Source organism: Oncorhynchus mykiss, chromosome 25 (genome assembly GCF_057628025.1).
Source record: "Oncorhynchus mykiss isolate SJ-2025 chromosome 25, ASM5762802v1, whole genome shotgun sequence".
NCBI classification, from domain to species: domain Eukaryota; kingdom Metazoa; phylum Chordata; class Actinopteri; order Salmoniformes; family Salmonidae; genus Oncorhynchus; species Oncorhynchus mykiss.
The window spans coordinates 93,438,913-93,511,001 of NC_143046.1; the positions used below are offsets into that span (position 1 = coordinate 93,438,913).

General features: G+C 43.0%; 3 protein-coding genes across 6 annotated transcripts in view; 1 reads left to right on the forward strand and 2 right to left on the reverse strand.

The window, feature by feature from the left end:
* Nucleotides 1-8,151: 8,151 nt before the first annotated feature.
* On the reverse strand, nt 8,152-18,186 carry LOC149972173 (uncharacterized). The gene is made up of 3 exons (XM_090219341.1): nt 18,153-18,186; nt 14,611-17,516; nt 8,152-14,531 (listed from the first exon to the last, which is right to left on the reverse strand). Exons 1-3 carry the CDS (start codon nt 18,184-18,186, stop codon nt 14,235-14,237), a joined length of 3,237 nt encoding a protein of 1,078 aa, XP_090075467.1. The 3' UTR covers nt 8,152-14,234.
* Nucleotides 18,187-18,429: 243 nt separating this feature from the next.
* Nucleotides 18,430-57,662, reverse strand: letm1 (leucine zipper-EF-hand containing transmembrane protein 1). Of its 4 annotated transcripts, none has more exons than XM_090221492.1 (13): nt 56,796-57,662; nt 51,793-51,850; nt 48,038-48,566; nt 34,130-34,273; nt 32,866-33,003; nt 32,243-32,446; nt 31,310-31,429; nt 30,348-30,479; nt 29,766-29,999; nt 24,251-24,385; nt 23,823-24,016; nt 18,935-19,073; nt 18,430-18,815 (listed from the first exon to the last, which is right to left on the reverse strand). In XM_090221492.1, the coding sequence occupies exons 1-13, from the start codon at nt 56,872-56,874 to the stop codon at nt 18,675-18,677; spliced, it is 2,247 nt and encodes a 748-aa protein (XP_090077618.1). In that variant the 5' UTR covers nt 56,875-57,662; the 3' UTR covers nt 18,430-18,674. The 4 variants fall into 4 exon arrangements, with proteins under 4 accessions (XP_090077618.1, XP_036818505.1, XP_036818506.1 ...); XM_036962610.2 differs by having other exon boundaries at nt 18,935-19,091; XM_036962611.2 differs by having other exon boundaries at nt 48,038-48,569; nt 56,796-57,638.
* Nucleotides 57,663-67,757: 10,095 nt separating this feature from the next.
* Nucleotides 67,758-72,089, forward strand: part of nsd2 (nuclear receptor binding SET domain protein 2) — a 62,551-nt gene continuing 58,219 nt past the window's right edge. Inside the window, exon 1 of the mRNA XM_090221493.1 lies at nt 67,758-67,939. The gene's annotated coding sequence lies outside the window, so the exon portion shown is untranslated. The remainder of the gene's footprint in view (nt 67,940-72,089) is intronic.

A 72,089-nucleotide genomic window follows, 5' to 3' on the forward strand; every position in this document is an offset into this window, starting at 1 on the left:
CGTTCCAGTCATTGGCAGCAGAGAACTGGAAGGAAAGACGACCAAAGGAGGAATAGGCTTTAGGGGTGACCAGTGAGACATACCTGCTGGAGCGCGTGCTACGGGTGGGTGCTGCTATGGTGACCAGTGAGATGAGATAAGGGGCTTTACCTAGCAGAGACTTGTAGATGACCTGGAGCCAGTGGGCTTGGCGACGAGTATGAAGCGAGGGCCAGCCAACGTACAGGTTGCAGTGGTGGGTAGTGTATGGGGCTTTGGTGACAAAACAGATGGCACTGTGATAGACTGCATCCAATTTGTTGAGTAGAATGTTGGAGGCTATGTTATAAATGACATCGCCGAAGTCGAGGATCGGTAGGATGGTCAGTTTTACGAAGGTATGTTTGGCAGCATGAGTGAAGGATTGAGGATTCCAGTTCCATGTTTTACAGTAGCCAGACAGTGGGATGCCATGTGAACCATGTAATACCAGCATCCTTCTGACTGAAGGTAAACTCAAGTATTCGAACCCCAGACCTCAGTTACTATAAACATAATCTAAACAGAGGGACGTTACAAAGCAGAGGTTCCAAACTACGTTTTAGACAAGACTGACTTTGTGATCCTATTTCCACTTTGAAATCCATTTAGACAGCAGAATAAATGTTTCTGATTTATATAAATGCCACAGTCCGTTTTCAGTTGCTCTTTAAAAAGGTAATGTTCCTGCATTTGCGGAAACTGCATTCATGGTAAATTCTGCATATTTCAGCTCAATCGGAAATGGTTTACATTTCAATCGTGCAATTAACGCGGATCTTCAGCGTTACGGATTGAATCAAGCCCCAGAAAGGGAGTTTTATGGGGAAGAATTAAACACACAGGATAAGGTTGTGTTAGTTGTTTTATTGCATCGTAAAGCCAACAGTGAGCATCTAGACATTCAGTCTCTTGTTTGAAGGTGGAGCTGTAAGCATCACTGTACAGAGCATATGAATACAGAGGTCAAAGGTCTCAGAGCAGGTCCCTCCTGTCCATAACAGATTATTAAGTGTGATCTGAAAGGCAATATAGATCCTAAAACGGTACTCCTACTCCGACAACTTTGATACATATGGACCAAAACAGGGAGGAAAAGGAGAGACAGACAGAAACCTGTATGGTTTTACAGGTAATGATGCCAACTATGAAATGGACCTCAGTGGAGATATTATAGATATAGAGCAGACCAGTTATGATCTAATAATAATAAGTCATTTATAGCAGAGGCTTTTATCCAAAGTGACTTACAGTAATGCGTGCATACATTTTATGTATGGGTGGTCCTGGGAATAGAACCATGGCTGTGCAAGCACCATGCTATACCAACTGAACCATATAGGACCAGGTTACAGTTCTATTATCCATTCACATGTCATGAGATGGAACAATGATAACAACTATTTTAGCAGTTAAGATGACTAAGAACACATTCTCATTTACTGAACTGACCTGGGGAATAGTTAAAGGGGAGAAAGGGGAATTAAACAATTGGAACAATGCATTATCAGGAATCCAGCAAACAATATCAGAGTATAGAATATACAGCATGGTTAACATTATGTAGAGTAATATACAGCATGGTTAACATTATGTAGAGTAATATACAGCATGGTTAACATTATGTAGAGTAATATACAGCATGGTTAACATTATGTAGAGTAATATACAGCATGGTTAACATTATGTAGAGTAATATACAGCATGGTTAACATTATGTAGAGTAATATACAGCATGGTTAACATTATGTAGAGTAATATACAGCATGGTTAACATTATGTAGAGTAATATACAGCATGGTTAACATTATGTAGATTAATATACAGCATGGTTAACATTATGTAGATTAATATACAGCATGGTTAACATTATGTAGATTAATATAAAGCATGGTTAACATTATGTAGATTAATATACAGCATGGTTAACATTATGTAGAGTAATATACAGCATGGTTAACATTATGTAGATTAATATACAGCATGGTTAACATTATGTAGATTAATATACAGCATGGTTAACATTATGTAGAGTAATATACAGCATGGTTAACATTATGTAGAGTAATATACAGCATGGTTAACATTATGTAGATTAATATACAGCATGGTTAACATTATGTAGAGTAATATACAGCATGGTTAACATTATGTAGAGTAATATACAGCATGGTTAACATTATGTAGAGTAATATACAGCATGGTTAACATTATGTAGAGTAATATACAGCATGGTTAACATTATGTAGATTAATATACAGCTTGGTTAACATTATGTAGAGTAATATACAGCATGGTTAACATTATGTAGAGTAATATACAGCATGGTTAACATTATGTAGAGTAATATACAGCATGGTTAACATTATGTAGAGTATTATACAGCATGGTTAACATTATGTAGATTAATATACAGCATGGTTAACATTATGTAGAGTAATATACAGCATGGTTAACATTATGTAGAGTAATATACAGCATGGTTAACATTATGTAGAGTAATATACAGCATGGTTAACATTATGTAGAGTAATATACAGCATGGTTAACATTATGTAGAGTATTATACAGCATGGTTAACATTATGTAGATTAATATACAGCATGGTTAACATTATGTAGATTAATATACAGCATGGTTAACATTATGTAGAGTAATATACAGCATGGTTAACATTATGTAGAGTAATATACAGCATGGTTAACATTATGTAGATTAATATACAGCATGGTTAACATTATGTAGAGTAATATACAGCATGGTTAACATTATGTAGATTAATATACAGCATGGTTAACATTATGTAGATTAATATACAGCATGGTTAACATTATGTAGAGTAATATACAGCATGGTTAACATTATGTAGAGTAATATACAGCATGGTTAACATTATGTAGATTAATATACAGCATGGTTAACATTATGTAGAGTAATATACAGCATGGTTAACATTATGTAGAGTAATATACAGCATGGTTAACATTATGTAGATTAATATACAGCATGGTTAACATTATGTAGATTATACAGCATGGTTAACATTATGTAGATTAATATACAGCATGGTTAACATTATGTAGAGTAATATACAGCATGGTTAACATTATGTAGAGTAATATACAGCATGGTTAACATTATGTAGAGTAATATACAGCATGGTTAACATTATGTAGAGTAATATACAGCATGGTTAACATTATGTAGAGTAATATACAGCATGGTTAACATTATGTAGATTAATATACAGCATGGTTAACATTATGTAGAGTAATATACAGCATGGTTAACATTATGTAGATTAATATACAGCATGGTTAACATTATGTAGATTAATATACAGCATGGTTAACATTATGTAGAGTAATATACAGCATGGTTAACATTATGTAGAGTAATATACAGCATGGTTAACATTATGTAGAGTAATATACAGCATGGTTAACATTATGTAGATTAATATACAGCATGGTTAACATTATGTAGAGTAATATACAGCATGGTTAACATTATGTAGAGTAATATACAGCATGGTTAACATTATGTAGAGTAATATACAGCAAGGTTAACATTATGTAGAGTAATATACAGCATGGTTAACATTATGTAGATTAATATACAGCATGGTTAACATTATGTAGAGTAATATACAGCATGGTTAACATTATGTAGAGTAATATACAGCATGGTTAACATTATGTAGATTAATATACAGCATGGTTAACATTATGTAGAGTAATATACAGCATGGTTAACATTATGTAGAGTAATATACAGCATGGTTAACATTATGTAGAGTAATATACAGCATGGTTAACATTATGTAGATTAATATAAAGCATGGTTAACATTATGTAGAGTAATATACAGCATGGTTAACATTATGTAGAGTAATATACAGCATGGTTAACATTATGTAGAGTAATATACAGCATGGTTAACATTATGTAGATTAATATACAGCATGGTTAACATTATGTAGATTAATATACAGCATGGTTAACATTATGTAGAGTAATATACAGCATGGTTAACATTATGTAGAGTAATATACAGCATGGTTAACATTATGTAGATTAATATACAGCATGGTTAACATTATGTAGAGTAATATACAGCATGGTTAACATTATGTAGATTAATATACAGCATGGTTAACATTATGTAGATTAATATACAGCATGGTTAACATTATGTAGATTAATATACAGCATGGTTAACATTATGTAGATTAATATACAGCATGGTTAACATTATGTAGAGTAATATACAGCATGGTTAACATTATGTAGATTAATATACAGCATGGTTAACATTATGTAGATTAATATACAGCATGGTTAACATTATGTAGATTAATATACAGCATGGTTAACATTATGTAGATTAATATACAGCATGGTTAACATTATGTAGATTAATATACAGCATGGTTAACATTATGTAGAGTAATATACAGCATGGTTAACATTATGTAGAGTAATATACAGCATGGTTAACATTATGTAGAGTAATATACAGCATGGTTAACATTATGTAGATTAATATACAGCATGGTTAACATTATGTAGATTAATATACAGCATGGTTAACATTATGTAGATTAATATACAGCATGGTTAACATTATGTAGAGTAATATACAGCATGGTTAACATTATGTAGAGTAATATACAGCATGGTTAACATTATGTAGAGTAATATACAGCATGGTTAACATTATGTAGAGTAATATACAGCATGGTTAACATTATGTAGATTAATATACAGCATGGTTAACATTATGTAGAGTAATATACAGCATGGTTAACATTATGTAGAGTAATATACAGCATGGTTAACATTATGTAGAGTAATATACAGCATGGTTAACATTATGTAGATTAATATACAGCATGGTTAACATTATGTAGAGTAATATACAGCATGGTTAACATTATGTAGAGTAATATACAGCATGGTTAACATTATGTAGAGTAATATACAGCATGGTTAACATTATGTAGATTAATATACAGCATGGTTAACATTATGTAGATTAATATACAGCATGGTTAACATTATGTAGAGTAATATACAGCATGGTTAACATTATGTAGAGTAATATACAGCATGGTTAACATTATGTAGAGTAATATACAGCATGGTTAACATTATGTAGAGTAATATACAGCATGGTTAACATTATGTAGAGTAATATACAGCATGGTTAACATTATGTAGAGTAATATACAGCATGGTTAACATTATGTAGAGTAATATACAGCATGGTTAACATTATGTAGATTAATATAAAGCATGGTTAACATTATGTAGATTAATATACAGCATGGTTAACATTATGTAGATTAATATAAAGCATGGTTAACATTATGTAGATTAATATACAGCATGGTTAACATTATGTAGAGTAATATACAGCATGGTTAACATTATGTAGAGTAATATACAGCATGGTTAACATTATGTAGATTAATATACAGCATGGTTAACATTATGTAGATTAATATACAGCATGGTTAACATTATGTAGATTAATATACAGCATGGTTAACATTATGTAGATTAATATACAGCATGGTTAACATTATGTAGATTAATATACAGCATGGTTAACATTATGTAGATTAATATACAGCATGGTTAACATTATGTAGATTAATATACAGCATGGTTAACATTATGTAGATTAATATACAGCATGGTTAACATTATGTAGAGTAATATACAGCATGGTTAACATTATGTAGAGTAATATACAGCATGGTTAACATTATGTAGATTAATATACAGCATGGTTAACATTATGTAGAGTAATATACAGCATGGTTAACATTATGGAGAGTAATATACAGCATGGTTAACATTATGTAGAGTAATATACAGCATGGTTAACATTATGGAGAGTAATATACAGCATGGTTAACATTATGTAGAGTAATATACAGCATGGTTAACATTATGTAGAGTAATATACAGCATGGTTAACATTATGTAGAGTAATATACAGCATGGTTAACATTATGTAGATTAATATACAGCATGGTTAACATTATGTAGATTAATATACAGCATGGTTAACATTATGTAGATTAATATACAGCATGGTTAACATTATGTAGAGTAATATACAGCATGGTTAACATTATGTAGAGTAATATACAGCATGGTTAACATTATGTAGATTAATATACAGCATGGTTAACATTATGTAGATTATACAGCATGGTTAACATTATGTAGATTAATATACAGCATGGTTAACATTATGTAGAGTAATATACAGCATGGTTAACATTATGTAGATTAATATACAGCATGGTTAACATTATGTAGATTAATATACAGCATGGTTAACATTACTCTGATATTGGTTGCTGCTGTATAACATTATGTAGATTATGCAGCATGGTTAACATTGAATCAGATGGCTCCTTCATCACAAAGCCCACTGATATTGATATTGACAACTACTTTAATGATGTTTCATTGGCAAGATAAGCAAATTTAGGGATGACATGCCAGCAACAAACGCTGACGCTACACATCCAAGTATAACTGACAAATGATGACAGACAAGAATTCTAATTATCAATTCTGTAAAGTCAGTGTGGAAGAGGTGAGAAAATTATTGTTGTCTATCAACAATGACAAGGTACCGGGGTCTGACAATCTGGACTGAAAATTACTGAGGATAATAGCGGACGATATTGCCACACCTATTTGCCTTATCTTAACACTATCATCAGTAGCAATACTAGCATCAGTACTAGCACTAGTACTAGCATCAGTAGCAATACTAGCATCAGTACTAGCACTAGTACTAGCATCAGTAGCAGTACTAGCATCAGTAGCAGTACTAGCATCAGTACTAGCACTAGTACTAGCATCAGTAGCAATACTAGCATCAGTAGCAGTGCTAGCATCAGTAGCAATACTAGCATCAGTACTAGCACTAGCATCAGTAGTAGTACTAGCATCAGTAGTAGTACTAGCATCAGTAGCAGTACTAGCATCAGTAGCAGTACTAGCATCAGTAGCAGTACTAGCATCAGTAGCAGTACTATAATCAGTAGCACTGCTAGCATCAGTAGCACTGCTAGCATCAGTAGCACTGCTAGCATCAGTAGCACTGCTAGCATCAGTAGCACTGCTAGCATCAGTAGCAGTACTAGCATCAGTAGCACTGCTAGCATCAGTAGCAGTACTAGCATCAGTAGCAGTACTAGCATCAGTAGCAGTACGAGAAGAACAATAGAGGAGCGATAGAGAACCCATTAGGAAAGGCCCACCCCCTTTCCTAATGGGTTCTGTACTTTACTATTTATATTTTTTACAACTTTTACTTCACTACATTTCTAATGGAAAATGTACTTTTTACTCCAGACATTTTCCCTGACACCCAAAAGTACTCATTACATTTTGAATGGGTTGCTTAGCAGGACAGGAAAATGGTCCAATTCACCCACTTAAGAGAACATTCCTGGTCATCCTTAATCCTTTGTAAATGGATGTCTGAGTGTTAGTGTGTGCCCCTGGCTATCTAAAAAATAAATAATCAAATATTTTTTTAAAGTATGTCAATGGTGCCGTCTGGTTTGCTTAATACAAGGAATATGAAATGATTTATACCTTTACTTTTGATAATTAAGTATATTTAAAGCTATACTTTTAGAATTTGACTCAAGTAGTATTTTACTGGGTGACTTTCACCTTTACTGGAGACCTTTTCTATTAAGGGACAGTGTCTTTATGTCTACTGGAGACCTTTTCTATTAAGGGACAGTGTCTATGTCTACTGGAGACCTTTTCTATTAAGGGACAGTGTCTTTATGTCTACTGGAGACCTTTTATATTAAGGGACAGTGTCTATGTCTACTGGAGACCTTTTCTATTAAGGGACAGTATCTCTACTTTCCTCAAGTAAGACAATTGAGTTATTTTTCCACAACTGCTGGTAAGGCAGGAGGGATAGGGGTTAGGGGTTAAGGTTGGGGTGGTTAAGGTTATGGTTGGCGTTGGGGGTTAAGGTTATGGTTGGGGGTAGGGGTGGTTAGGGTTATTGTATAAGCATTGTGAAGGATCATTCCATGACGCTTGCATGAGAAATAAAAAATAAACAAAAAATGAACACAATCATTCAGGATCAACCAAAGTTTATTCAAACACTTGTGCCATTTTATGTAAAAGTTAATTATTTACATAAAGATTTGATTTATGACATAAAAGCTCTGATTTGGACTAATGTTGAAGTAAACTATCGCTACCAAGTCATCTGAATCATGTTCAAAATGTTATTCAACTTTTCAGTTTGATTAAATAAACATTAAATAAACAGAATTATACAATATCTTCAATATAAGCACAGGTTATTACGAACATTGGATTCATTTTCATTAACATTTTAAGTAGTGAATGTCATTATACTGCAACGTCTTGCCTCTCAAACCTAATTTAATCCTCTAACCAGAGTTTGGTGCGATGGTCATTAAAAACATAAAACAATAGCAGTGCATAATATCATATATGATACGAACCGAGCTCTAGTAACTAGCCTTCTACAGTATAGAAAGAAGTGTAGAACAGACTTCAAAAGAACTACTGCAGAATTCTCTTCTAGAACTTAGATTGGAGTCAGTTCTGTCTGTTGTCCCGGTCCTCCTGAATCATACTGCCAATCTGATGCTATACAACTTATAGGTTACTATAGGTTACTGCTAGCCTGCTGCAAGTCAGGATGGGATAGTTACTCACCCTAACATGCTGCCAGTCAGGAGGGATAGTTACTCACCCTAACATGCTGCCAGTCAGGAGGGATAGTTACTCACCCTAACATGCTGCCAGTCAGGAGGGATAGTTACTCACCCTAACATGCTGCCAGTCAGGAGGGATAGTTACTCACCCTAACATGCTGCCAGATAGTTACTCACCCTAACATGCTGCCAGTCAGGATGGATAGTTACTCACCCTAACATGCTGCCAGTCAGGAGGGATAGTTACTCACCCTAACATGCTGCCAGATAGTTACTCACCCTAACATGCTGCAAGTCAGGATGGGATAGTTACTCACCCTAACATGCTGCCAGTCAGGAGGGATAGTTACTCACCCTAACATGCTGCCAGTCAGGAGGGATAGTTACTCACCCTAACATGCTGCCAGTCAGGAGGGATAGTTACTCACCCTAACATGCTGCCAGATAGTTACTCACCCTAACATGCTGCCAGTCAGGAGGGATAGTTACTCACCCTAACATGATGCCAGTCAGGAGGGATAGTTACTCACCCTAACATGCTGCCAGTCAGGAGGGATAGTTACTCACCCTAACATGCTGCCAGATAGTTACTCACCCTAACATGCTGCCAGTCAGGATGGATAGTTACTCACCCTAACATGCTGCCAGTCAGGAGGGATAGTTACTCACCCTAACATGCTGCCAGTCAGGAGGGATAGTTACTCACCCTAACATGCTGCCAGACAGGATGGATAGTTACTCACCCTAACATGCTGCCAGTCAGGAGGGATAGTTACTCACCCTAACATGCTGCCAGTCAGGAGGGAAAGTTACTCACCCTAACATGATGCCCACCAGCCTCTAGATGTGCAGATGACTTCAACTTTAAAAACAATCCCAATCTGAAACACTATCCACTAAAATAGCATTTCATCAGATGATAAATTAGCTATTACAATGTACGCTCTCTCTCTCAAAAAAAAGCATATCGTACACTTAATTTTTCTCCAATAAAAACTATGAATTACTTATTGCTTCAAATATTGTCTTCTCTAGTATCGCAGAACCAGGGTACACAGTCAGATACGCCCTGAGTCCACATGGACAACAAACATGGATTTGATTATTGGACTAATAGACTATAGTGCAATTACAAACTCCATGAAATAATTTCCCCCTTGTGGTTAGAGGCCAGCCAGCAGCCGGAGGGTTGCCAGTTTCAATCCCGGACCGACCAGAAGAATCTGTCGGGAAGTCAGCTGGAAGGTTGCTGGTATCAAATCCTAGATGCCACTACCTGCCATTGTGCCCTTGAGCAAGGCACTTAACCCCCCACAACAGCAGCTCCCTGGACGCACAGTGTAGCCCCAGCACCTCTCCAATACCTGTATATAGAATGTGTCTCTTCCAGGAGTTGGGTTAAAAGCACAAGTCAAATTTTGGTTGGACCTTGTGTGCAATTGACTCCTCCTCTACACCTTCCTCTTCACTAGTGGTTGAAGACTCCTCCTGAACTAGGCTTTGGCGGTATACCGTGTATATACAGTGCCTTGCAGAAGTATTCGGCCCCCTTGAACTTTGCGACCTTTTGCCACATTTCAGGCTTCAAACATAAAGATATAAAACTGTATTTTTTTTGTGAAGAATCAAAAACTGAAAAATTGGGCGTGCAAAATTATTCAGCCCCTTTATTTTCAACTCTCTCCAGAAGTTCAGTGAGGATCTCTGAATGATCCAATGTTGACCTAAATGACTAATGATGATAAATACAATCCACCTGTGTGTAATCAAGTCTCCGTATAAATGCACCTGCACTGTGATAGTCTCAGAGGTCCGTTAAAAGCGCAGAGAGCATCATGAAGGACAAGGAACACACCAGGCAGGTCCGAGATACTGTTGTGAAGAAGTTTAAAGCCGGATTTGGATACAAAACAATTTCCCAAGCTTTAAACATCCCAAGGAGCACTGTGCAAGCGATAATATTGAAATGGAAGGAGTATCAGACCACTGCAAATCTACCAAGACCTGGCCGTCCCTCTAAACTTTCAGCTCATACAAGGAGAAGACTGATCAGAGATGCAGCCAAGAGGCCCATGATCACTCTGGATGAACTGCAGAGATCTACAGCTGAGGTGGGAGACTCTGTCCATAGGACAACAATCAGTCGTATATTGCACAAATCTGGCCTTTATGGAAGAGTGGTAAGAAGAAAGCCATTTCTTAAAGATATCCATAAAAAGTGTTGTTTAAAGTTTGCCACAAGCCACCTGGGAGACACACCAAACATGTGGAAGAAGGTGCTCTGGTCAGATGAAACCAAAATTGAACTTTTTGGCAACAATGCAAAACGTTATGTTTGGCGTAAAAGCAACACAGCTGAACACACCATCCCCACTGTCAAACATGGTGGTGGCAGCATCATGGTTTGGGCCTGCTTTTCTTCAGCAGGGACAGGGAAGATGGTTAAAATTGATGGGAAGATGGATGGAGCCAAATACAGGACCATTCTGGAAGAAAACCTGATGGGGTCTGCAAAAGACCTGAGACTGGGACGGAGATTTGTCTTCCAACAAGACAATGATCCAAAACATAAAGCAAAATCTACAATGGAATGGTTCAAAAATAAACATATCCAGGTGTTAGAATGGCCAAGTCAAAGCCCAGACCTGAATCCAATCGAGAATCTGTGGAAAGAACTGAAAATTGCTGTTCACAAATGCTCTCCATCCAACCTCAATGAGCTCGAGCTGTTTTGCAAGGAGGAATGGGAAAAAATTTCAGTCTCTCGATGTGCAAAACTGATAGAGACATACCCCAAGCGACTTACAGCTGTAATCGCAGCAAAAGGTGGCGCTACAAAGTATTAACTTAAGGGGGCTGAATAATTTTGCACGCCCAATTTTTCAGTATTTGATTTGTTAAAAAAGTTTGAAATATCCAATAAATGTCGTTCCACTTCATGATTGTGTCCCACTTGTTGATTCTTCACAAAAAAATACAGTTTTATATCTTTATGTTTGAAGCCTGAAATGTGGCAAAAGGTCGCAAAGTTCAAGGGGGCCGAATACTTTCGCAAGGCACTGTACATATCTGAAACTATTTCTTTGAAGTTTTTCCAATACATTTTAATATTTGTAGATTGTTTTAAAGTAAATAACTGTAGCCAACTTGTGCAATACATTAAGAGATAAAGCAGATCGCATTCTTCATTTCATCTCACACATTTTACATTATGAAGTTACCATAGTCCCCCAGAACAGCTGACCCAGTCACATTATTTTACATTATGAAGCTACCATAGTCCCCCAGAACAGCTGACCCAGAGCGCTGCCTGCTGATAGAAGGTATCAGTCAGAGCGCTCACTGCTGATAGAAGGTATCAGTCAGAGCGCTGCCTGCTGATAGAAGGTATCAGTCAGAGCGCTGCCTGCTGATAGACGGTATCAGTCAGAGCGCTGCCTGCTGATAGAAGGTATCAGTCAGAGCGCTGCCTGCTGATAGAAGGTATCAGTCAGAGCGCTGCCTGCTGATAGATGGTATCAGCCAGAGCGCTGCCTGCTGATAGAAGGTATCAGTCAGAGCGCAGACTGTGGATAGAAGGTATCAGTCAGAGCGTTGCCTGCTGATAGAAGGCCTGGTCCTGAATTATGAGTTTAGAAGTGCAACTGAAGCACAAAATTAGTCTGATGCCGAGCAGAAATGACAATAAGAAGCATTTTAGGAATGTGTTTACAAAACTCAGAAAGATATTTCTAATGCATTTTCTATTTTTCCTGATTGAAAAATGCTGAATTAACTTGCTAGCTATCTAAGTGGCTAAATTAATAAGGTAAGGGGGGCATCCTATTGTGTTCGCTTTCTGCCATGATTAAGTCGTCAAAGCCCTTTGGATCAGTTCTGTACAGCTGCCCTCTCTTGATTTCCTTTCATTTTTTCTCCTCTCGTCTGCTCCACCCCCACCTTCTAAGCAGAGCAGGCAGGCCCGTTGCCCCAAGGACTCCAGACTCCACACAGACACAGCATGTAGACATGGTGCTCCAGAGTCAGTACTGTTCATTTGCACAATGTCTCTCGTTCACATGCACTTGTAAATGTACAAACTCACCAAAAATTACATTCAGTAGTGCCTACCTATATACGTAGAATTATATGCGCTGGACTGCCTGTCTTTGCAATTAACTTATTTTTATCTGCGCTCGTTAGCATATTTAGGTAGCAGCCTCCATGCCATTACTTGTGCTAATTTTGTTAGCATTCTACTAATAAGACGCCCAATGGGATTTTTTTGGTGCCCACTTGTGTACTAAACCGGTAATACTGTAAATCCCGGGATAAGAGGACGGTCTGATATGAAAATATGGATACCGCCCATTCCTAGTGTGAGCTGATCATATATCAGACGACAGCCAACCCTCCAGCGTCACAGCAAACCCCAATGTATTCAAGGAATGGATTAAAGGTAACATCTCAATATCCTTCTCACCCTAGCCCTCCGAACCAGCAACAGGCTCGTACACTTCTCTGCCTAGAGCTCAGAAATAAGGAAGGTTCTGAAATCAGACAGATGTATCAGACAGACATACCTTCTGATGTCCAATACAACTCAACCAAAGTAACTCTCTACACACCTCCGTGGATTTAGTAACAGACAAAGTCAAGTACTCAAGTCAAAGTGGACAGAACATCATATATTCATCAAAAACAACAATACATCTTTGACAGTATCCGTAATGTCTGGTTCTATTCAAGGCCAAGATGCTGATTGGTCAGACTCACCCTGTGCTCCATGCAGCTCAACACAACCGATTATTGATTTCATTACATTTGATTGCTTCTTTAGTCAGTTAGAATGGGTTTGAAAATGATAAGGTTCTGGTCAAAGAGAGAGACCGGGCAGATCTGTCTCTCCTAACATCAGCTATAGTCTACAGTAGAACTTTGACAGGTCATAAACTCCTATGGATCCTATAAGTAATGGGGTCCCTTTGGTGACGAACCCTAAAGCCTCTAGAATGCATTACCTACATCTTTATGTTACATTCAACACAATAAATAGCAACAACTCAGTTTACACGTATTAACATCAGGAGCTAAAAAATAAAAACGAAATAAAGATAAATCAAAAGCAAATTGGGCCGAGTGGAATAAATGAATGAGATTTAGTGTGCAAAGTCGAGGAGTGATCTTGTAGAACGAATCATTCCTTTGATGGTTGAATGAATAGAAGGCAAGCTGGTTCATCTCAAACCAGAGCCATTATACAGGTTGTAAAGTATGGCTATATACACTGAATGTACAAAACATTAGGAACACCTGCTCTTTCCATGACAGACTGACCAGGTAAAAGCTATGATCCCTTATTGATGTCACTTGTTAAATCCACTTCAATCAGTGTAGATGAAGGGGAGGAGACGGGTTTAAGAAGGACTTTTAAGCCTTGTGTATGTGTGTGCCATTCAGAGGGTGAATGGGCAAGACAAAATCTTTAAGTGTCTTTGAACGGGGTATGGTAGTAGGTGTCTGAACGGGGTATGGTAGTAGGTGTCTGAACGGGGTATGGTAGTAGGTACCTTTGAACAGGGTATGGTAGTAGGTGCCTTTGAACGGGGTATGGTAGTAGGTACCTTTGAACAGGGTATGGTAGTAGGTGTCTGAACGGGGTATGGTAGTAGGTGTCTTTGAACGGGGTATGGTAGTAGGTGTCTTTGAACGGGGTATGGTAGTAGGTGTCTTTGAACGGGGTATGGTAGTAGGTGTCTGAACGGGGTATGGTAGTAGGTGTCTGAACGGGGTATGGTAGTAGGTACCTTTGAACAGGGTATGGTAGTAGGTGCCTTTGAACGGGGTATGGTAGTAGGTACCTTTGAACAGGGTATGGTAGTAGGTGTCTGAACGGGGTATGGTAGTAGGTGTCTTTGAACGGGGTATGGTAGTAGGTGTCTTTGAACGGGGTATGGTAGTAGGTGTCTTTGAACGGGGTATGGTAGTAGGTGCCTTTGTACGGGGTATGGTAGTAGGTGTCTTTGAACGGGGTATGGTAGTAGGTGTCTTTGAACGGGGTACGGTAGTAGGTGTCTTTGAACGGGGTACGGTAGTAGGTGTCTTTGAACGGGGTATGGTAGTAGGTACCTTTGAACAGGGGTATGGTAGTAGGTGTCTGAACGGGGTACGGTAGTAGGTGTCTGAACAGGGTATGATAGTAGGTGCCTTTGAACAGGGGTATGGTAGTAGGTACCTTTGAACAGGGTATGGTAGTAGGTGTCTGAACGGGGTATGGTAGTAGGTGTCTTTGAACGGGGTATGGTAGTAGGTGTCTTTGAACGGGGTATGGTAGTAGGTGTCTTTGAACGGGGTATGGTAGTAGGTGCCTTTGTACGGGGTATGGTAGTAGGTGTCTTTGAACGGGGTATGGTAGTAGGTGTCTTTGAACGGGGTACGGTAGTAGGTGTCTTTGAACGGGGTACGGTAGTAGGTGTCTTTGAACGGGGTATGGTAGTAGGTACCTTTGAACAGGGGTATGGTAGTAGGTGTCTGAACGGGGTACGGTAGTAGGTGTCTGAACAGGGTATGATAGTAGGTGCCTTTGAACAGGGGTATGGTAGTAGGGGTCTTTGAACGGGGTATGGTAGTAGGTCTCTGAACGGGGTATGGTAGTAGGTGTCTTTGAACGGGGTATGGTAGTAGGTGTCTTTGAACGGGGTATGGTAGTAGGTCTCTGAACGGGGTATGGTAGTAGGTGTCTTTGAACGGGGTATGGTAGTAGGTGTCTGAACGGGGTACGGTAGTAGGTGTCTGAACGGGGTATGGTAGTAGGTGTCTGAACGGGGTATGGTAGTAGGTGCCTTTGAACGGGGTATGGTAGTAGGTGTCTTTGAACGGGGTATGGTAGTAGGTGTCTGAACGGGGTATGGTAGTAGGTGTCTGAAAGGGGTATGGTAGTAGGTGTCTTTGAACGGGGTATGGTAGTAGGTGTCTTTGAACAGGGTATGGTAGTAGGTGTCTTTGAACAGGGGTATGGTAGTAGGTACCTTTGAACAGGGGTATGGTAGTAGGTGTCTGAACGGGGTACGGTAGTAGGTGTCTGAACGGGGTACGGTAGTAGGTGCCTTTGAACAGGGGTATGGTAGTAGGTGTCTTTGAACGGGGTATGGTAGTAGGTCTCTGAACGGGGTATGGTAGTAGGTGTCTTTGAACGGGGTATGGTAGTAGGTGTCTGAACGGGGTACGGTAGTAGGTGTCTGAACGGGGTATGGTAGTAGGTGTCTTTGAACAGGGGTATGGTAGTAGGTACCTTTGAACAGGGGTATGGTAGTAGGTGTCTGAACGGGGTACGGTAGTAGGTGTCTGAACAGGGTATGATAGTAGGTGCCTTTGAACAGGGGTATGGTAGTAGGGGTCTTTGAACGGGGTATGGTAGTAGGTCTCTGAACGGGGTATGGTAGTAGGTGTCTTTGAACGGGGTATGGTAGTAGGTGTCTGAACGGGGTACGGTAGTAGGTGTCTGAACGGGGTATGGTAGTAGGTGTCTGAACGGGGTATGGTAGTAGGTGTCTGAACGGGGTATGGTAGTAGGTGTCTGAACGGGGTATGGTAGTAGGTGTCTGAACGGGGTATGGTAGTAGGTGTTTTTGAACGGGGTATGGTAGTAGGTGTCTGAACGGGGTATGGTAGTAGGTGTCTTTGAACGGGGTATGGTAGTAGGTGTCTTTGAACAGGGTATGGTAGTAGGTGTCTGAACGGGGTATGGTAGTAGGTGTCTTTGAACGGGGTATGGTAGTAGGTGTCTGAACGGGGTATGGTAGTAGGTGTCTGAACGGGGTATGGTAGTAGGTGCCTTTGAACGGGGTATGGTAGTAGGTGTCTGAACGGGGTATGGTAGTAGGTGTCTGAACGGGGTATGGTAGTAGGTGTCTGAACGGGGTATGGTAGTAGGTGCCTTTGAACGGGGTATGGTAGTAGGTACCTTTGAACAGGGGTATGGTAGCAGGTGTCTGAAAGGGGTATGGTAGCAGGTGTCTGAAAGGGGTATGGTAGTAGGTGTCTTTGAACGGGGTATGGTAGTAGGTACCTTTGAACAGGGGTATGGTAGCAGGTGTCTGAAAGGGGTATGGTAGCAGGTGTCTGAAAGGGGTATGGTAGTAGGTGTCTTTGAACGGGGTATGGTAGTAGGTGTCTGAACGGGGTATGGTAGTAGGTGTCTTTGAACGGGGTATGGTAGTAGGTACCTTTGAACAGGGGTATGGTAGCAGGTGTCTGAAAGGGGTATGGTAGCAGGTGTCTGAAAGGGGTATGGTAGTAGGTGTCTTTGAACGGGGTATGGTAGTAGGTGTCTTTGAACGGGGTATGGTAGTAGGTGTCTTTGAACGGGGTATGGTAGTAGGTGTCTTTGAACAGGGGTATGGTAGTAGGTACCTTTGAACAGGGGTATGGTAGTAGGTACCTTTGAACGGGGTATGGTAGTAGGTACCTTTGAACGGGGTATGGTAGTAGGTGTCTTTGAACGGGGTATGGTAGTAGGTGTCTTTGAACGGGGTATGGTAGTAGGTGTCTTTGAACGGGGTATGGTAGTAGGTGTCTGAACGGGGTATGGTAGTAGGTGCCTTTGAACGGGGTATGGTAGTAGGTGTCTGAACGGGGTATGGTAGTAGGTGTCTTTGAACGGGGTATGGTAGTAGGTGCCTTTGAACAGGGGTATGGTAGTAGGTGTCTTTGAACGGGGTACGGCAGTAGGTGCCAGACGCACCGGTTTGTGTCAAGAACCGCAACGCTGCTGAGTTTCACGCGTGTATCAAGATTGGTCCACCACCCAAAGGACATGCAGACGAATTGACACAATTGTGGGAAGCCTTGGAGTCAACAACGGCCAGCATCCCTGTGGAACGCTTTCGACACCTTGTAGAGTCCATGCCGTGCCAAATTGAGGCTGTTCTGAGAGCTAAAGGGGGTGGAACGCCATATCAGGATGGTGTCCTTAATGTTTTGTAAACTGTAGCTGTGAGATATGATATAACAGGGTCTCCTATCAGTGTTGCCTCGGCCTTATTACGTACCTGTTGAAGGCCTAGATCAGGGGTGTCAAACTCATTCCACGTAAGGTCGAGTGTCTGCAGGTTTTTGTTTTTTCCTTTCAATTAAGACCTAGACACCCAGGTGAGGTGAGTTCCTTATTAAATAGTACAAGTGTGGAGCGGAAACCCAGACACTCGCCCCTCCCTGGAATGAGTTTCACACATGGCTGAGATAAAGCATATCTAACCAAGTACTACCATGAGATAGCTTGGGTCCCAGTACTAGCACTAGATAGCTTGGGTCCCAGTACTAGCACTAGATAGCTTGGGTCCCAGTACTAGCACTAGATAGCTTGGGTCCCAGTACTAGCATTAGATAGCTTGGGTCCCAGTACTAGCATTAGATAGCTTGGGTCCCAGTGCTACCATTAGATAGCTTGGGTCCCAGTGCTACCATTAGATAGATAGCTTGGGTCCCAGTACTACCATTAGATAGATAGCTTGGGTCCCAGTACTACCATTAGATAGATAGCTTGGGTCCCAGTACTACCATTAGATAGCTTGGGTCCCAGTACTACCATTAGATAGATAGCTTGGGTCCCAGTACTACCATTAGATAGCTTGGGTCCCAGAAACATCATTTGTTTCTAAGACTATGTTGTTTGAGTATAATTTTTGGGTACTTTGGGATAGGTTGAAATAATGTTCATAAGGGCACAAAAGCCTTTCTGAAACAAATTTCTGAACAAAAAGTAAGCCTCTAATTCTATTGGAAGAAACTGTTTAGAGTGGGTGGGTGGTAGCTCATGGTGCCGGTCGACTGGTCAGGGTATACGGAGGTCTGGGGTCCAGAGATGAGCTCCAGTTACGTCATCTCGGAGGCGGTTTCCTCCCCCAAGCAGAGCCTCTTCTGTGGGCTAGTTATTTAACTTAGCAGCCTGCTCCTTCTGGGCCTTCTCCTTCTCTTGCAGCTTCTCCTCCTTCTGCAGCATCACCATGATTTCTGCTACCTGGCTGGTGTTGATGTCAATGTCCTCCTTGTCAATCAACTCCACCAACTAGAATAACACACACAACGAGACACACATTGGGTTAGCGTTCATTTGTTGTCACCGCCTGTCTGTCTTTCATTCAGCTGATTGGCTGAGAAGACACAGCCAGAGGTCCCAACACATACCTTGATGACATCATCAATGTCGATCTTCCCGTCCTTGTTGTCATCGAGAGCGTCAGCGATGCTCTGCAGCTTGTGCTCTGGAATGTTCTGGATCTGCCTCATGACAGTGATGAGCTCGTTGATACTGATCAGGTTCTCCCTAAAGGTAAACAGAAGGCTACATACAGGAGGCATGTTACTGGCTCACACAGGTCACATGGTGGGGGAGGAGGAGCCAACGCTGTTGCCATGCAGGATCAAAAGTCCCAGATCAGAGCACACCAATCAGATCAAACCAAATTACATTTTAGGGAATATTTTATCAGTGAAGTGCAATGAAGAACAAGCTAAAATTTAAAAATATTAAAAAGCCTTTCCTAGGAATTGCATCTTTTACGAAAAATCATATCTAGAAAATGATTGTGATCTTTAATTTAGCAAATGAGAGTTATCATTATTGTGAATAAAAAAAGCAGTACCCTTAAATAATGTTGAGGTGTTTATGCAATAGTCACTATATAGCAACAGTTTAAATGACATATGGACTATACTAGTGGTTCTCAACCGGTGCAGCACACATTCCATTCATTTAGATTGGTGTCTATTGTTGTGAAATTGTTAGATTTTTCTGCAATGTTGGAGCTAGGAACACAAGCATTTCACTACACCCACAATAACATCTGCTAAACGTGTGTATGTGACCAGTAAAATTTATCTTGAGGTGTGCTGCTTGAGGAACTCTCAGGTGTGCTGCTTGAGGAACTCTCAGGTGTGCTGCTTGAGGAACTCTCAGGTGTGCTGCAAAACTTTTCCTAATCTTGACTAATTTTTTGAACCCTCACTTATAAACATGTGAAGTTGACTTGGGAGCACTAGAGTTGGTCAGATAACACATTCAATGGTTACACATGGTTCCATCTGTATAGTTGGTTCCAGTCCAGTGTGCTCAGGCTGTTGTCATCACCTGAGGGGTGCGCATCACCAGCAAAGTCATTTGTATCATTTTACTTTTGTCTATAAAAACAGTTATCACAACTAAGTCTGATAGGGTTTAGTCATTTATTTCTTAATATATGGCTCTGGGCTTAGCTATACCACAGCCTCTGCTCTAGAAACAAACAGAGTGGCTTCGTGTCCATGGTTGCACCTTTACAATAGAGAAAACCACTCCTCTGTAGCCCAAACTGTTCAAAACTAAAACATTTTACCAGAGCTAAAAAAAGATCCATATTATTTGGGGAGCAGATTTGCGGGTCGCTCTTAAAGAGGCGGGTGTCATTGCAAATGAAGCCTTTCCAGTGTAGTTTGATGGACTAAATGGTTGAAACTCCAACACATTGTTAACGTCTGACAAGCCGTAGATAAATGTGGTCGCAGCTTTTACCAACATTTAGCTTAACTTTTAGCAACTCCATATTTCTCAATAATCGGAATAGTAAGAACAATTTAAATGTGTTAGCATCTGATCCTAGAAAATTATCAAGATTTCTTGTTTTGGGAAGGCCTCAGTGTCAGAATGGTAAAACTATTTTAGTCTGTCTGCTTGAATAAGGGTTAGGGTACTGATGAATAAGGGTTAGGGTTAACTCTAACCCAGACTGGCTTCTCAGGAAGTCCCCATTAGAACAGACACCATACTGATGAATAAGGGTTAGGTTTAACGCTAACCCAGACTGGCTTCTCAGGAAGTCTACATTAGAACAGACACCATACTGATGAATAAGGGTTAGGTTTAACTCTAACCCAGACTGGCTTCTCAGGAAGTCTACATTAGAACAGACACCATACTGATGAATAAGGGTTAGGTTTAACTCTAACCCAGACTGGCTTCTCAGGAAGTCTACATTAGAACAGACACCATACTGATGAATAAGGGTTAGGTTTAACTCTAACCCAGACTGGCTTCTCAGGAAGTCTACATTAGAACAGACACCATACTGATGAATAAGGGTTAGGTTTAACTCTAACCCAGACTGGCTTCTCAGGAAGTCTACATTAGAACAGACACCATACTGATGAATAAGGGTTAGGTTTAACTCTAACCCAGACTGGCTTCTCAGGAAGTCTACATTAGAACAGACACCATACTGATGAATAAGGGTTAGGTTTAACTCTAACCCAGACTGGCTTCTCAGGAAGTCTACATTAGAACAGACACCATACTGATGAATAAGGGTTAGGTTTAACTCTAACCCAGACTGGCTTCTCAGGAAGTCTACATTAGAACAGACACCATACTGATGAATAAGGGTTAGGTTTAACTCTAACCCAGACTGGCTTCTCAGGAAGTCTACATTAGAACAGACACCATACTGATGAATAAGGGTTAGGTTTAACTCTAACCCAGACTGGCTTCTCAGGAAGTCTACATTAGAACAGACACCATACTGATGAATAAGGGTTAGGTTTAACTCTAACCCAGACTGGCTTCTCAGGAAGTCTACATTAGAACAGACACCACCAATAACAACATAGTGATGATGCATGTTTGCCATTCCAAATGAAGAATGACTTTAAAAGGTCAAAGAACAGAGACGTACTAAAAGACCCCATGCTTCTCCTTAAAGGAAATACACTATTTTAAAATGGAGACAGCCCTTATTGGCGCTGCCCATGCTGTCACAGGAGCTGCTATTATGAAGAGCTCTCTAACATAATCTAGTATAAAGCCCCACCCCAGTGAATGGAAACCAGTATAAATCCCCACCCCAGTGAATGGAGACCAGTATAAATCCCCAACCCAGTGAATGGAGACCAGTATAAAGCCCCACCCCAGTGAATGGAGACCAGTATAAAGCCCCACCCCAGCGAATGGAGACCAGTATAAAGCCCCACCCCAGCGAATGGAGACCAGTATAAAGCCCCACCCCAGTGAATGGAGACCAGTATAAAGCCCCACCCCAGCGAATGGAGACCAGTATAAAGCCCCACCCCAGCGAATGGAGACCAGTATAAAGCCCCACCCCAGTGAATGGAGACCAGTATAAAGCCCCACCCCAGTGAATGGAGACCAGTATAAAGCCCCACCCCAGCGAATGGAGACCAGTATAAAGCCCCACCCCAGTGAATGGAGACCAGTATAAAGCCCCACCCCAGCGAATGGAGACCAGTATAAAGCCCCACCCCAGCGAATGGAGACCAGTATAAAGCCCCACCCCAGTGAATGGAGACCAGTATAAAGCCCCATCCCAGCGAATGGAGACCAGTATAAAGCCCCACCCCAGGGAAATGAATGGACCCGTTCAGATGGAACAGTAAACTGTGCCACCAAGCAGAGTTTCAGTTAGCCGGTATTAGCCGGCTTTTGGACGCTATTTTTTTTAGGAAAGCCGATAAAATCTGCACCGGCCAGTTGTCCGGTAAGGGAATAAAACATTATTATTTAGCCTCGTCATTGATGTAAATACATTTGACCTGTCATGCTTAGTCTCTAGGTTAATTTGCATAATTGAACAGAATTAAATTGGTGTGTGTATATTCGTTATGTAACTTATTTGTGACTCGTTTCAGTAAGGTATGATGGACGTCACTACTTCACAGGAGAGGCATATTAACTTTTTGTTGCAGAAATGCCTTCTGGGACATGTGAACTTTCAAGTGCCTTAATAACAAACTTGTATGTCATATGTAAATACGAATACAATTGTTAAGTTACGAGCCTGGTTGGTTTAGACAGGAACTTTCCCGCTAGCCATGATTGGCTGAGATAATGGATGGACATACCGAGACATGAGTTCGGATTGGTCTGTCATGTAACATACTTCTGTCTATAACATGAGCTGTTCTCAGTAAGTGTGGATACTTGCTACCGCAGCTTTTATGAAAGATGTAACGTAAACCGTGGAGAAATGCAAAGTGATGCTACTGCTCTCAACAACAACGCTGCCCTGAATTTATCAGACGCTGTCGACAAAGATCAGAGGGACAAAAGGTTGTGATGGACTACTTCCTGGAGGATGATCGTGCCACGCTGACTCTCTCCGACTGAACATTATTCAGACGATGAGGAAATCCCTGATTAAGGTAAAAGCATTTTCATTGAACCATCTTCCGATGACAGCGATTGGGAAGAAACGACGATCAATAGCGTAGCGAAGTTGACCATGTTTTGAAATCAGTAGAATGCCTGGTGGAAGCAGAGTATGATAAGGAGATAAATAGAACTCTGCCGATTGATTACAAATGCAGAGGGAGTGGAAAAGAGAACAAGGCTGTTGTATAAAACTTGTCTCCGGATTACATCTTCAAACTATGGGCAACTATGGCATCCGCGACAGAGAAGGAGAAAGATTGGATGATTATTGCATTACACACGGTCAGTGTGAACCAGAGTGACTGGACACAATGGGCCAAGCAAGCTGTACAAACAAAATGAAAACGACACAGGGCACACAAGGCATCATATTAGCATCCCATGCTAGTTAATGATAATCCTAGTCATATTAGCATCCCGTGCCAGTTAATTATAATCCTAGTCATATTAAATCAAATCAAATGTATTTATATAGCCCTTCTTACATCAGCTGATATATCAAAGTGCTGTACAGAAACCCAGCCTAAAACCCCAAACAATACAGGTGTAGAAGCACCGTGGCTAGGAAAAACATAGGAAGAAACCTAGAGAGGAACCAGGCTATGAGCATCTCATGCTAGTTGTTGCATATTAGATCTCCCCTCTTTCTAAATTTCTAACTGATATTTTCATCCCCTTCACATGAAACCGCTGGCTTTTGACAACAGTGTTGGCGCGTATCCTACTGCCTTGTGCGTATTGCTGCGTTTATACTATGAAGAAAAAATGGTTTATCAACATTTTAAACTAAAGGTTCTGATCTGTTGCATCAGACTCATTGCTTTACACATTGTTGCATCCTCGACTTGCATGTTCTGTTAACATGGATTGTCTTACCCAATAGGAGGAGTGGATGGTCTGTCCATCTGTCCGTCGAGGACCACCTTGTCCTGCTCCAGCTCTGTGATGATCTTGCCTATCCTACTGATCATCCTGTTGACCCTCTTAGAGAGCCGCTGAGAGGCCTTACTCTCCTGCACGGCCTTCTCCTGGCCAGTCTTAGATAACTCCTTCTTTATCTCCTTTAGGTCCTGGACAAAAACACACACATCCCCCGTCAGTAGTGACGAGATCCCACCCGACCCCCCGTCAGTAGTGACGAGATCCCACCCGACCCCCGTCAGTAGTGACGAGATCCCACCCGACCCCCCGTCAGTAGTGACGAGATCCCACCCGACCCCCCGTCAGTGATGAGATCCCACCCGACCCCCCGTCAGTGATGAGATCCCACCCGACCCCCCGTCAGTGATGAGATCACACCTTACCTCGCTGTACTCCTGCACGTCATCTTTCAGGTCCTCTAGCTCCTCCTTTTCCAGAGTAAGTAACTTCTTCTGTTCCTTCAGCTGGGTACATGCATCACTCAACATGTCTATCTCTTCCTTAGTGATCTCCTCTCCCTGTAGGGAACAATAGATACTAGATTATACAGTTTGGTACAGGACAATATATACTAGATTATACAGCAGGGTACAGGACAATATATACTATTATACAGTTTGGAACAGGACAACAGACACTCAATGACCAGTTTATTAGGTAACACACCCCGTTCACCCCTACTGACAGTGAGTCACGTGGCCGTGTCTTGCTATATAAAGCAGGCAGACAGGCATGAAGGCATTCAGTTACTGTTCCAATGAAAGTTAGAATGGGCAAAATGACTGACCAAAGCGACTCAAACAGCCAGCCTCCTGGGCTTTTCACACACAAGTGTCTAGGGTTTACAGAGAACGGTGTGACAAACAGTCAACAGCAGTCCTGTGGGGGAAACGATGATGGAGGACCAAGGAGAACGGAAGAACAGCATCTCTGAACACAACCCGTCGATCCTTGTCATGGATGGGCATCAGACGACCACACCGGGTTACACTCAGCTAACAACAAGAAGTGTCTCCAGTGGGCACGCGACCACCAACACTGGACAACTGAGGAGTGGAAAAACATCACCTGGTCTGATGAATCTCAGTTGCCTCATGGCAGAGTCAGGATTTGTCATTAGCAGCATGAGTCCAGGGACCCATCCTGCCTGGTGTCAACGGTACAGGCTGGTGGTGGTGTACTAGTATAGGGGAGGCTGGTGGTGGTGTACTAGTATAGGGGAGGCTGGTGGTGGTGTACTAGTGTAGGGGAGGCTGGTGGTGGTGTACTAGTGTAGGGGAGGCTGGTGGTGGTGTACTAGTATAGGGGAGGCTGGTGGTGGTGTACTAGTATAGGGGAGGCTGGTGGTGGTGTACTAGTGTAGGGGAGGCTGGTGGTGGTGTACTAGTATAGGGGAGGCTGGTGGTGGTGTACTAGTGTAGGGGAGGCTGGTGGTGGTGTACTAGTATAGGGGAGGCTGGTGGTGGTGTACTAGTATAGGGGAGGCTGGTGGTGGTGTACTAGTGTAGGGGAGGCTGGTGGTGGTGTACTAGTGTAGGGGAGGCTGGTGGTGGTGTACTAGTGTAGGGGAGGCTGGTGGTGGTGGTGTACTAGTATAGGGGAGGGTGGTGGTGGTGTACTAGTGTAGGGGAGGCTGGTGGTGGTGTACTAGTATAAGGGAGGCTGGTGGTGGTGTACTAGTATAGGGGAGGCTGGTGGTGGTGTACTAGTATAGGGGAGGCTGGTGGTGGTGTACTAGTATAGGGGAGGCTGGTGGTGGTGTACTAGTATAGGGAAGGCTGGTGGTGGTGTACTAGTGTAGGGGAGGCTGGTGGTGGTGTACTAGTGTAGGGGAGGCTGGTGGTGGTGTACTAGTATAGGGGAGGCTGGTGGTGGTGTACTAGTGTAGGGGAGGCTGGTGGTGGTGTACTAGTGTAGGGGAGGCTGGTGGTGGTGTACTAGTGTAGGGGAGGCTGGTGGTGGTGTACTAGTATAGGGGAGGCTGGTGGTGGTGTACTAGTATAGGGGAGGCTGGTGGTGGTGTACTAGTGTAGGGGAGGCTGGTGGTGGTGTACTAGTATAGGGGAGGCTGGTGGTGGTGTACTAGTGTAGGGGAGGCTGGTGGTGGTGTACTAGTGTAGGGGAGGCTGGTGGTGGTGTACTAGTATAGGGAAGGCTGGTGGTGGTGTACTAGTGTAGGGGAGGCTGGTGGTGGTGTACTAGTATAGGGGAGGCTGGTGGTGGTGTACTAGTATAGGGGAGGCTGGTGGTGGTGTACTAGTGTAGGGGAGGCTGGTGGTGGTGTACTAGTGTAGGGGAGGCTGGTGGTGGTGTACTAGTGTAGGGGAGGCTGGTGGTGGTGTACTAGTGTAGGGGAGGCTGGTGGTGGTGTACTAGTGTAGGGGAGGCTGGTGGTGGTGTACTAGTATAGGGAAGGCTGGTGGTGGTGTACTAGTGTAGGGGAGGCTGGTGGTGGTGTACTAGTATAGGGGAGGCTGGTGGTGGTGTACTAGTATAGGGGAGGCTGGTGGTGGTGTACTAGTGTAGGGGAGGCTGGTGGTGGTGTACTAGTGTAGGGGAGGCTGGTGGTGGTGTACTAGTGTAGGGGAGGCTGGTGGTGGTGTACTAGTATAGGGGAGGCTGGTGGTGGTGTACTAGTGTAGGGGAGGGTGGTGGTGGTGTACTAGTGTAGGGGAGGCTGGTGGTGGTGTACTAGTGTAGGGGAGGCTGGTGGTGGTGTACTAGTGTAGGGGAGGCTGGTGGTGGTGTACTAGTATAGGGGAGGCTGGTGGTGGTGTACTAGTGTAGGGGAGGCTGGTGGTGTACTAGTGTAGGGGAGGCTGGTGGTGTACTAGTATAGGGGAGGCTGGTGGTGGTGTACTAGTATAGGGGAGGCTGGTGGTGGTGTACTAGTGTAGGGGAGGCTGGTGGTGGTGTACTAGTATAGGGGAGGCTGGTGGTGGTGTACTAGTGTAGGGGAGGCTGGTGGTGGTGTACTAGTGTAGGGGAGGCTGGTGGTGGTGTACTAGTGTAGGGGAGGCTGGAGGTGGTGTACTAGTGTAGGGGAGGCTGGTGGTGGTGTACTAGTATAGGGGAGGCTGGTGGTGGTGTACTAGTATAGGGGAGGCTGGTGGTGGTGTACTAGTGTAGGGGAGGCTGGTGGTGGTGTACTAGTGTAGGGGAGGGTGGTGGTGGTGTACTAGTGTAGGGGAGGGTGGTGGTGGTGTACTAGTGTAGGGGAGGGTGGTGGTGGTGTACTAGTGTAGGGGAGGGTGGTGGTGGTGTACTAGTGTAGGGGAGGGTGGTGGTGGTGTACTAGTGTAGGGGAGGCTGGAGGTGTACTAGTGTAGGGGAGGGTGGAGGTGTACTAGTGTAGGGGAGGGTGGAGGTGTACTAGTGTAGGGGAGGGTGGAGGTGTACTAGTGTAGGGGAGGCTGGTGGTGTACTAGTGTAGGGGAGGCTGGTGGTGTACTAGTGTAGGGGAGGGTGGAGGTGTACTAGTGTAGGGGAGGGTGGAGGTGTACTAGGGGAGGGTGGAGGTGTACTAGGGGAGGGTGGAGGTGTACTAGTGTAGGGTGGAGGTGGTGTACAAGTGTAGGGTGGAGGTGGTGTACAAGTGTAGGGTGGAGGTGGTGTACTAGTGTAGGGTGGAGGTGGTGTACTAGTGTAGGGGAGGGTGGAGGTGGTGTACTAGTGTAGGGGAGGGTGGAGGTGGTGTACTAGTGTAGGGGAGGGTGGAGGTGTACTAGTGTAGGGGAGGGTGGAGGTGTACTAGTGTAGGGGAGGGTGGAGGTGCGAGGACAAGCATGGATGGGAGGAGAACCAGCTGTCTCTAACAGACGTGCCAACGTAGAGGCAGACGTGCCAACATAGAGGCAGACGTGCCAACATAGAGGCAGACGTGCCAACATAGAGGCAGACGTGCCAACATAGAGGCAGACGTGCCAACATAGAGGCAGACGTGCCAACATAGAGGCAGACGTGCCAACATAGAGGCAGACGTGCCAACATAGAGGCAGACGTGCCAACATGGAGACCTGGGTCTCGACCCCACCCTGTGCAACTGGGTCCTGGACTTCCTGACGGGCCAACACCCAGGTGGTGAGGGTGGGTAACAACATCTCCACCCCACTAATCCTCAACACTGGGGCCCCACAAGGGTGCGTTCTTAGCCCTCTCCTGTACTCCCTGTTCACCTGCGTGGCCATGCACGCCTACAACTCAAATTATCAAGTTTGCAGACGACACTACAGTGGTAGGCTTGATTACCAACAACGACGAGAGAGCCTACAGGGAGGTGAGGGCCCTCGGAGTGTAGTGTCAGGAAAATAACCTCACACTCAACGTTAACAAAACAAAGGAGATGATCGTGGACTTCAGGAAACAGCATAGGGAGTCTGCGGTTGTGAGGCCGGTTGGACGTACTGCCAAATTCTCTAAAATGATGTTGGAGGTGGCTTATGGTAGAGAAATGAATATTACATTATCTGGCAACAGCTCTGGTGGACATTCCTGCAGTCAGCATGCCAATTGCACACTGCCTCAAAACATGAGACATCTGTGGCATTGTGTTGTGTGACAAAACAGCACATTATAGAGTGGTCTTTTATTGTCCCCGGCACAAGGTGCACCTGTGTAATGATCATGCTGTTTAATCAGCTTCTTGATATGCCACACCTGTCAGGTGGATGGATTATCTTGGCAAAGTAGAAATGCTCACAAACTGGGATGTAAACTAATTTGTGCACAACATTTGAGAGAAATCAGCTTTTTGTGCGTATGGAAAATGGCTGGGATCTTTTTATTTCAGCTCATGAAACATGGGAACAACACTTTACATGTTTTTAAAATATTTTTGTTCAGTATAAAATATGATAATGCTGAAATCTATTCAAATCACCTGAAGACCTTGATGCCCTCTAGGACAGGTGTTGTCTGTGTGTTACCTTGATGCCCTCTAGGACAGGTGTTGGTCTGTGTGTTACCTTGATGCCCTCTAGGACAGGTGTTGTCTGTGTGTTACCTTGATGCCCTCTAGGACAGGTGTTGTCTGTGTGTTACCTTGATGCCCTCTAGGACAGGTGTTGGTCTGTGTGTTACCTTGATGCCCTCTAGAACAGGTGTTGGTCTGTGTGTTACCTTGATGCCCTCTAGGACAGGTGTTGGTCTGTGTGTTACCTTGATGCCCTCTAGGACAGATGTTGTCTGTGTGTAACCTTGATGCCCTCTAGGACAGGTGTTGGTCTGTGTGTTACCTTGATGCCCTCTAGGACAGGTGTTGGTCTGTGTGTTACCTTGATGCCCTCTAGGACAGGTGTTGGTCTGTGTGTTACCTTGATGCCCTCTAGGACAGGTGTTGGTCTGTGTGTTACCTTGATGCCCTCTAGGACAGGTGTTGGTCTGTGTGTTACCTTGATGCCCTCTAGGACAGGTGTTGGTCTGTGTGTTACCTTGATGCCCTCTAGGACAGGTGTTGGTCTGCGTGTTATCTTGATGCCCTCTAGGACAGGTGTTGGTCTGCGTGTTATCTTGATGCCCTCTAGAACAGGTGTTGGTCTGTGTGTTACCTTGATGCCCTCTAGGACAGGTGTTGGTCTGTGTGTTACCCTGATGCCCTCTAGGACACATGCCTGTGTGTTACCCTGATGCCCTCTAGGACAGGTGTCTGTGTTACCCTGATGCCCTCTAGGACAGGTTCTTGTGTGTTACCCTGATGCCCTCTAGGACACGTGCCTGTGTGTTACCCTGATGCCCTCTAGGACAGGTTCTTGTGTGTTACCCTGATGCCCTCTAGGACACGTGCCTGTGTGTTACCCTGATGCCCTCTAGGACAGGTTCTTGTGTGTTACCCTGATGCCCTCTAGGACACGTGCCTGTGTGTTACCTTGATGCCCTCTAGGACGGGTGCATGTGTGTTACCTTGATGCCCTCTAGGACAGGCGCTGTGTCTCGTAGTGTCTCTGAGTGTACAGCCATGTCCACACTAGTGAGGGAGTTTTCTGTCCTCTCTGCTGCATCCGCCAGCCTCTCCATCTCTCGGTCCTTGTTATCCTGACGTATCGCTGCCTCCTCCTGCAGCGTGGCTTCCAGCTTGGTCTTGTTGTCCACCTGGGACAGCTCCATCTCAGCCACCTTAACCTGGGCCTCCTTAGCCTGGAGAGAGAGAGAGACACCACCAAGTCATATAAACCTCTAACTGACCTCTAACCCTACACCGTGTCAGAGACCCTGACCTCTAACCCGACACCGTGTCAGAGAGACTGACCCTGGGCCTCTAACCCTGGGCCTCTAACCCTGGGCCTCTAACCCTGGGCCTCTAACCCTGGGCCTCTAACCCTGGGCCTCTAACCCTGGGCCTCTAACCCTGGGCCTCTAACCCTGGGCCTCTAACCCTGGGCCTCTGTGAAATGGAGGGCGCTACACCTTGATTCCACGATAGTATACCAACCCTATAAAATAGTTTGTACCAGTATTTCCAGGTGGAACTATACTCATACATACCACTATGTCAGGCAGATTCTGCAGGGTGGTCTTGAGCTGGTCTGCAGGAGAGAGAGTATCCGGGAGGAACATGGCTCTGGAGAGGAGGAGGAGTGAGGTGGGGATGTGCTGGTTCAGGTGCAGCTCCAACCACTGGAGAAGAGGAACACACACAACTTACTACTCACTACCCCAGGTTACATCTAATCACAGTGAAGAAGAGGTATTCTGGTTTACCAGGTTACATCTAATCACAGTGAAGAAGAGCTCTTCTGGTTTACCAGGTTACATCTAATCACAGTGAAGAAGAGCTCTTCTGGTTTACCAGGTTACATCTAATCACAGTGAAGAAGAGCTCTTCTGGTTTACCAGGTTACATCTAATCACAGTGAAGAAGAGCTCTTCTGGTTTACCAGGTTACATCTAATCACAGTGAAGAAGAGCTCTTCTGGTTTACCAGGTTACATCTAATCACAGTGAAGAAGAGGTCTTCTGGTTTACCAGGTTACATCTAATCACAGTGAAGAAGAGGTCTTCTGGTTTACCAGGTTACATCTAATCACAGTGAAGAAGAGGTCTTCTGGTTTACCAGGTTACATCTAATCACAGTGAAGAAGAGGTCTTCTGGTTTACCAGGTTACATCTAATCACAGTGAAGAAGAGGTCTTCTGGTTTACCAGGTTGCATCTAATCACAGTGAAGAAGAGGTCTTCTGGTTTACCAGGTTACATCTAATCACAGTGAAGAAGAGGTCTTCTGGTTTACCAGGTTACATCTAATCACAGTGAAGAAGAGGTCTTCTGGTTTACCAGGTTACATCTAATCACAGTGAAGAAGAGGTCTTCTGGTTTACCAGGTTACATCTAATCACAGTGAAGAAGTCTTCTGGTTAAAGTGTTTAGTAGGTTTAATGTAGGCTGTCTCAGTCTCTCCACCATTAGGACACTGATATGTTAATATATAATAATATGGGTGGTTTTTACCTGCTGGAGCTGTTCTCTCAGCCTCTCCTCTGTGACTCCCAGAGCTCTCATCCCTCTGACTCGACAGGCTGCCTGGAGCTCATTCACACTCAGAGTGTCCACCCCCTCTTCAGCTATCAACTGTACTGACAGAGAGAACAGTATTCAGTAGTATTGATTCAACACGGACGACAGATTATTTATCTTCATTCAGGTGAGTGATTAGGGTTAAAAGGTCAGGGTGTCTAATGTCTGACCTTGTCGTCACCACAGATAGCTCATATTTTACTTTTCATTTAACCTTTATTTAACTAGGCAAGTCAGTTAAGGACAAACTCTTATTTTACAATGATGGCCTACCCCAGCCAACTAACTAACCAGGATGACTCTGGGCCAATTGTGCGTCACCCTAAGGGACTCCCAATCACAGCCAGTTGTGATACGGCCTGGAATCGAGCCAGGGTCTGTAGTGACGCTTCTAGCACTGAGATGCAGTGCCTTAGACCGCTGCGCCACTCGGGAGCCCAAGGTCGTAGCTAGAGGTCAGGGGTCAGAGATTACGGATGATCACACAGACACTTATTTTTTGACTTGCCTAGTTAAATAAAGGTTCAATAAAAAAGTATACGTTGGAAGGCTTAGTGGTTAAAGGTCAGGGGTTAGAGGTCAGGGGTTACAGACCTTGCCGTCAGTGCGGATGGCTCATAGCTTCATGATGAGTTGAAAGGGTTAGGGGTTAAAGGTCAGGGGTTAGAGGTCAGGGGTTACAGACCTTGCCGTCAGCGCGGATGGCTCATAGCTTCATGATGAGTTGAAAGGGTTAGGGGTTAGAGGTCAGGGGTTAGAGGTCAGGGGTTACAGACCTTGCCGTCAGCGCGGATGGCTCATAGCTTCATGATGAGTTGAAAGGGTTAGGAGTTAAAGGTCAGGGGTTAGAGGTAAGGGGTTACAGACCTTGTCGTCAGCGCGGATGGCTCGTAGCTTCATGATGAGTTGAAAGCGAAGGAAGTTGTTGGTTCCTATAGACTGTAGCTCCAACAGACGACACAGAGCAACCAGCTGAGGACGAGTCAGGTTGTCCAGAGTCAACTCATCCTCAAACAGCTTAGAGAACCTGATGATCTGCTCATTACTGGGACGCTCCCCTGAGTCACGGATCTAAAGGGGAAGAGACCGAGACACAGGGGGAGGGGGCAGAGAAGGTTAGGGAGAAATTTGGGGACAGAGGAACAAGGGGGGCAGAAACAGAGACAGGGAAAACAGAGACAGGGGGAACAGAGACAGGGGGAACAGAGACAGGGGGAACAGAGACAGGGGGAACAGAGACAGGGGGAACAGAGACAGGGGGAACAGAGACAGGGGGAACAGAGACAGGGGGAACAGAGACAGGGGGAACAGAGACAGGGGGAACAGAGACCGAGACAGGGGGGCAGAAACAGAGACACGGGGGGGACAGAGACCGAGACGGGGGGGGGGGGGGGACAGAGACCGAGACGGGGGGGGACAGAGACAGGGAGACAGATTTTATGGAGACAGGGGACAGAGGCGTTTTGACTGTAGCGATAGATGGATGGTACCTTCTGAAAGAAGGTAGAGAACTCCTCAGTGACGTTTCCTTTGGCAACCTTGTTCCTCAGAGCGATCTCCTCTACAGTGTCCTGGAGGAATTTAGCCATCTCCAGCTTCACACGCAGCTCCGTCTTCAGCCTCTCCTCCTGGAACACACACACACATTAGATCAGGGAGGGCTAAGGTCAGCGGCAGGGCTAGATTAAAGGGGAGATCAGAGGTGTGGCGAGGAACCGAAAGAAGGCTATGGCTGGTGTGACGACCCTCCCACTTTCTCTTGACGAATTCTCTCTTTGCTCTTCTTTTCCTTAATAGGATGTTGGTGGGCGGAGCCGGGAGGGTTGTCAGTGAAATGGGACACACCTGGGCTCGGGTATATCTTTCTCTTTTATATCTCTATCTTTGTAGTGACTGGGTGTATTGATACACCATCCGAAGTGTAATTAATAACTTCACCATGCTCAAAGGGATATTCAATGTCTGCTTTTAAAATGTTTACCCATCTTGCAATAGCTGCGAGTCATTGGAAAACCTCCCTGGTCTTTGAATCCGTTTGAAATTCCCTGCTAGACTGAGGGACCTTACAGATAATTGTATGCGTGGGGTACAGAGATCAGGAAGTCATTAAATCATGTTCAACACTATTATTGCACAGTGAGTCCATGCAACTTATTATGAGACTTGTTAAGCACATTTTTAATCCTGAACTTATTTAGGCTTGACATAACCAAGGGGTTGAATACTTAACACAAGACATTTCAGCTTTTCATGTTTAATTCATTTGTAAAAAATATAATTCCACTTTGGCATTATGGCGTATTGTGTGTAGGCCAGTGACACAACATCTACATTTAATGGATTTAAAAACGGCTGTAACAACCAAATGTGGGAGAACGGTCCAGGGGTGTGGATACATTCTGAAGGCAGTGGGGTCAGTGTTCCGGAAATGGACTTGTGTAATGAGAGAAGCTCTCTGACACCAAACTACAGTCTCATGGCAGTTTAACTAGGAAGGCCCACTTTCTCAAATTCCCCATGAGGTGGGACAAGCAGAGAGCAGGAAATTGACCTCACTCCTCCCTAAAGTTTGTTGTAGCTTTTTAAAAACACGTGATCACCCCCAAATCCGTCGCTGAGGGAGAATAACCAGACATGGACCTCATTTGGAAGCTGTTTCCTACATGTTCTTTAACGTGACCTGAACAACGATTGAGATAAATTGTTAAAATCCGGAACGTTCCTTTACAATAAGGGTTAAGGAGGAGGTCCTACCTTCTTGGACTGAGTCTCAAAGGTTGAGGGCAGCATGTTGGGGAAGAGCTTCAGTGCCACAGGAAGCAGGAACTCCATGAATGGCACAATGATGAACACCAGGAAGGGAAGGAGTCGAAAGACATCGGCACAAGTTCTTAGGAACTGAGGAGGAAAATAGACATTATTTAGTTAAAAACAGTTTATGTATTTGTATTTATTATGGATCCCCGTTACTCTTCCTGCGGTCTGGAAAATGTTAAAACATCACAATACTCCATAACAAAAATCCCCATAAAAATCTGTCAGTTTAAGCTATGACCGTATGTCGATATGTCCACCAATAGCAGCCTGCCACATCAGCAGAGGAAAGTGGCAGAGTTACAGCGCTAGGGATGAACTCCAGTAACCGGGATCCATCTGCAAAAATATGACTCCAGTTTGCCAAATAGCACCTGGATTATCATCAAGACTCTTGGAAGAATGTTCTATGGACAGATTAGTCAAAATTACCACTTTTTGGATGACATGGGTCCCATTATGCCTGGTGAAAACCAAACACTGCATTCCAGAGTAAGAACCTCATACCAACGGTCAAGCATTGTGGTGGTAGTGGGATGGATTGAGGAGGCTTTGCTGCCTCAGGACCTGGACGACTTGCCTTAATAGAAGGAACCATGAATTCTGCAGGAGAGTCAGGCCATCTGAGCTGAAGCTGAAGCACAGCTGGGTCATGCAGCAAGACAATGATCCAAAAACACATAATCAAGTCTACATGAAAATGGCTAAAAATAAACAAATGTGAAGTTTTGGAATGGCCTAGTCAAAATCCAGATCTAATCCCAATAGAGATGTTGTGACAGGACTTGAAATGAGCAGTTCATGCTGGAAAACCCACAAATGTTGCTGACTTAAAGCAGTTATGCATGGAAGAGTGGGCCACAATTCCTCCACAGCGACGTGAGAGACTGATCAATAACTACAGGAAGCATTTGGTTGGAGTCATTGAGGCTAAAGGTGGCACAACCAGTTAAGAGTTTAAGGGGGCAATACATGTTTCACGCATTGGGTGTTGCATAACTTTGTTAATTAAATAAATCAAGTAAGTAATTGTGTTATTTGTTCACTCAGGTTCCCGTTATCTAATATTGGGTTTTGGTTGAAGATCTGATAATTCAGTATAACATTTTTTGCTAAAGTAGAGAAAATTATAAAGGGGTAAAATGCTTCTCCCCAGCCCTGTATATAGAGGCTATTCTCCTATCATCTCAATCCCACTGAAACATCTCCCCAGCCCTGTATATAGAGGCTATTCTCCTATCATCTCAATCCCACTGAAACATCTCCCCAGCCCTGTATATAGAGGCTATTCTCCTATCATCTCAATCCCACTGAAACATCTCCCCAGCCCTGTATATAGAGGCTATTCTCCTATCATCTCAATCCCACTGAAACATCTCCCCAGCCCAGTATATAGAGGCTATTCTCCTATCATCTCAATCCCACTGAAACATCTCCCCAGCCCAGTATATAGAGGCTATTCTCCTATCATCTCAATCCCACTGAAACATCTCCCCAGCCCTGTATATAGAGGCTATTCTCCTATCATCTCAATCCCACTGAAACATCTCCCCAGCCCTGTATATAGAGGCTATTCTCCTATCATCTCAATCCCACTGAAACATCTCCCCAGCCCTGTATATAGAGGCTATTCTCCTATCATCTCAATCCCACTGAAACATCTCCCAGCCCTGTATATAGAGGCTATTCTCCTATCATCTCAATCCCACTGAAACATCTCCCCAGCCCTGTATATAGAGGCTATTCTCCTATCATCTCAATCCCACTGAAACATCTCCCCAGCCCTGTATATAGAGGCTATTCTCCTATCATCTCAATCCCACTGAAACATCTCCCCAGCCCTGTATATAGAGGCTATTCTCCTATCATCTCAATCCCACTGAAACATCTCCCCAGCCCTGTATATAGAGGCTATTCTCCTATCATCTCAATCCCACTGAAACATCTCCCAGCCCTGTATATAGAGGCTATTCTCCTATCATCTCAATCCCACTGAAACATCTCCCCAGCCCTGTATATACAGTGCCTTGCGAAAGTATTCGGCCCCCTTGAACTTTGCGTCCTTTTGCCACATTTCAGGCTTCAAACATAAAGATATAAAACTGTATTTGTTTGTGAAGAATCAACAACAAGTGGGACACAATCATGAAGTGGAACGACATTTATTGGATATTTCAAACTTTTTTAACAAATCAAAAACTGAAAAATGGGCGTGCAAAATTATTCAGCCCCTTTACTTTCAGTGCAGCAAACTCTCTCCAGAAGTTCAGTGAGGATCTCTGAATGATCCAATGTTGACCTAAATGACTAATGATGATAAATACAATCCACCTGTGTGTAATCAAGTCTCCGTATAAATGCACCTGCACTGTGATAGTCTCAGAGGTCCGTTAAAAGCGCAGAGAGCATCATGAAGAACAAGGAACACACCAGGCAGGTCCGAGATACTGTTGTGAAGAAGTTTAAAGCCGGATTAGGATACAAAAAGATTTCCCAAGCTTTAAACATCCCAAGGAGCACTGTGCAAGCGATAATATTGAAATGGAAGGAGTATCAGACCACTGCAAATCTACCAAGACCTGGCTGTCCCTCTAAACTTTCAGCTCATACAAGGAGAAGACTGATCAGAGATGCAGCCAAGAGGCCCATGATCACTCTGGATGAACTGCAGAGATCTACAGCTGAGGTGGGAGACTCTGTCCATAGGACAACAATCAGTCGTATATTGCACAAATCTGGCCTTTATGGAAGAGTGGCAAGAAGAAAGCCATTTCTTAAAGATATCCATAAAAAGTGTTGTTTAAAGTTTGCCACAAGCCACCTGGGAGACACACCAAACATGTGGAAGAAGGTGCTCTGGTCAGATGAAACCAAAATTGAACTTTTTGGCAACAATGCAAAACGTTATGTTTGGCGTAAAAGCAACACAGCTGAACACACCATCCCCACTGTCAAACATGGTGGTGGCAGCATCATGGTTTGGGCCTGCTTTTCTTCAGCAGGGACAGGGAAGATGGTTAAAATTGATGGGAAGATGGATGGAGCCAAATACAGGACCATTCTGGAAGAAAACCTGATGGAGTCTGCAAAAGACCTGAGACTGGGACGGAGATTTGTCTTCCAACAAGACAATGATCCAAAACATAAAGCAAAATCTACAATGGAATGGTTCAAAAATAAACATATCCAGGTGTTAGAATGGCCAAGTCAAAGTCCAGACCTGAATCCAATCGAGAATCTGTGGAAAGAACTGAAAACTGCTGTTCACAAATGCTCTCCATCCAACCTCACTGAGCTCGAGCTGTTTTGCAAGGAGGAATGGGAAAAAAATTCAGTCTCTCGATGTGCAAAACTGATAGACATACCCCAAGCGACTTACAGCTGTATTCGCAGCAAAAGGTGGCGCTACAAAGTATTAACTTAAGGGGGCTGAATAATTTTGCACGCCCAATTTTTCAGTTTTTGATTTGTTAAAAAAGTTTGAAATATCCAATAAATGTCGTTCCACTTTTTGATTGTGTCCCACTTGTTGTTGATTCTTCACAAAAAAATACAGTTTTATATCTTTATGTTTGAAGCCTGAAATGTGGCAAAAGGTCGCAAAGTTCAAGGGGGCCGAATACTTTCGCAAAGCACTGTAGAGGCTATTCTCCTATCATCTAAATCCCACTGAAACATCTCCCCAGCCCTGTATATAGAGGCTATTCTCCTATCATCTCAATCCCACTGAAACATCTCCCAGCCCTGTATATAGAGGCTATTCTCCTATCATCTCAATCCCACTGAAACATCTCCCAGCCCTGTATATAGAGGCTATTCTCCTATCATCTCAATCCCACTGAAACATCTCCCCGTCTTCTCTGCGCTGTCTCGTATTGCTGCCCATAGGAGACTTTACGGTAGAGAATGAGTGATCAACAAACAGTAGATATGGATAAGATACCTTGATATTTAAACTATTTCCTCTTAATCTCCCCGTTATTCATGAGCTGATATGAATAGTAATCAACTCCATTTTGCCAAATAGGAGCTCTTCAGTAATTGGTTGGAGGTTATCTAGCACGCTGACTTTTGTTTTGTTTGACTGCCGTTACAAAGTCTGTGATTGGACAACACTACAGCCTACTCAGGGTGCACTGTGCGCGTACTGAGCATGCTCTGTGTTGAAATAGCATTGGCCAACTGCAGAAATAGAGGAACATGATAACGCTCAGAATTGATGAACGGCCTGTTTCTCAATGTAATTGGTGATCAAAGGTACTCTATCATTACTAAATATCAGTTTCACTTGCTGTGAAATCTTTACATTGTGCCACAGCCGGCAATGTGGTGCAGTGATAATCATATTTTGGGAGACCTGGAAAAGTGAACATATCTTGGTTTTAACCGTTTAAAACGGACACTTCCATTTGGGACTCCAGCAATAAATATGAATGATTCACAGTACTGAAAATTGGTAGATTTTCTGGAAAAATATGAATCACTATCCAGCGCTGTTTGTAATACCAGGAGACACCCCAAAAATGGGTAATCTCACAAAACCTCTGTAGAGTCCGAACGGTTTGACCTATTAGGTGGAAATCTGAAACCTTCAAACATTTTGCAGAGGGACCCGTCTGAATGTAACACATAGAAATGAATGGAAGTATGAAGGTCGTTTTGTGACCACAACATAGGGGGTTAAATGTGTCCAAAAAACAAACATACTTCCTGAGCTTTCTTATATATCCTAGATATTGGACAGACAAAACCTTATTCCTCATTAGATGTTTTTACTACTTTTTTAGCCATTTATGAACATGTTATTCAATGCTTTTGTATGGACTATAAAACTAAAAGGCCAAATTCAAAATTTGATCAAATCATTTGTTTCTATATTTTTTAAAGGGGTCCTACAATTCTAAATAAAATACCTTAATGATCCACAATAGGAGCATCTGAAGACAATTCCATATGTTAGTTTAGTAGAACACACCATCCCATCTGCTGTCAGAGCCAGCCATCTCTAGCCCACTGGGTAACACATTAGTACCACAAACAGTCCATCCAGTACATCAGTCAACAGAACAGCCACAGTACAGTCACAATATCAGTCAACAAAACAGCCACAGTACAGTCACAATATCAGACAAGAGAACAGCCACAATATCAGTCAAGAGAACAGCCACAATATCAGTCAAGAGAACAGCCACAGTACAGTCACAATATCAGCCAACAGAACAGCCACAGTACAGTCACAATATCAGACAAGAGAACAGCCACAATATCAGTCAAGAGAACAGCCACAATATCAGTCAAGAGAACAGCCACAGTACAGCCACAATATCAGTCAAGAGAACAGCCACAGTACAGTCACAATATCAGTCAACAGTCATCAGTCAACCTCTAGTGGTGTGGGGGCTGTGCTTTGGCAAAGTGGGTGGGGTTATATCCTTCCTGTTTGGCCCTGTCCGGGGGAGTCATCGGATGGGGCCACAGTGTCTCCTGACCCCTCCTGTCTCAGCCTCCAGTATTTATGCTGCAGTAGTTTGTGTCGGGGGGCTAGGGTCAGTTTGTTATATCTGGAGTACTTCTCCTGTCCTATCCGGTGTCCTGTGTTTAAGTATTTAAGTATGCTCTCTCTAATTCTCTCTTTCTCTCACTCTCTCGGAGGACCTGAGCCCTAGGACCATGCCTAGGAGCTGCTGCTCCAGTTTCAACTGTTCTGCCTGTGATTATTATTATTTGACCATGCTGGTCATTTATGAACATTTTGGCCATGTTCTGTTATAATCTCCACCCGGTACAGCCAGAAGAGGACTGGCCACCCCTCATAGCCTGGTTCCTCTCTAGGTTTCTTCCTAGGTTTTGGCCTTTCTAGGGAGTTTTTCCTAGCCACCGTGCTTCTACACCTGCATTGCTTGCTGTTTGTGGTTTTAGGCTGGGTTTCTGTACAGCACTTTGCGATATCAACTGATGTACGAAGGGCTATATAAATAAATTTGATTTGAACAGAACCAGAGTTCACTCACAATATCAGTCAACAGAACAGCCAGACTTACAGTCCAGTACATCAGGACAATATTAATCTCCTCTCCCACCTCCCTTCATGGTCAAAACATTTAGACTCAATGGTTGCTAAAATGGGAGGTCTGTCCATGATAAGGTGTTGCTCAGCTTTGACATATCAGCCAACCAGACAGGTCCTACAGGCCCTAGTTGTCTTAGCTGGACTACTGACCAGTTGTGTGGTTAGGTGCCACAAAGGAGGACATAAGTCAACTGGTCCAAAGCAACGTATAAGTATTGCACTTCAATGTTCACAAATGTCAATGACATGCATGTCAATCTCTCCTGGCACAAGCTTCAGAGATTGACTGCATCAAATTAAATGTTATTGTCACATACACATACAGTGTGGCAAAAAATTATTTAGTCAGCCACCAATTGTGCAAGTTCTCCCACTTAAAAAGATGAGAGAGGCCTGTAATTTTCATCATAGATACAGTTCAACTATGACAGACAAAATGAAAAAAAAAAATCCAGAAAATCACATTGTAGGATTTGTAATGAATTTATTTGCAAATTATGGTGGAAAATAAGTATTTGTTCAACTACAAACAAGCAAGATTTCTGGCTCTCACAGACCTGTAACTTCTTCTTTAAGAGGCTCCTCTGTCCTCCACTCGTTACCTGTATTAATGGCACCTGTTTGAACTTGTACCTATGATGAAAATTACAGGCCTCTCATCTTTTTAAGTGGGAGAACTTGCACAATTGGTGGCTGACTAAATACTTTTTTGCCCCACTGTATATAGCAGATGTTATTGTGAGTGTAGCAAAATGCTTGTGTTCCTAGCTCCAATTGTGCAGTAGTATCTAACAATTCACAACAATACACACATCTAAAAGTAAAAGAATGGAATTAAGAAATACAGTGCCTTGCGAAAGTATTCGGCCCCCTTGACCTTTGCGACCTTTTGCCACATTTCAGGCTTCAAACATAAAGATATAAAACTGTATTTTTTCGTGAAGAATCAACAACAAGTGGGACACAATCATGAAGTGGAACGACATTTATTGGATATTTCAAACTTTTTTAACAAATCAAAAACGGAAAAATTGGGCGTGCAAAATTATTCAGCCCCCTTAAGTTAATACTTTGTAGCGCCACCGTTTGCTGCGATTACAGCTGTAAGTCGCTTGGGGTATGTCTCTATCAGTTTTGCACATCGAGAGACTGAAATTTTTTCCCATTCCTCCTTGCAAAACAGCTCGAGCTCAGTGAGGTTGGATGGAGAGCATTTGTGAACAGCAGTTTTCAGTTCTTTCCACAGATTCTCGATTGGATTCAGGTCTGGACTTTGACTTGGCCATTCTAACACCTGGATATGTTTATTTTTGAACCATTCCATTGTAGATTTTGCTTTATGTTTCGGATCATTGTCTTGTTGGAAGACAAATCTCCGTCCCAGTCTCAGGTCTTTTGCAGACTCCATCAGGTTCTTCTAGAATGGTCCTGTATTTGGCTCCATCCATCTTCCCATCAATTTTAACCATCTTCCCTGTCCCTGCTGAAGAAAAGCAGGCCCAAACCATGATGCTGCCACCACCATGTTTGACAGTGGGGATGGTGTGTTCAGCTGTGTTGCTTTTACGCCAAACATAACGTTTTGCATTGAAACCAAAATTGAACTTTTTGGCAACATCTGACCGGAGCACCCTCTTCCACATGTTTGGTGTGTCTCCCAGGTGGCTTGTGGCAAACTTTAAACAACACTTTTTATGGATATCTTTAAGAAATGGCTTTCTTCTTGCCACTCTTCCATAAAGGCCAGATTTGTGCAATATACGACTGATTGTTGTCCTATGGACAGAGTCTCCCACCTCAGCTGTAGATCTCTGCAGTTCATCCAGAGTGATCATGGGCCTCTTGGCTGCATCGCTGATCAGTCTTCTCCTTGTATGAGCTGAAAGTTTAGAGGGACGGCCAGGTCTTGGTAGATTTGCAGTGGTCTGATACTGATTCCATTTCAATATTATCGCTTGCACAGTGCTCCTTGGGATGTTTAAAGCTTGGGAAATCTTTTTGTATCCAAATCCGGCTTTAAACTTCTTCACAACAGTATCTCGGACCTGCCTGGTGTGTTCCTTGTTCTTCATGATGCTCTCTGCGCTTTTAAAGGACCTCTGAGACTATCACAGTGCAGGTGCATTTATACGGAGACTTGATTACACACAGGTGGATTGTATTTATCATCATTAGTCATTTAGGTCAACATTGGATCATTCAGAGATCCTCACTGAACTTCTGGAGAGAGTTTGCTGCACTGAAAGTAAAGGGGCTGAATAATTTTGCACGCCCAATTTTTCAGTTTTTGATTTGTTAAAAAAGTTTGAAATATCCAATAAATGTCGTTCCACTTTTTGATTGTGTCCCACTTGTTGTTGATTCTTCACAAAAAAATACAGTTTTATATCTTTATGTTTGAAGCCTGAAATGTGGCAAAAGGTCGCAAAGTTCAAGGGGGCCGAATACTTTCGAAAGGCACTGTATATAAATATTAGGAGGAGCAATGTTGGAGTGGCATTGACTAAAATACAGTAGAATACAGTATATACATATGAAATGAGTAAAGCAGTATGTAAACATTAATAAAGTGACTAGTGTTCCATTATTAAAGTGACCAGTGATTCCATGTCTATGTATATAGGGCAGCAGCCTCTAAGGTGCAGGGTTGAGTAACCGGGTGGTAGCCGGCTAGTGATGGCTATTTAACATTCTGATGGCCTTGATAAGAGCCTGAAAAACAGCTTCTCGGTCCCAGCTTTGATCTGTACTGACCTCGCCTTCTGGATGATAGCAGGGTGAACAGGGCGTGGCTCGGGTGGTTGATGTCCTTAAACTTTTTGGCCCTCCTGTGACATCAGGTGCTGTAGGTGTCCTGGAGGGCAGGCAGTGTGCTTCCGGTGATGCATTGGGCAGACCGTACCACCCTCTGGAGAGCCCTGCGGTTGCGGGCGGTGCAGTTGCCGTACCAGGTGGTGAAACAGCCTGACAGGATGCTCTCAAATGTGCTTCTGTAAAGGTGTGCGAGGGGCTTCAGGGTCAAGCCGAATTTCTTCAGCCTCTTGAGGTTGAAGAGATGCTGTTGCGCCTTCACCACACTGTCTGTGTGGGTGGACAAATTCAGATTGTCAGTGATGTGTACGCAGAGGAACCTGAAGCTTCCACCTTCTCCACTGCGGTCCCGTCGATGTGGACAGGGGCATGCGCCTCTGCTGTCTCTGGAAGTTAACGATCAGCTCCTTCGTTTTGTTGACATTAAGGAGGTTATTTTTCCTGGTACCACTACATCAGGGCCCTCACCTCCTCCCTGTTGGTAATCAGGCCTACTACTGTTGTGTCATCTGCCAATTTGATGATGGAGTTGGAGGTGTGCATGGCCACGCAGTCATGGGTGAACCGGGAGTACAGGAGGGGGCTGAACACGCACCCTTGTGGGGTTGAGTGTTGAGGATCAGCGAAGAGGTGTTGTTTCCTACCTTCACCCCCTGGGGGCGGCCCGTCAGGAAGTCCAGGACCCAGTTGCACAGGGCGGGGTTGAGACCCAGTGCTCTGTGCTTAATGATGAGTTTGGAGGGTAGTATGGTGTTAAAGGCTGAGCTGTAGTCAATGAACAGCATTCTAAACGTAGGTATTCCTCTTGTCCAGATGGGATAGGGCAGTGCAGTGCAGTGTGATTCCAATTGTCCCCATCATCCTATCTGAATGTTTGTTTTGTCTTGTTCATTTTAAAGATGATACGTTTTTTTTTATTGTTGTATGTTTTTTTCATTGTATTATCTAAACCAGATCTATTGTGTTATATTCTCCTACATTCAATTCACATTTACACAAACTTCAGAGTGTTTTCTTTCAAATGAAATCAATAATATGCATATCCTTGGTTCTGAGCCTGAGATACAGGCAGTTAGATTTTGGTATGTCTTCAGGTGGAAATTGAAAAAAAGTAGGGGGTTAGCTGTAAGAGGTTAATTTTGGTGAATCTCTTATACAATGGGTTTACGTACAGCAACCCCAGGTGTAAAATAGTAAATAATGGTTACTTCTCAGAAATGTTGCTTTTAAGAAGAGTAAAACAAGGCTGTGCATTATCTCCATATCTATTTATTATGGCCATTGAAATGTTAGCTATTAAAATTAGAACCAACAAGAACATCCAGGGGATAAAAACAAGTGTTAATGTATCCCGATGACTCTAGTTTTTTCTTAAGTCTGCAAGCTGGATCCCTGCATAGTCTGAAGATCTTGATCACTTGTCTAGCCTCTCTGGACTAAAACCCAATTATGACTAGAGTCCCATATTACGTAATGGATTGTTAAAAAAAAAAAAAACGTGTTTACACTACTTTAAAATGGGCACATGGTGAAGTAGACATCCTTGGTATTCATATCTCCAAAAATATAAATGAACTTCCCACAATCAATTTCAAATCTGAGGTGCAGTTCGTTGCGGATTTCTGAGGCTGGTAACTAAAATGAACTTATCCTCTGCAGCAGAGGTAACTCCGGGTCTTTCTTTCCTGTGGCGGTCAGTTTCATGAGAGCCAGTTTCATCATAGCACTTGATGGTTTTGGCGATGGCACTTGAAGAAACGTTCAAAGTTCTTGAAATTTTCTGGATTGACTGACTTTCGTGTCTTAAAGTAATGATGGACTGTCATTTCTCTTTGCTTATTTGAGCTGTTTTTGCCATAACATGGACTTGGTCTTTTACCAAATAGGGCTATCTTCTGTATACCACCCCTACCTTGTTACAACACAACTGATTGGCTCAAACGCATTAAGGAAAGAAAATCCACAAATTAACAAGGCACACCTGCTAATTGAAATGCATTCCAGGTGACTACCTCATGAAGCTGGTTGAGAGAAAGCCAAGAGTGTGCAAAGCTGTCATCAAGGCAAAGGGTGGCTACATTGAAGAATCTCAAATATATTTTGATTTGTTTAACACTTTTTTGGTTACTACATGATTCCATATGTGTTATTTCATAGTTTATGTCTTCACTATTATTCTACAATGTAGAAAATAGGAAAAATAAATTGGTGTGTCAACTTTTGGCTGGCACTGTATATGGGGCATACAAGAATCTCAGCTCTGTAGATGTTGCTGTGAACAGACATAGGGGGTATTGCCCCTATGTAGTTTGTTTCTGGTCACAGATTCAGAAATGGTAAAAAAAATATTAAAAAATCACAACACTCACTTAAAATTAACCTGACAAATTGCAGTGTTGGGTGATCTGGAAAGCCATAGTCAAAAAATAATAATATTTGTCAGAATGGTTTATCTTTAGCTCACAATCTGTGGATACTATATGATGAGAAAAATTCAACGTGTATACATGTAAAACATCACAGCACAATTAAAAAGTATGGCACAAACGAGGGTGGTCTATGGTGATAGGTGGGATGGGCTGAGAGGCTGAGGGGGTGGGATTAAAGAGCTGAGGTCTATGGTGATAGGTGGGATGGGCTGAGAGGCTGAGGGGGTGGGATTAAAGAGCTGAGGTCCATGGTGATAGGTGGGATGGGCTGAGAGGCTGAGGGGGTGGGATTAAAGAGCTGAGGTCCATGGTGATAGGTGGGATGGGCTGAGGGGTGGGATTAAAGAGCTGAGGTCCATGGTGATAGGTGGGATGGGCTGAGAGGCTGGGATTAAAGAGCTGAGGTCCATGGTGATAGGTGGGATGGGCTGAGGGGTGGGATTAAAGAGCTGAGGTCCATAGTGATAGGTGGGATGGGCTGAGGGGTGGGATTAAAGAGCTGAGGTCCATGGTGATAGGTGGGATGGGCTGAGGGGTGGGATTAAAGAGCTGAGGTCCATGGTGATAGGTGGGATGGGCTGAGGGGTGGGATTAAAGAGCTGAGGTCCATAGTGATAGGTGGGATGGGCTGAGGGGTGGGATTAAAGAGCTGAGGTCCATGGTGATAGGTGGGATGGGCTGAGGGGTGCGATTAAAGAGCTGAGGTCCATGGTGATAGGTGGGATGGGCTGAGGGGTGGGATTAAAGAGCTGAGGTCCATGGTGATAGGTGGGATGGGCTGAGGGGTGGGATTAAAGAGCTGAGGTCCATGGTGATAGGTGGGATGGGCTGAGGGGTGGGATTAAAGAGCTGAGGTCCATGGTGATAGGTGGGATGGGCTGAGGGGTGGGATTAAAGAGCTTGTTTAGTAATGTATTATTGTTGTGATTGTTGTATATAAAAGTACCATGTATGTACAGTGCCTATGGAAAGTATTCAGACCTCTTGACATTTTCCACTTTGTTACATTACAGCCTTAATATAAAATGGATTAAATAAAAAATTATCCTCAGCAATCAACACACAATACCCCATAACGACAAGGCGAAAACAGGTTGACATTTTTGCAAAATGTACAAAAAATAAAAATACCTTATTTACATAAGTATTCAGACCCTAAAAAAATCTAAAAGATTTTTTAAGATCTAAAAAAAAAAAAAAAAAAAAAAAAAAAAGCCTCAAATTGAACTCAGGTGCATCCTGTTTCCTTTGATGATCCTTGAGTTGTTTCTACAACTTGGAGACCACCTGTTGCAAATACAATTGATTAGACATGATTTGGAAAGGCACAGACCTGGCTACATAAGGCCACACAGTTGACAGCGCATGTCAGAGCAAAAACCAAGCCATGAGGTCGAAGGAAATGTCCGTAGAGCTCAGAGACAGGATTGTGTTGAGGCACAGATCTGGGGAAGGGTACCAAAACATTTCTGCAGCATTGAATGTCCCCAAGAACACAGTGGCCTCCATCATTCTTAAATGGAAGAAGTTTAGAACCACCAAGACTCTTCCTAGAGCTGGCCACCCGACCAAACTGAGGAATTGGGGGTGAAGGGTCTTCTTCAGAGAGGTGACCAAGAACCCAATTGTCACTCTGACAGAGCTACAGTTCCTCTGTGGAGATGGGAGAACCTTCCAGAAGGACAACCATCTCTGCAGCACTCCACCAATCAGGCCTTTATGATAAAGGGGCCAGACAGAAGCCACTCCTCAGTAAAAGGCACAACAGCCCACTTGGAGTTTGACAAAAGGCACCTAAAGACTCTGACCTTGAGAAACATGATTCTCCGGTCTGAGAAACCAGATTTTTTGGTCTGATGAAACCAGACCCGGAAACTAGTCAGGACTAGTCAGGATCAATGCAAAGATGAACAGAGTAAAGTACAGAGAGATCCTTGATGAAAACCTACACTAGAGCTCTCAGGACCTCAGACTGGGGGCGAAGGTTCACCTTCCAACAGGATAATGACCCTAGGCACACAGCCAAGATAACGCAGGAGTGGCTTCGGGACAAGTCTCTGAATGTCCTTGAGTGGCCCAGCCAGAGCACGGACTTGAACCTGATCGAACATCTTTGGAGAGACCTGAAAATAGCTGTGCAGCGACGCTCCCCATCCAACCGGACATAACTTCAGAGGATCTGCAGAGAAGAATGGGAGAAACTCCCCAAATGCCAAGCTTGTAGCATCATACCCAAGACGAGAGGCTGTAAATGCTGCCAAAGGTGCTTCAACAAAGTACTGGGTAAAGGGTCTGAATACTTAAGTAAATGTGATATGTTATTTCTTTTAATAAATTAGCAAACATTTCTAAAAACCTGGGGGGGTTGTAAATTGAGGAGGAAAAAATGCAATTGAATCCATTTTAGAATAAGTCTGTTACCTAACAAAATGTGGAAAAAGTCAAAGGGTCTGAATATTTTCCCAAGGCGCTGTATATGTAGCAGAAATGGGTTAATCAAATAAATGAAAGATTACATAGGATCCCTGATCTCCTCACCTGTCTCCTCTCCCGTCGGGACAGGGGGTGCCCGTTGAGGACCTGCCACAGCATGCGTCCAGCGATGGTAGTGTCGATCCACAGCAGTCGGAAGCCGTGGTAGTAGTGCTTAACCTCGTCTAGAACACGTTGTCCTATAGTTCTCCTGACTATGGTATGGTCTACTGTAGGACTGTACACCGGCCCGCCCTCCTCTAGCTTCTTGTTCTTATCCTTCAGAGAGCGGAGAGACTTCTCTACTTTAGAGTCGTCACGGAGACATCTGGAGGTGTGGATCCACCGTACCCCGACCACGTTCCCCCTCGCTCGCCAGGATGCCGTCCACTGTGGGTACCCACCTCCCAGGTGGTACAGAGAGGAGGTGGTGGAGGAGCCTTCCACTACAGCAGAGTACAGCCTCATAGAAGGGGTGTGGTCTGTGGTGTGGCCTGTAACCCTGTAGCTGTCTGATGCCGTATGCAACGAGGGGCCTAGGAAGGAGGGCGGAGCCAAGCTCCCACCTCGGACCACCAGCCTATCACCATCCAGTCTACTGAAAACACAGAAACACTCAACAGCATGAACAACATAACTATTGTAAAAAAAAAATACTGTGCCCTTAAAATGTATATAGTATGTATAAGCTGGGAGTAGAAGCCTAAGTGTTGTTGTCCAATAGTTTACTCTAATTAGGGAAGGGGTGGTAGGGTTAGGGGAAAATATATACATTTTTACGCAGACAATTACATTGATGGAAGCCACAATCTGCAATATTAAAGGCGATCTACCCCCTAAAAAAATGAAATATGAACAGCACACTCAACATGAACAACAACAAAAACACCAGTCAAACCCTAACGACGCTGGGCCAATTGTGGGTCACCCTATGGGACTCCCAATCACGGCCGGTTGGGATACAGCCTGGAATCGAACCAGGGTCTGAGGTGACACATCTAGCACTGAGATGCAGTGCCTCCGACTGCTGAGCCCAGGAAAGAACTTCTGCCAGCAATGGAAGCTGCCAGAAGACTGGAAGGGATGAGAGAGCCAAGCCTATGGGTTCATGGCTTCAACCCCCCAGCACACACACACAGCTGAATGTGTATTTTTTTCTCTTGCTTTGTTTGCTCTTTTCAGTATTAAGTCCATCTCTGATAAGCTACCCAGGAAAGGGCTGAAAATAGCCCATATTAATATATGTAGCCTTAGAAATAAGGTTCATGAAATCAATAACTTGCTGACATCAGATAACATTCATATATTAGACATTTCTGAAACTCACCTAGATAATTCATTCTGATGATACAGCAGTAGAAACAAGGATATAGGAGACATTTCTGTCTCTATTGGAAACAGAAATGCTTATGGGGGAGGTGTTGTTGTATATATTATAGGGCGGCAGGGTAGCCTAGTGGTTAGAGTGTTGGACTAGTAACCGGAAGGTTGCAAGTTCAAACCCCCGAGCTGACAAGGTACAAATCTGTCGTTCTGCCTCTGGACAGGCAGTTCAGGCCGTCATTGAAAATAAGAATTTGTTCTTAAGGTAAAATAAAAATATTCAGAGCCATATCCCTGTAATGTTTATAAGGGAGGTGTTGTATATATTCAGAGCCATATCCCTGTAATGTTTATAGGGGAGGTGTTGCTGTATATAGTCAGAGTCATATCCCTGTAATGTTTATACAGGGAGGTGTTGTATATATTCAGAGCCATATCCCTGTAATGTTTATAGGGGAGGTGTTGCTGTATATAGTCAGAGTCATATCCCTGTAATGTTTATAGGGGAGGTGTTGCTGTATATAGTCAGTATAATGTTTATAAGGGAGGTGTTGTATATCTTCAGCCATATCCCTGTAATGTTTATAGGGGAGGTGTTGCTGTATATAGTCAGAGTCATATCCCTGTAATGTTTATAGGGGAGGTGTTGCTGTATATAGTCAGTATAATGTTTATAAGGGAGGTGTTGTATATCTTCAGTCATATCCCTGTAATGTTTATAGGGGAGGTGTTGCTGTATATATTCAGAGTCATATCCCTGTAATGTTTATAGGGGAGGTGTTGCTGTATATATTCAGAGTCATATCCCTGTAATGTTTATAGGGGAGGTGTTGTTGTATATATTCAGAGCCATATCCCTGTAATGTTTATAGGGGAGGTGTTGCTGTATATATTCAGAGTCATATCCCTGTAATGTTTATAAGGGAGGTGTTGTACATATTCAGAGCCATATCCCTGTAATGTTTATAGGGGAGGTGTTACTGTATATATTCAGAGCCATATCCCTGTAATGTTTATAGGGGAGGTGTTACTGTATATATTCAGAGCCATATCCCTGTAATGTTTATAAGGGAGGTGTTGTATATCTTCAGTCATATCCCTGTAATGTTTATAGGGGAGGTGTTGCTGTATATATTCAGAGCCATATCCCTGTAATGTTTATAGGGGAGGTGTTGTATATATTCAGAGTCATATCCCTGTAATGTTTATAGGGGAGGTGTTGCTGTATATATTCAGAGTCATATCCCTGTAATGTTTATAGGGGAGGTGTTGTTGTATATATTCAGAGCCATATCCCTGTAATGTTTATAGGGGAGGTGTTGCTGTATATATTCAGAGTCATATCCCTGTAATGTTTATAGGGGAGGTGTTGTATATATTCAGAGCCATATCCCTGTAATGTTTATGGGGGAGGTGTTGCTGTATATATTCAGAGTCATATCCCTGTAATGTTTATAGGGGAGGTGTTGCTGTATATATTCAGAGTCATATCCCTGTAATGTTTATAGGGGAGGTGTTGCTGTATATATTCAGAGTCATATCCCTGTAATGTTTATAGGGGAGGTGTTGTATATATTCAGAGCCATATCCCTGTAATGTTTATAGGGGAGGTGTTGTATATATTCAGAGCCATATCCCTGTAATGTTTATGGGGGAGGTGTTGCTGTATATATATATATATATATATATTCAGAACCATATCCCTGTAATGCTTAGAGATCATTTGTCAAGGGTTACTGAAGTGTTGTGGTTGCAGCTTCACCTGACTCATCTAAAGCCTTTTATTTTGGGCTGTTGCTATAGGCCACCAAGTGTAGTCGGTATCTAAATAATATGTGTGAAATGCTTGATAGTGTATGTGATGTAAACAGAGAGGTCTACTTTCTTGGGGACCTGAATATTGACTGGTTTTCATCAAGCTGTCTGCTCAAGAGGAAGCTTCTAAAATAGTGTATAACAGATCCTATAAAAGATTGACTTTTAAGTGGAGGATGTTAAGTCTTTGTTGGTCTGATGTGATTAATGAGGAGCATCCAGACGCTGCATTTTATTAATTTATGAAATTGCTCCTTCCAATTATTGATACACACTATACAGAGCCATTATAGCATGGAACTCTGTTCCATCTCATATTGCTCAAAATGAACAACAAACCAGTTTTTTTAAAACCCAGACACGGCACAACGCCTCTCCCCTGTTTGACCTAAATGGTTTGTGTGTGTATGTATGTGTGGGCTGTGTGCCTTCTGTAAAACATATTTTGTATTGATGTAGTTCTGACCTTGAGCTGTTCTTGTTTATTAGATGTTCTGTATTCTCATGCTTCATCTTTTATATGGACCCCAGGCTGAGTAGCTGCTGCTTTTGCAACAGCTAATGGGGATCCTAATAAAATCCCCCAAAAAACAATACCCACACCACACTCATTGACAATATGAACAGAAGAACCCCAGCATGGTGATTAATTTAACTGTTACTTTGTATCAGTTAGAAACTACCTTTGACTGGAGAGTCTGAGAGATGTACAGCTGAAACAGGAGCCATCTTGAAGCTTCCCTGAAAACACAGAGAGAAACAGATATATTGACCTATAAGGCAGGCTGCAACAGAATAGTACATGACAGGGCAGACAGTCAGTTTACAGTATGCCACCCATTCATCATCCAGGATGGATACTACAGCCAGCTTGGGTCCATCGGGCCCCACTGCCCTTCGGTCCTCGAGGGGTTTGCGAAACCACTCAAGGCAAACAGCCAGACCTCCTCAGCCATTGCACAAGTTGTCTTCATCAGCAGCTCTATTGTAAGAACCCTGTGCTATCCTGGAGTACAGGACATTACAAAGCTGCTTCCGACCGTTCAATGCACGTTGTCGGGAACTGTCGTAGTCCACGTGGGGTCAAACGACATCAGGAGAGCTAGCTCAGAACTTCTGAAAAATGATTTTAAAGAACTGACTCTAGCACTGAAAGATTACAAAAAGCAGCCAATCAATTCAGGTCCGGTACCATCATTGGGCCGCAGGTGTGAAGGATTCAGCAGGCTACTGGCATTACACACCTGGCTAAAAGATTACTGTAGCTCTGTCGGACTGACTTTTATTGATACTACACCTACATAAACACCTACACCTATAAACACCGTCACCTATATAAACACCTACACCTATATAAACACCTATATAAACACCTATAAACACCTACATAAACACCTACACCTATATAAAACACCTACACCTATATAAACACCTACACCTATATAAACACCTATATAAACACCTATAAACACCTACATAAACACCTATAAACACCTACACCTACATAAACACCTACATTAACACCTACACCTATATAAACACCTATATAAACACCTATAAACACCTATAAACACCTACACCTACATAAACACCTACATTAACACCTACACCTATATAAACACCTATAAACACCTACATAAACACCTATAAACACCTACATAAACACCTATAAACACCTACATAAACACCTATAAACACCTACATAAACACCTACACCTATATAAACACCTATAAACACCTACATAAACACCTACACCTACATAAACACCTATAAACACCTCTATAAACACATACACCTACATAAACACCTACATTAACACCTCTATAAACACCTCTATAAACACCTAGACCTCTATAAACACCTACATAAACCTCTATAAACACCTACATAAACACCTACACCTCTATAAACACCTACATAAACACCTACATTAACACCTCTATAAACACCTCTATAAACACCTAGACCTCTATAAACACCTACATAAACCTCTATAAACACCTACATAAACACCTACACCTCTATAAACACCTACATAAACACCTACATAAACACATAGACCTCTATAAACACCTCCACCTCTATAAACACCTAGACCTTTATAAACACATCCACCTCTATAAACACCTACACCTCTATAAACACCTCCACCTCTATAAACACCTCCACCTCTATAAACACCTCCACCTCTATAAACACCTACACCTCTATAAACACCTACACCTCTATAAACACCTCCACCTCTATAAACACCTACACCTCCATAAACACCTACATAAACACCTACACCTACATAAACACCTCTATAAACACCTACATAAAACACCTAGACCTCTATAAACACCTACATAAACACATAGACCTCTATAAACACCTCTATAAACACCTACACCTCTATAAACACCTCCACCTCTATAAACACCTCCACCTCTATAAACACCTCCACCTCTATAAACACCTCCACCTCTATAAACACCTCCACCTCTATAAACACCTCTATAAACACCTACACCTCCATAAACACCTCTATAAACACCTACACCTCTATAAACACATACACCTCTATAAACACCAACACCTCTATAAACACCTACACCTCTATAAACACCTCTATAAACACCTACACCTCTATAAACACCTACACCTCCATAAACACCTCCACCTCCATAAACACCTACACCTCCATAAACACCTCCACCTCTATAAACACCTCTATAAACACCTACACCTCTATAAACACCTACACCTCTATAAACACCTCTATAAACACCTACACCTCTATAAACACCTACACCTCTATAAACACCTCTATAAACACCTACACCTCTATAAACACCTACACCTCTATAAACACCTCTATAAACACCTACACCTCTATAAACACCTACACCTCCATAAACACCTACACCTCTATAAACACCTACAAACACCTCCATAAACACCTACACCTATAAACACCTACACCTACATACACACCTCTATAAACACCTACATAAAACACCTAGACCTCTATAAACACCTACATAAACACATAGACCTCTATAAACACATAGACCTCTATAAACACCTCCACCTCTATAAACACCTCCACCTCTATAAACACCTCCACCTCTATAAACACCTCCACCTCTATAAACACCTCCACCTCTATAAACACCTCCACCTCTATAAACACCTCCACCTCTATAAACACCTACACCTCTATAAACACCTACACCTCTATAAACACCTCCACCTCTATAAACACCTCCACCTCTATAAACACCTCCACCTCTATAAACACCTCCACCTCTATAAACACCTCCACCTCTATAAACACCTCCACCTCTATAAACACCTCCACCTCTATAAACACCTCCACCTCTATAAACACCTCCACCTCTATAAACACCTCCACCTCTATAAACACCTCCACCTCTATAAACACCTCCACCTCTATAAACACCTACACCTCCATAAACACCTACACCTCTATAAACATCGACATAAACACCTCCACCTCTATAAACACCTACACCTATAAACACATCTATAAACACCTATATAAACACCTATATAAACACATCTATAAACACATCTATAAACACATCTATAAACACATCTATAAACACATCTATAAACACATCTATAAACACCTATATCTAGACCTCTATAAACACCTAGACCTCTATAAACACCTATATAAACACCTAGACCTCTATAAACACCTATATAAACACCTAGACCTCTATAAACACCTATATAAACACCTAGACCTCTATAAACACCTATATAAACACCTAGACCTCTATAAACACCTAGACCTCTATAAACACCTATATCTCTATAAACACCTAGACCTCTATAAACACCTATATAAACACCTAGACCTCTATAAACACCTATATAAACACCTAGACCTCTATAAACACCGATATAAACACCTAGACCTCTATAAACACCTATATAAACACCTAGACCTCTATAAACACCTATATAAACACCTAGACCTCTATAAACACATCTATAAACACATCTATAAACACATCTATAAACACATCTATAAACACCTAGACCTCTATAAACACCTAGACCTCTATAAACACCTCTATAAACACCTCCACCTCCATAAACACCTCCACCTCCATAAACACCTCCACCTCCATAAACACCTCCACCTCCATAAACACCTCCACCTCTATAAACACCTCCACCTCTATAAACACCTCCACCTCTATAAACACCTCCACCTCTATAAACACCTCCACCTCTATAAACACCTCCACCTCTATAAACACCTCCACCTCTATAAACACCTCCACCTCTATAAACACCTCCACCTCTATAAACACCTCCACCTCTATAAACACCTCCACCTCTATAAACACCTCCACCTCTATAAACACCTACACCTCTATAAACACCTACACCTCTATAAACACCTACACCTCTATAAACACCTACATAAATGTTCAAATTCATGCAAACAACCCAATCAGTGAGTAAATGTGTCATGAACAGATCTAATGTCCTCTGCATCAATGGACTGATTGTTGATGAAATTGAGAGAATTGAGACTGCTTGCTCCCTACTCCCTCACAACATGTCTCCGTGCTTCACAACATCCAGACCGACTAAATGTGTTTTGCTCTGGTGGTTTATACCAGGTTAAACAGGTCTGTCTCGGGGGTGCTGAGATATATACAGCGAAACGGCACCATAGCAGGCCAGGGAAACGGCACCATCCCTATGAACGAACCTGCCCTCGAATGACGTCTCCTCCCATTACTACATTCGCAAGGTGTGGTGCCTGAAGCGATCACATTTCCGAACACGATACAAAAATGCATACAGGACGTGTTTATAGATATAACAGCATGACAAAATAGATTGGAATCGAAATTGACTGAAAGCTGTCGAGGATCTGAAACCTGATGGTTTGTATAGTTAGTGGATGCGCCAGACTAGAGAGCTTTATTAGAATAATGACCGTCGCATAAACACCAACCGGGGAGCCTGATGATAGGGAGATGTGACAACTAACGTTAGTTGTAGCTACGTCTTCTAGGCCTCACGGACCGTCCCGTCCCCCAGACCCCTGCCATTAGTCTTGGCCTTAGATGACCTGACAATGTAATCACAACCTCTGCAACAGAAACACGTTCAATGCCCACGTTGAACCGCTTAGTTAACGTTGTAGTTAATAGATGAGCTGGAATCAGTCTAGAAGTTGCTGCCGCGCCTCTGTTCACAGCGCTGTCATGCCCGGTGTAATAGAGCAACAAAGGCCGGGACGGGACCATGCCACAACACACGTTTCTGGAACCGGTATACACCGTTACCGGCGGAGCTACTGCTAGTTGCTAACTATAGTAACTTATTAACAGAAATAGCCCCTAGTTAGCTGACGTTACCATTATCTCAGTGAAACAACTAGTTAACCTCTACACGGTCATAAAACACGTTTCGCTATGAACATTTATCATTCTACAAAGCCAAGGGTTTGACTAACGTTAGATATTTAACTGTCTGAACCAGCTAATCTAGTTTAACTACGGTTTCCTCATTAACCAACAATGACATTCACAGCTAAACAGCAATGGCAGTCTAGCTACAATGTTAAAACAAGCTAATACAAATCGAAACATAAATTACAACAAAAGACTTCAACACGTATCGACAGTCGACATGAAGAATCCTTCTCACCGTTGCGGAAATCGCTCTTTAACGAGCGAGATGTTTTCATCAGCGGAGTGCGAGACCTCGTCAACAGTATTAGCGCCATGCTCCTGGCTCTGATAACCCGATAACGGCTTTTAGTCAGTCAAACTAAAGGAAAACTAACGTACTGCGCTGCTAGCTACTTTAATATGGCACTAGCTGAACTAGCCCCATGTCCTTGCTTTCTCCGTGGGTGAGTGCGGCGAGGTGGATGAACTGCGGATTATATTGGCTTCCGTCTTCGTCGTTCTTCTTCTTCTTCTTCTTCTTTCAAATGTAATGGCAGTCCACACCTATTGGTGAATCGCCGCCACCTACTGTACCGGGTACATAACATAATATACTCAATTGCGGGAAGGGGGGTTCCGAGATAATACAAAAATCAATCAAACAACCATCCCACTCCTTCAGTCATATTCAAATCACATCTCTACACAGGTGCCTGTGAGGACGGAGCATTCATCGACATGATTCATTGTAATGCCTCTGCAGAGAAGTCCCTGAGTCCCAAAAACCGCTCAGCTGCACTCCTGGTAGCTGAGAAGCCCACTTCTCATTATTCTTACTGACGCCACCTCACCCAACACAACCACAATTTTAATAGAGAATTCAAAACAGATCTCTCTGGTAACAACATCGATTCAAAACCCTTATTCCAACCAAAAAAAGACTAAGAACTAAGTTTGGATTTACTAGTTTCCACCACCAATTTAGTTCTCTTATTCCCTTCTGCATTCTCCACTGTAATCCAATTCCTATCACTCTCTTGTCCACTCCACACGAAATCTGATTCAAACAGAACATCGACTTCCGCCATTTTCCCGTTGATTTATGTCTTCCTGGAGACCGATTTGAGTAGATTGCCGTTCTCCTGGCAGCAGGATATAATGGTAGCAACATGAATGCAGATTTGTTTTGTTTTTTTCAAAATAAGAGTAAAATCAATCAAATGTTATTGTCACATACGCCGAATACAGCAGGTGTAGACTTTACCGTGAAACGTTTACCTTCCAACTCTTTCCCAACAATTCTGAGTCAAAAAGTAAGAAACATTTGCAAAAGAGGAAATAGTAATACAATAAAACAACAATAATGAGAATATACAGTGTCGGTCAGAAGTTTTAGACCACCTACTCATTCAAGGGTTTTTCTTTATTTTAACTATTTTCTACATTGTAGAATATTTGTGAGTTTGAGTTTGAGTTTATTTTTATTTTTACAGGGATAGTGCACATGAATCAACATTTCAGTAAAAAGTGCCGGTTTTAACCAGCCAGCTAATTTTCAACCGCAGTCCCTGGGCAGGTTATTAAAAACAATTACAATAACAATACAGACAATCAGTGAGCACATGCAGAGCAACACAGGACAAGCAAGATGTAGAATGCAGACAGAGAAACATAGCACAAAAAGCAACAGGACAAAATCCATAAAATCAACAAAGTGTTTCCACACCTCACAAGCTACAGACAACATGGAAAGCGGCAATACACAACTAGAGATTATGTTCACAAATCTGATTGAACTTTAGCCATGTCTTCATGTTTTTTGTGAAAGTGTGATAGGTGGGGCAGTTGTGTGTGTCTGATGACAGTGTAAAGCTCTCACAGAGAAAGCAGATTGACTAAAGGTGCTTTTCCTTATTGGGATCGGTGTCCCTTCCATGGGACGGTTGAGCTAACGTAGGCTAATGCGATTAGCATAAGGTTGTAAGTAACAAGAACATTTCCCAGGACATAGACATATCTGATATTGGCAGAAAGCTTAAATTATTGTTAAACTAACTACACTGACACATTTACAGTAGCTATTACAGTGAAATAATACAATGCTATTGCTTGAGGAGAGTGCACAATTTTGAACATGAAAAGTTGTTAATAAACAAATTAGTCATATTTGGACAGTCTTGATACAAAATTGTGAACAGAAATACAATGGTTCATTGGATCAGTCTAAAACTTTGCAAATACACGGCTGCCATCTAGAGGCCAAAATATAAATTACACCTGGGCTGGAATAATACATTATGGCCTTTCTCTTGCATTTCAAAGAAGATGGTACAATTTTTTTTTTACAAAAGAACGGTTGGTTTTTTATTTATATTGCCTTTTACTATATCTATTGTGTTATATTATCCAACATTCCATTCACTTTTCCACAAACTACAAAGTGTTTCCTTTCAAATGGTACCAAGAATATGCATATCCTTGCTTCAGGTCCTGAGCAACAGGCAGTTAGATTTGGGTATGTCATTTTAGGAGAACATTTTAAAAAGGGGGTGGATCCTCTCACGGCAGACCTTGTGGATCTGCTGCCATATGCTTGGGTTTTCGGTTTAACAAAAATACTGAGTGGAGGGGGAGCCAAGCCATTTAGGATCTTGAATACAAGACATGTGTCAGTGTATTGCACAAGATTTTTACAACTCAGGAGCTCATGCTTTCTGAGGATGTAACAGTGATGATGGCTATTGGGCTTCGAATCAAGCACTTTGAGAGCCTGTTTGTAGACAGAATGAATGGGTTTTAACAGCAAGCTTCGGCCCAACTAGTCAAGCAGTATGTTAAGTGGGGGAGTATCATAGATTTGAAGTAAAGTTTTGCTAGTCAAATAATGTCGTATAAGTCAGAAATTAGCTAGGTTTAATTTGGTTATTTTAGTTACCTTTTTCAACTGCTTTTTAAAAGAGAAGTTGGAATCAAGTATGATGCCAAGGTACTTAAAATCAGATACCACCTGGAGCTTCTCCCCTGACACAAAGACATCTGGCTCAGTAGATTCAGATACCACCTGGAGCTTCTCCCCTGACACATAGACATCTGGCTCAGTAGCATCAGATACCAGCTGGAGCTTCTCCCCTGAAACATAGACATCTGGCTCAGTAGCATCAGATACCAGCTGGAGCTTCTCCCCAGAAACATAGACATCTGGCTCAGTAGCATCAGATACCACCTGGAGCTTCTCCCCTGACACATAAACATCTGGCTCAGTAGCATCAGATACCAGCTGAAGCCTCTCCCCTGAAACATAGACATCTGGCTCAGTAGCATCAGATACCACCTGGAGCTTCTCCCCTGACACATAGACATCTGGCTCAGTAGATTCAGATACCACCTGGAGCTTCTCCTCTGACACATTGACATCTGGCTCAGTAGCATCAGATACCAGCTGAAGCCTCTCCCCTGAAACATAAACATCTGGCTCAGTAGCATCAGATACCAGCTGAAGCCTCTCCCCTGAAACATAGACATCTGGCTCAGTAGATTCAGATACCACCTGGAGCTTCTCCCCTGACACATAGACATCTGGCTCAGTAGCATCAGATACCACCTGGAGCTTCTCCCCTGACACATAAACATCTGGCTCAGTAGCATCAGATACCAGCTGAAGCCTCTCCCCTGAAACATAGACATCTGGCTCAGTAGCATCAGATACCAGCTGAAGCCTCTCCCCTGAAACATAGACATCTGGCTCAGTAGATTCAGATACCACCTGGAGCTTCTCCCCTGACACATAGACATCTGGCTCAGTAGCATCAGTTGTCCTCTTTGTGAAGAACATGCAGACAGTTTTTTTCTCATTGAGATGCAAACATGAGTCACTGAGCCACTTTGTAACCTGGACCATTACAGTAGTGAGTTCTTGTGCAACTTGTTGTTTGCTCTTTACATACACAATTATCACTGAATCACCTGCACACATCTGAACTTCAGACCCAGTACAGACAGAAGGTAGGTTGCTGGGGCGGTGGGTAGCCCAGTGGTTAGAGCGTTGGACTAGTAACCGAAAGGTTGCAAGATCAAATCCCTGAGCCGACATGGTAAAAATCTGTTGTTCTGCCCCTGAACAAGGCAGTCAACCCACTGTTTCCGAGGCTGACATTAACTGACTTGATTAGTTAAATAAAGATACAGGCTAAACAGTATTTTTTATTTAACTAGGCAAGTCAGTTATTAAGAACAAATTCTTATTTTCAATGACGGCCTAGGAACAGTGGGTTAACTGCCTGTTCAATTAATTAAACCACATTTTCTTCATTTGAGCTTCTAGTCATGAAATCTATGCAGCCTACCCAATCACTTTTTATAGCTACTGTTTACAGGCCTCCTGGCCCATATACAGCTTTCCTCACTGAGTTCCCTGAATTCCTATTGGACCTTGTAGTCATAGCAGATAATATTCTCATTTTTGGTGACTTTAATATTCACATGGAAAAGTCCACAGACCCACTCCAAAAGGCTTTCGGAGCCATCATCGACTCAGTGGGTTTTGTCCAACATGTCTCTGGACCTACTCACTGCCACAGTCATACTCTGGATCTAGTTTTGTCCCATGGAATAAGTGTTGTGGATCTTAATGTTTTTCCTCATAACCCTGGACTATCGGACCACCATTTTATTACGTTTGCAATCGCAACAAATAATCTGCTCAGACCCCAACCAAGGAGCATCAAAAGTCATGCTATACATTTTCAGACAACCCAAAGATTCCTTGATGCTCTTCCAGACTACTTCTGCCTACCCAAGAACGTCAGAGAACAAAAATCAGTTAACCACCTAACTGAGGAACTCAATTTAACCTTGCGCAATACCCTAGTTGCAGTCACAACCCTAAAAACTAAAAACATTTCTCATAAGAAACTAGCTCCTGGTATACAGAAAATATCAGAGCTCTGAAGCTTCCAGAGAATGGGAACAGAAATGGCGCCACACCAAACTGGAAGTCTTCCGACTAGCTTGGAAAGACAGTACCGTGCATTATCGAAGAGCCCTCACTGCTGCTACACCAAACTGGAAGTCTTCCGACTAGCTTGGAAAGACAGTACCGTGCAGTATCGAAGAGCCCTCACTGCTGCTACACCAAACTGGAAGTCTTCCGACTATCTTGGAAAGACAGAACCGTATCGAAGAGCCCTCACTGCTGCTACACCAAACTGGAAGTCTTCCGACTATCTTGGAAAGACAGTACCGTGCAGTATCGAAGAGCCCTTACTGCTGCTCCACCAAACTGGAAGTCTTCCGACTAGCTTGGAAAGACAGTACCGTGCAGTACCGAAGAGCCCTCACTGCTGCTCCACCAAACAGGAAGTCTTCCGACTAGCTTGGAAAGACAGTACCGTGCAGTATCGAAGAGCCCTCACTGCTGCTCCATCATCCTATTTTTCCAACTTAATTGAGGAAAAAATAACAATCCGAAATTTCTTTTTGATACTGTCACAAAGCTAACTAAAAAGCAGCATTCCCCAAGAGAGGATGGCTTTCACTTCAGCAGTAATAAATTAATGAACTTCTTTGAGGGAAAGATCATGATCATTAGAAAGCAAATTACGGACTCCTCTTTAAATCTGCGTATTCCTCCAAAGCTCAGTTGTCCCGAGTCTGCACAACTCTGCCAGGACCTAGGATCAAGGGAGACACTCAAGTGTTTTAGTACTATATCTCTTGACACAATGATGAAAATAATCATGGCCTCTAAACCTTCAAGCTGCATACTGGACCCTATTCCAACTAAACTACTGAAAGAACTGCTTCCTGTGCTTGGCCCTCCTATGTTGAACATAATAAACGGCTCTCTATCCACCGGATGTGTACCAAACTCACTAAAAGTGGCAGTAATAAAGCCTCTCTTGAAAAAGCCAAACCTTGACCCAGAAACTATCGGCCTATATCGAATCTCCCATTCCTTTCAAAAATGTTAGAAAAAGCTGTTGCGCAGCAACTCACTGCCTTCCTGAAGACAAATAATGTATACGAAATGCTTCAGTCTGGTTTTAGACCCCATCATAGCACTGAGACTGCACTTGTGAAGGCAGTAAATTACCTTTTAATGGTGTCAGACCAAGGCTCTGCATCTGTCCTCGTGCTCGTAGACCTTAGTGCTGCTTTTGATACCATCGATCACCACATTCTTTTGGAGAGATTGGAAACCCAAATTGGTCTACACGGACAAGTTCTGGCCTGGTTTAGATCATATTTGTTGGAAATATATAAATTTGTCTCTGTGAATGGTTTGTCCTCTGACAAATCAACTATAAATGTTGGTGTTCCTCAAGGTTCGGTTTTAGGACCACTATTGTTTTCACTATTTATTTTACCTTTTGGGGATGTCATTCGAAAACATAATGTTAACTTTCACTGCTATGCGGATGACACACAGCTGTACATTTGATTGAAACATAAATATATATAAAGCACTAAATAAACTTCAGTTAACCTACAAAGCATTACATGGGCTTGCTCCTGCCTATCTTTCCGATTTGGTCCTACCATACATACCTACACGTACACTACAGTCACAAGACGCAGGCCTCCTAATTGTCCTTAGAATTTCTAAGCAAAAAGCTGGAGGCAGGGCTTTCTCCGATAGAGCTCCATTTTTATGGAATGGTCTGCCTACCCATGTGAGAGACGCAGACTCGGTCTCAACCTTTAAGTCTTTACTGAAGACTCATCTCTTCAGTAGGTCATATGATTGAGTGTAGTCTGGCCCAGGAGTGTGAAGGTGAACGGAAAGGCTCTGGAGCAACTAACCGCCCTTGCTGTCTTTGCCTGGCCGGTTCCCCTCTCTCCACTGGGATTTTCTGCCTCTAACCCTATTACAGGGGCTGAGTCACTGGCTTACTGGTGCTCTTCCATACCGTCCCTAGGAGGTGTGCGTCACTTGAGTGGGTTGAGTCGCTGACGTGGTCTTCCTGTCTGGGTTGGTGCCCCCCCTTGGGTTGTGCCGTGGCGGAGATCTTTGTGGGCTATACTCGGCCTTGTCTCAGGATGGTAAGTTGGTGGTTGGAGATATCCCTCTAGTGGTGTGGGGGCTGTGCTTCGGCAAAGTGGGTGGGGTTATATCCTGCCTGTTTGGCCCTGTCCGGGGGATCATCGGATGGTGCCACAGTGTCTCCTGACCCCTCCTGTCTCAGCCTCCAGTATTTATGCTGGAGGTTTATGTGTCGGGGGGCTAGGGTCAGTCTGTTATATCTGTAGTATTTCTCCTGTCTTATCCGGTGTCCTGTCTAAATTGAAGTATGCTCTCTCTAATTCTCTCTTTCTCTCTTTCTTTCTCTCTCTCACTCGGAGGACCTGAACCCTAGGACCATCCCTCAGGACTATCTGGCATGATGACTCTTTGCTGTCCCCAGTCCACCTGGCCGTGCTGCTGCTCCAGTTTCAACTGTTCTGCCTGCGGCTATGGAACCCTGACCTGTTCACCAGACGTGCTACCTGTCCCAGACCTGCTGTTTTCAACTCTCTAGAGTCAGAGATACTCTCAATGATCGGCTATGAAAAGACAACTGACATTTACTCCTGAGGTGCTGACTTGTTACACCCTCGACAACCACTGTGATTGTTATTATTTGATCATGCTTGTCATTTATGAGCATTTGAACATCTTGGCCATGTTCTGTTATAATCTCCACCCGGCACAGCCAGAAGAGGACTGGCCACCCCTCATAGCCTGGTTCCTCTCTAGGTTTCTTCCTAGGTTCTGGCCTTTCTAGGGAGTTTTTCCTAGCCACCATGCTTCTACACCTGCATTGCTTGCTGTTTGGGGTTTTAGGCTGGGTTTCTGTACAGCACTTTAAGATATCAGCTGATGTAAGAAGGGCTATATAAATACATTTGATTTGATATTGACATTAGGGAGAGGCATGCGTAGCCGAGTGATTATTGGGTCCAGTGAGTAGCTGGGCGAGCTGGAGACACGGCAATTCAGACAGCGTGCGGGGCAGGGCTAGCAGGCTAGCAGAAGGGCCTTAGAGGGACGTTGCGACGGAAGAAGTCAGTTGTAGCCCCTTCGTGCGGTTACGTTGTCAGACCAGTCGTGATGGATTAACCGTGCTCCGTGTAGTTGAAGGGTCCAGGACAATTGGCAAAATAGGTATAGTAGCCCCGCAAAAATTGCCTGATGAACCTCTTCAGTTAACAGCTGAAAGAGAGAAGGGTGGGCTGGATGTTGATCCTGCTGCTCTGATTGGATAGAGCAAAGCTGTATTTCTCCATCCACACGCTTCACTTCATAATTTCACTTGATCACTTCTCGCATGTTTCGATCTGTTCATTTAGATTGCTTCTGCTTCCTGTTAGCTGCTATGATAAATCAAATGGCGAGGACGTTTGCTAGTATCACAAGTTATCAATGTGCATAATCTCTAACAAGCGGGGCGAGGGTAGTGAAAATACATGCACGATGCACATTCTGACTGAGTTACAGCCAGCTTGTCTGCCCCTTGCAATTTGAGAACACAGAAACACACACCCTTGTTGCTCCTTATCTTCAACCTGTTTTCTCTACCAAGGTGCAGGGAGAAAGATATTTTTCCCGATCACAAGTATCATCCGATCCGACTATCAACTGTCAATTTACCGATATGATTACGAATACGAGTATGGCCAAGTCACCACAACTAGTATTTACGATTGGTCATTACCACCATTGTAAAAGCTGATGTTAGGATCGGCGGGAGAGATGAACAGAGGCGGTAGGAGTGAGTTGGAAATGGCGGCGAGTAGTGAGGACAAAATGGAGGAAATTGAGAAAATGTTGGTGAAGCAACAGCTGTGCTGGAATGCGAACAATACGGGTGTCAGTTCTGATGTTATGGAGCGGGAGGATGAGGGTCAAGGACCGGAATGGTCTGTAGATGAAAGACATAGGAAGGAGAGAGATCATGATACTGAAAGCAGTGGAGCGTCTAGTAAAGAAAGCATAAAGAGGGTCAAGGTAGGAAGCAAGAGTAGTGATGTGTTGGAGTGGAAAGTGGTGATGGTGTTTGATGAGACCACAGGACCTCATTTAGACACTATCAGATGAACGAATGTCGTAGAGAAAGAGCTAGGTGAAGTCAAATTAGCTTGGTTAATTGGAAATGGTAGATTGTTAATTTTTTGTGTTAGCCAGGCTCAGCAAGAGAAGATTCTGAAAATGGAAAAAATATTAAAAGCCATATCCCTGGTGCTTATGCTAGATCAAGGGGAGTCATCACTGACCTATTTCTCTCCATATCCCCAGATTCCTACCGCAAACTCTGAACATTTTCATCTGGATCTTCGCAACTAGCTAACCACAATCCCGGGTGACCACTCCTGGCTAGCATTTCCATCCCGGAGCAAGCACTAATTAGCCTGAAGCTAATCCGGCCAGGGCTCCGATGCTACCACCGAAGCCCACTCCTGGGCTACAATATCTGGACCCCTTCTACTTCCGGTACGGGGTACGGAACCCCGCCGATCCTCTACGACTGGAATACCGACATAATCTGCCCGAGGACTCCAACAGGCCCCTCAGGCGCGACGCCCGCTGAAGGCCAATTCTGCTAACCTGCTAGGCCTACTAGCTACCTAGAGCTACTTGGAACCCTACTAATTCCACGACTGGTCTATCGACATCACCGCACGAAGGGGCAAAAACAGACTTTCCCCCATCGCGACGTCCCCCAAAGGCTAACTTGCTAGCCCCGGTCTGCTAACTGCTAGCTTGCCTGCCCCAGTCTGCTAACTACTAGCTTGCCTGCCCAGGTCTGCTAATTGCTAGCTCCTGCTAACTGCTTGCTTGCTAACCCGGTCTGCTAACTGCTAGCTTGCCAGCCCCGGTCTGCTAAATGCTAGCTTGCCAGCCCCGGGCTGCTAACTGCTAGCTTGTTTAGCCCCGGCCTACTAACTGTCTGAGTCGCCGTGTCCCCAGCCAGCCCAACCACTCACTGGACCCATATGTTCACCTGGCTTCGATGCCTCTTTCTAATATCAATATGCCTCATCCATTACTGTCCTGGTTAGTGATTATTGTCTTATTTCACTGTAGAGCCTCTAGCCCTGCTCAATATGCCCTAACCAACCATGTTGTCCCACCTCCTTGCACATCTACCATTCCAGTGTTTAATTGCTATATTGTAATTACTTTGCCACCATGGCCTATTCATTGCCTTACCTCCCTTATCCCTTATCTTACCTCATTTGCACTCACTGTATATAGACTTTTTGTTTTCTTTTGTTCTACTGTATTATTGACTATGTTTTGCTTATTCCATGTGTAACTCTGTGTTGTTGTATGTGTCAAATTGCTTTGCTTTATCTTGGCTAGCTCGCAGTTGCAAATGAGAACTTGTTCTCAACTAGCCTACCTGGTTAAATAAAGGTGAAATTAAAATAAAATAAAAATCACTGGTATCCCAAAACCTATGTCTATCAATGATATTAAAGAACATGTGAAGGGAGGAAAAGGCCTAAATGTTGATCAGTATGAAAGATGGTCAAAGTAGTGAAAGCCTATCAGTGCTGCTGAAGTTAGAGAAGCTTATGCCTGGGAAAGTACAGGTAGGATTCCTTAGTTTCAATGTTAGAGTATGTGTCCCATATGCACTGCAGTGTTTTCATTGCCAAATAATGGGACATGTTGCTGCTCAGTGTAAAGGAATGAAAAGATGATGGTGAATGTAGGAGCAATGTGAAGGTTAAGTGTTGTAATTGTGGGAGGGAACATAGTCTGGCAGGTGCTTCTGATGGTCTTGGAATGGTTTGGAGGCCTGTTCAGAAATCTGGTGCTCATGAATGTGCGACGTCAAAAGACACTTTGATAATGAATAAAGTTGACTTCATAGCTTTTATTGGTAAGGTTATCAATACGACTCAGGTTGTGGAAAGCAGAAATGCCAGGATAGAAGGGCATTGTGGCGACGGCAAAAGAGATATTGGGGGTAGTAGATGTTACGGTTGAAATGGTTGTTGACATGCTGAACAATCCTAAGGCTGGAGTGTTCCCGCATGATATAGATAAAGTTCAATGGGGTCGGGTGGAGGTTGTGGTTTAAACTAGGGATTTGTTTGGTTTTTAATTTTATTTTCATGGCAGATCATGATTGATCGTACATTCCAACACAGTAGGATGCGACATGAACATAAACGATTGTTTTGCGGACCGCCATGATATTGTAGAAGAAGAAACAGCAGCAGCAGAAGAAGAAGAAGAAGAAGAAGAAGCGTTACAGTTGCTCTCAACCAATCGGAAGTGAGTATTTTTCGCGCTGATTGGGACTCGAACTGAGTTTCCCCGCAAAGCTTTAAATTGAACGGAGTCGGCGTTTTCAAGATGATTCAAACTGACTATTTTCCAATTTGATAACTATTCGAGAAATTCAGCAGGTAATTTAACCAATTACTATGCGTATGAGAGGAGAACGCAACTGTGATCATCTTTCAATAAACGTGTCTGTAATTTAGCATGTCATAGGCACGTAGCTAGCTAATGTTAGCTGAATGTCAATCACTAATCTCGCTAACATGAACTAAGAAACTAGCTACTGTCACTGAGCACCGGTTAATTCCGATCGTTTTCTGATTCGTTTCACTAGCTATGTGAAGTAACAGAACATTGTCATTCTATATCTGTCATGGTTTAGTTGACTTAGCCAATAGCCAGGGACCCTAACTACATAGCTAGCTACGTTAGCTAGCTGTAACTCACGCCAGTTTTTAGTTGTCGCGTCACTATCTCAACATTTCTAATATTTTACCAGAGTGAGAATGTGGCGTCTGATGTGCTTGGTAATGCCTACTACTACTACTGTTGAAGTCTGTTAACTAGCTGGGCTTTCTCAAGTTTCCGCGGCTTTTCTCGGTGGATGATGCTGGCAGTTAGCCGTGGCTAATCAGTGAGTTATAACCATCTGGACCTTGCCTCTACTGATCATTAATTATTGGGACATGGCAGTAGCAAACGAGCCAACCAGAGTGCTTAGACAAATGTGATTATAACTAACCTCATTGTTCTGTGGCTTAGTGAGAACTTAACACGTTTTCTCGTTGCTAGTTAACGTTAGCTGCTACATTTTCAATCATGTGCGGGCGCCCACTAAGGCGCTTATCAGATCAGTTTGCGTTGGTTGATAAGTTTGGTAGCTAGTCAGCAAGTTATCGAGTTAAGCTACTCATCTAAACTGTTCTGATTTGAATGTGGAGCCATTTTAGTGAGTTAACGATGTGGTTTAGCTCTAATTTTATCAGACTGATGTATCGTCTAGTTAGTTGTTTGCTGAAGTCGACAGCAGACTAGAATTCTGCCAGCAGCGCACACGATGACGTCACCTTTCGTATGGTAATGCAGAAACCTTCAAAATAAAAGGCCATGTTTCATGACATTAATATGGATAACTCGTTGAAATCATATTGAATTTTAATCAATGGGCACTTTTATTGTGCCAAAAAGAAAATGCAGTAAGTCATTTGTGAGAAAATATATATATATATATATATATATGGTTTTAAAAATATCACTTTCGGCCGTGATTGGGACGTTTCATGAAATTGTAACAGGGCGGCGCGCAATTGTTCCAGCATTGGCCAGTGTAACCGGTGTGAAATTGCTAGTCAGCAGGGTGCGCGCTAATAGCGTTTCAATCGGTGACGTCACTCGCTCTGAGACCTTGAAGTAGTTGTTCCCCTTGGGCTGCCATGGCTTTTCTGGAGCGATGTGTAACGATGCTTCAAGGGTGACAGTTGTCTGTGCAGTGGGTCCCCGATTTGAGCCCAGAGGGACGGAAGCTATACTGTTACACCGGGGTAGGGCGTTATTGTAAATAAGATTTTGTTCTTAATTAACTGACTTGCCTAGTTCAATAAAGGTTACACACCACACTGACCAAAAAGTCGTTGTTCAGTCTTTCATTCTCAACCAGGACTTCATCATACATGTCAAGCAGTGAAGTTTCAGCTCTGTCTGTCCGTGTCCTCTTCCTCGGTGCGCACTGTCACTGTGTCCGTTTCCTTCTTGTCCAGTCATGTCTGTCCGTGTCCTCTTCCTCGGTGTGCACTGTCACTGTGTCCGTTTCCTTCTTGTCCAGTCATGTCTGTCCGTGGCCTCTTCCTCGGTGTGCACTGTCACTGTGTCCGTTTCCTTCTTGTCCAGTCATGTCTGTCCGTGGCCTCTTCCTCGGTGTGCACTGTCACTGTGTCCGTTTCCATCTTGTCCAGCCATGTCTGTCCGTGGTCTCTTCCTCGGTGTGCACTGTCACTGTGTCCGTTTCCATCTTGTCCCAGCCATGTCTGTCTGTGTCCTCTCTTCCTCGGTGCGCACTGACACGGTGTCCGTTTCCATCTTGTCCAGCTGTGTATGTAACATTTCACGTAAAACCTGTTTCTTGTCTGCATCGAAGTAGCAGTCCTTGTACCTAGCATCGAGCATGGTGGCGACACGGTAAAGAGAATGCCACCGACTCGCTTGTTCACAGCCTGTTGGCAGTTTTGTTGAGCAGGTGTTTCAATGCCATGACAGAGGGTATCACGTCTGCTGCAGACACAGTTGATGAATGTTCGAATGGAGTTAGCTAGTGTTCATGTGCCATTGAAATGGCATCAGCGGTATGACAACAAGCACATTCATGAGCATGTAATACTACTTTCCTCAGTACGACTTCCTCGACGACCCACTGTGCTGTCAGACTCGGCATGCTCATGGGGCTGTTATCCCTGGTCCAAATGTCTGTTTTGAAGCTAATAGCAGTGATGCTATTACTGTGTAACTCCGGTAGGGCAACATCGGAAAAATAGTGCACTTCGTAGTGTGTACCAGTGCTCGACCAGTCAGCGAAAGCCAACATCACCCACGACAGAACGGTTGATTGTCAAGGGTAATGAATTCCATTATCTTGTCGTTAATGGATTTCGTCTTTGAGTTGTCGCGCTGAAATGTTCTTACTCTTTCAAATGACTGCTGGACTTGTTGACTCCTCGATCCACACAGCAGACATTGGGCTATGTTAGGAAGGCTGTGTTATATAGGTATGCACGTCAGCTTTGACATCTGTGTTGCACATCGGGTCGATGTCGGCATTTTTAGCTAATATCGGCCGATTCCAATATCCCTAACTGGTATAAATAATACTTATTTGTAATATTGTATGTCAAATTATCCATTCATATTTCCAAACACTTGTACTGTACTAGAGTAAAAAAAAAAAAAAAGATCTGTATTTACAAAGTTGAATGCCTTTTCAGGAGTGCTCTTAATAAAATGTCAATCCTATTGTGCTGCAGGAAGAAGGGTAATCTAGAACAGCTGTAGTTGTGAATGTTTTCACCTGTTGATCAAGCTTGTTGCCAATTGTTTTGACTTTCTCGGTATTGTCATTCTGCAGTCTTTGTTTGAAAATTCCTATTTTGAGTCGATTAACAATGCCCTCTGGCTTTTCAAAATATTGTGCTACTACACAGTGTATGAACCAAATAAAACAGGTTCATCAACATTTTAATGTAGACAATGTGATATCTTCTAGACCAGTGGTTCCCAACTTTTTCTGAACCGTGGAACACCTTGATGTGATTTACAATTCTGTGGCACTCCTACAATTTCTCTGTGTATTTATTGATAATGACCTCCATCTCTCCATGTATTTATTGGTAATCATCTGTTTTCTCTAACAAATATTTTTTATTGCTTATCTTGGGCTCCAAGTGGTGCATTGCCTTATACCGCTGCATCTCATCGCAAGAGGCGTCACTATAGTACCTGGTTCGAATCCAGGCGGCGTAACAATTGGCCCAGCGTCGTCTGGATTTGGCCAGAGTAGGCCGTCATTGTAAATAAGAATTTGTTCATAACTGTCTTGTCTAGTTAAAAAGGATTTATTTGAAATATTTTCTTAGTTCCTTACCCATGATGGTTCATTTGTGTGTACACCTTTTTAAGAGCGAATCTAAATCAGAAAAAAAAAATGTAGCTGTGGTAAAATATGTTTTAGTTTTGAACAGTTTGGGCTACAGAGGAGTGGTTTTCTGTATTGAAAAGGTGCAACCGTGGACACGAAGCCACTCTGTTTGTTTCTAGAGCAGAGGCTGTGGTATAGCTAAGCCCAGAGCCATATATTAACAAATAAATTACTAAACCCTATCAGACTTAGTTGTGATAACTGTTTTTATAGACAAAAGTAAAATGATACAAATGACTTTGCTGGTGATGCGCACCCCTCAGGTGATGACAACAGCCTGAGCACACTGGACTGGAACCAACTATACAGATGGAACCATGTGTAACCATTGAATGTGTTATCTGACCAACTCTAGTGCTCCCAAGTCAACTTCACATGTTTATAAGTGAGGGTTCAAAAAATTAGTCAAGATTAGGAAAAGTTTTGCAGCACACCTGAGAGTTCCTCAAGCAGCACACCGGTTGGAACCATTGGTATAAATTCAGTCACACACCTGTGTGTATTTCCATTTCGAAGAGTAGATGTAAACATTATTTTGATAGTCTAGTTAATAGAATGACAACATTAAGTTTAATTTAATAATTAGACAG

Bases quoted from the DNA above. Each gene is read 5' to 3' on its own strand.
- LOC149972173 (XM_090219341.1), bottom strand. From the start codon at position 18,186: ATGGTAGCACTGGGACCCAAGCTATCTAATGCTA. The intron at 17,517-18,152 runs GTACTGGGACCC...GAAACTCAGCAG, and splicing joins ACCCAAGCTATCTAATGCTA to CGTTGCGGTTCTTGACACAA. The intron at 14,532-14,610 runs GTACCTACTACC...TACCCCGTTCAG, and splicing joins CTACCATACCCTGTTCAAAG to ACACCTACTACCATACCCCG.
- letm1 (XM_036962609.2), bottom strand. From the start codon at position 56,874: ATGGCGCTAATACTGTTGACGAGGTCTCGCACTCCGCTGATGAAAACA. The intron at 30,480-31,309 runs GTAAAAACCACC...CCTCTTCTCCAG, and splicing joins TGAGAGAACAGCTCCAGCAG to TGGTTGGAGCTGCACCTGAA. The intron at 18,816-18,934 runs GTATGTGTTGGG...GTGTTATTCTAG, and splicing joins ACATTGATGATGTCATCAAG to TTGGTGGAGTTGATTGACAA.